The following is a 72,089-nucleotide window of genomic DNA, read 5'->3' as shown; positions in this document are numbered from 1 at the left end:
AAACACACTTACATGCTGTAATATCTGCATTAAAGGCACCTCTGAACACCCCTGTTCATTTGTTCACTAAAGTTTGTTGTTTTTCATATATACAGTATAGCCTATATATTTCTATGCAAAAGTTTTAAGCACTTATTAAAAACGTTGTATACCGATGATGTTTTTTTACAATGCTATGAATAATTTCTATTGATCAATTAACTTCATGCAAAGTAAAGTAAACAGAACAAAACAAAAAAGAACTAAATCAATATTTGGTGTGACCACCATTTGCCTTATAACACAGTTTTTCAAGGTTGTTGGCAGATAGGTTGTTTCAAGCTTCTTGGAGAACTTGCCACAGTCTCAATGGCAGTATGTCTCTTCATGTAAACCCAGACTGACTTTTCGATGTTGAAATCCGGGCTCTGTGCGGGCCATATTATCTGTTTCAGGACTCCTTGTTCTAATTCTGTTCTATTCTGCAATAGAAATATTTGGAAATCTGAAATCAAAAAATAAAAAATAAAAATACTAATAACACACTAAGAAAACAACAAAATGTTTTTGTGAAACATCTAATGTGCCTAAGACTTTTGCACAGTACTGTATATATAGCCCACTCAGCAGCCTGTCACTTCATTAGACTCCCCACCATGACACTTCTTTCCTCTGTTGCCAGTATTCTCAGCCCCCTTGGCTCATGCATATGGAGAAGCTCGTTTTAAAAGAACAACAGCCTTAAGATCTGTTGTAGGGTGAAAACATAGACTGACACATGAGTGAAAAACAATGCAGGCCATTCGGTGTCCAGGGTAGCACTATTGAATGTGAAGAAGTAGTGGACAGTGTGTGTGTGTGTGTGTGTGTGTGTGTGTGTGTGTGTGTGTGTGTGTGTGTGTGTGTGTGTGTGTGTGTGTGTGTGACACATATGATGGGGAAAACCTAATTTTAAAAAGATGGATATCTTTTTAAAGTGGCATGCATCTTTGTCTTACTTCAAAACATCTTAGCATTATTCATGTCTAAAGTACATTTCAAAGTAAGACCTTTGCCAGGCAAATAATGAAGTTTTACATAGTTATATATTTTGAAGGTCATTAAAATGAACCAAATACGGTAAGAACTTTATTTTATTTTATTGTCACCATTTATTATTTATTATTTCACATTGCCTTAAGAATATTTTTCTAATGGCTACTAGTTTCCCCTTATTCCCCCATACTGCACTTTTTTATACATTTTTATATGTGTATTGCAGTCTCAAGCCCTCTGTTTTTGCTGTATTTGTTGTTGTTTTTGTTGTTGACTTGTTGCTATCTGTACAGTGTCTACATATGCATCAAGACAAATTCCTTGTACATTTTGGTCAATAAATGTTTCAAGACTTTAAACATCCTAAGCTGGTACCAGCACAAATAAGCACAATAGCACTCTCCCAAACTTTCACTGTACCTCGCTGTTGTAATGATCTACTGAGCTCCTAAAGACAGAACTCTTTCATAAGCACTTGACTTAAAATGCCTAAACCATAACCGCACTTACTTAAACCATTAACAAAAGAATCTCTGCTATTTCACTGTTGTTGCACCATGTCACATATACTTCTCTGTTCTAGCTCTTAACTTCTACTGAGCAATTTGGGATCTTTTTTATTGCAAGAAAATGAATCCCTTATGCTGCAGCATTCCTCATTCGCACGTCCCTTTGGATAAAAGCATCTGCTAAATGAATAATTGTACATTTAAGCTTTCCCACGTGTCCAATGTTGTGGCTCATTAACTATGAAAAGGATAGTTCACCCAAAAATGACAATTCTGTCATCACCCATATTACTTTTTTCTTCTGTGGAACACAAAAGGAGATGTTGGGCAGAATGTTAGCCTCAGTCACCATTCACATTCAGTGTATGGAAAAAAGATGCAATGCAAGTGAATGGTGAATGAGGCTTTTACCTTACATTCCTTTTGTGTTCAACAGAATATAGTAAGTCATACTGGACAAAATTTTCATTTTCATGGGGGACCCACGACCTTTTAACTTTATACAGTGCACTAATCCATGTAGTTGAACAGTGGCTGACACAAATCTGGCCCACGCTCCTCTGTTAACACAAATCTGTAGGACTTTCAAGAAGACATGAAGCTGTGCAACCTGCAAAGTCTCACCCAGAACACTGCTCTGCACAGTATCAACCATTTCTGCCATTTCTGAGGGATTAGAGTGATGTCATTGGCAAGGTCTCAACCCTACTCACTGTCTTCTTGGTTCAGGTCACAGTTAAGTCCAAACAGTGCCGCTTTTGCATGCGCTATAATTCAGACTGTGACTTTGATGATAATAGCACCAATAATGGTATGACAGTGACGGATGGGTGCAGGCAATTTGGAGGCCTGTGAAGTGACCCCCGGCCCAATCAGAGCACTTCCAGGTTAAATGTGACCCCAGGCAGCCGGCAAAAGGACCCTCTGCAGAAGTGCTGTATGAGGAAAAAAGAAAGAGAAACAGCGAGAGAAAGGTGAGGCACTGAAGTGAGGAATACTCCTCAGGATAACAAGTTATTGCTGCTATACACCATTTCTTTAGCGTCTGGATGCTTCTGGAAGATTCCAAGAGTACGGTGTCTAACCACAAAGGCGACCACAATCGAATCCCCGGAGCTGCACTCAAAATTCTGCCGCGTTGCCAAAACCTTTCTGTTTCAAAAACAAAAGTCTTTGGCTGCAAACACAGTTCTCTTAATCAGTCCAAACACCTCCCCAGGCAGCAGTGGGAATGCTTGGCCAGGCCATGTGTTAGACATTAAACGCAATCAGTGACGGCGTTTTCTGAGTGCTGGAGAGATTGAGAGGAAGGGAGATCCAGGTTGATAAATAGCAGAGCCATTCAAATGCCTGTCTGTTCGCGGGGAGTCTGGGTAATCAAACCGAGGCCTGTTTGCTTTATTTATGCTGCACGTCAAAACGAGAGATTTATCGTTATTGCGCGGCGGCTCTTGATTAGCAAGGAGAATGTGGGAAGCTAACCTGGAAAACCTCCGCTGGCACTTAACGTCTTCTTATTGGGATGAGCACAAACGAACAATGCCTCGCCAGTGAGATGCATGTCGGTGAAGGAGAAGTGACAGGGATTAAGTGTTCTCTGTGGTGAAAGCAATTCTGGCTGCAGAAATTTCTCATGATTACTGTATGAAATGCTCTCCAGCTCTGTTCAAAAACAACTAACATCTGATTACCATCCGTCCGTTAGTGGTATCATCTGCAGATGAGAGCTGACAACAAAGACAACACAAGCTATGGCAATGATTTAGCGAGACCTCCTCAGCAAATAGCATGGTTATGCAGTACCATCATTTCAATTTCCTTTGCAAACAACTGTTTCAATATAAGCCTGAATAAACCAAATAAACACTTTTGAGGGACCCTTCTAACATACTTGTGGTTTCTTGAGACATTTGACCTTTTATCTTTCCTAGCCAGAAATCAGCATCATGTTAAGAATTAGCACAAGGCTCTCCTCTTTGGGGAGCAACCCATTCCTTGCACTGTTCCTGTATTTTTCCAGTAATCCTCTTCCATCTCCCTTAATCATGCCACTGGTCCAGTGACTTGAAAGGTGCCAAGTAACATGCAATCTGTCAGATCCTGAAAAATCCAGAAAAATGAATTAAGTCCAAAAGGTAAAGTTGGGAGAGAGAAAGAGAAAAGAGTGAGTGGTCCAAATACTGAGCCCTGGGACACCCCGAAAGTCATAACTCAGTGCTTTGGTACGGCGGCCCGCCTGAGGAGTTACCATCTGCCAATTGATTTAGAGTCATCTGAGGTCTTGGCTGCCTCTTTCGATTCTGTGCCTTATTAAGTGATTCTCTGAGCATGACAGCTTTAGGATATTAGGTGGTACTTTCTGTGACCATTTTCTAACCACTTGAATTGCTGGCTTTGACAAGTCTGAAGGACATTGCTTCTCATACTTTGGACTGATGATGTGACTCCTTTCCTATTAATCAAGCCTTTTGGAATAAAATAAAACCTTTTCCTGTTTGAGGCTTTCATAGCATCACTTTTTTTGTCCATGTTGAGGTTGCAACCCTCCGGAAATCAATGTTGAAATTAAACTGGAAGACAAATATTTTAGTACCAAAACATGCTGTAACACCAAGTGAGCATGTTTCCTTTAGCAGGACATTCCCTCAGCAGAGTGTTGATTTTCTTTCACCTTTGCTTGATGGAAAGTTACGCAAACATGTATAAAAGAAAGATTTTTGTTTGATGTTTGTATTTTTGAGAGCGCATGTGGATGTTTATGTGGGCACAAAGAAGCCATATATTCTAGTTAAATATGGTCATAGACATCCATTAGCCAAGTGCAACAAGTACAGGGGACTTTTAACCAAACTGCAGGATTATTTGATCAGAACTCACATATGCAGAGTTCCCAGAACTCACCAGGATAAATCTCTTCATCCTCCATGTTGGACATTCCTGGAGGTACGAGAGATGCTGTTTACCGTGACTCCAGGCTCTTCATGCTTCACTGCAAATAGACAAAGAGTTACCAGAAGAGATTAAATGAATCTTACACACAACACTGTCAGCAATGGTAATTACTCCAAAGTTAGTGCTCCTCCACAAGTTTCAGAGGTATATTTTAGAAAACCATCTACCAAATCATTCTTGGGTTTTTTTTTTATTTTATTTTTACAAGCTACTGAATGAATAGATCAAGCTGTAGCACATGGGACACCAAACCCTCATATTTACAAAACATTTGACCTAACAAAAAATGATTGTAATCACACACAGGTTCAAAGAGTAATGTTAAACCTTGTCATGAAGATGGTCCTGTCAGTATTTTCATGTACAACACCAAAAATGAAAATATTATAACCATTGTGTTAAAGGATTATTCTGGGTTCAATACAAGATAAGCTCAATTCACAGCATTTGTGGCATAATATTGATTACCACAAAAGATTATTTTGACTCATCTCTCCTTTTCTTTAAAAAAAGCAAATATCTGGGTTACAGTGAAACACTTACAATGGAAGTAAATGGGGCCAATCCGTAAAACGTTAAAATACTCACTGTTTCAAAAGTAAAGCCTCAAATCGTAAACAATAAGCATGTTAACATGATTTCAGTATGATAAAATAGCTTACTAACCTTTTCTGTGTAAATTTATGTCCAATTTTACAAGTTTGTTGCCATGGCGAAGTAATGCCGTAAACCCTGAAATCCTGGTAAACAATGATTTAAACAACTTTACAACGCTTATAATACTCAAGTTTTAACACAAGAATTAATATAAGTACTTTCATAAAAATTCTAAGCTTCACAATTTAGCCTTTAAACCCTCAAAAATTAATTTCCATTGTAAGTTCCTCGCAGTTCCTTTGATTTTTGATTTTTGTTTTTAAGAAAAGGAGGGGCAAGTCTAAATGTTTGTTTATTTGTTTTTTGTCTTGTTTTTTGAGTAATCAACATTATGCCTCAAATCCTGTAGATTGAGCTTAACTTGTATTAAACCCAGAATATCATTTTAAAACTATGATCATTCCACAAAGAAAACATTCAGTATGTGCAGTGCTGAAAAAAATGTAGGGACCTGTTTCCAGGGTGAGGGCTTCGAACCTTTAGTCAAGGATATTAACTGCTGAATCTTTGTGCCAAGGAAGTTTGACATCACATTATTTGCAATGTATGGTGTGCATAAGTTATGCTTGGTTTTATTTTGTGTGTGTGTGTGTGGGGGGGGGGGGGTCAGGTTTAAGCGGTTTACAAGGACATTTTTTTAGGTTACAAACTAGTAATTACAAGGGTATTATGCTATAAATGTGGTTTATGAGGACATTCTAGTGTCCTCATAATTCAAATCGCTTAAAAAACATACTAAACAATGTTTTATTGAAAATGTAAAAATGCAGAAAGTTTTTGGGTTAGGTTTAGGGGTAGGGTTAGGGTTAGGGGATAGAATCTATAGTTTGTACAGAATAAAAATCATTATGTCTATGGAGAGTCCTCATAATGATAGCTGCAGCAACATGTGTGTGTGTGTGTGTGTGTGTGACAGAGATTGCATTCATATGTATGACCTTCATCTTCAGAGCCACCGTCAAAGATCACAGTCAGTGTTGACAGAGATATTTCTCCCATGCATTGCAGTGGTGAGGGCTGCTGTCTAAATGCTTACTCACCAGGCGCCGACTGAGCAGGCCGCCAACAGAGCCAGCCGGTGGCCCTGAATGCCCTTTTACTGACTAGACTCTAGCAGTCAATAAATGGAGCTGTCACTCCTGTCAATCTTGCTTTCTCTGACACAATCACCCTATCACGCCCACACATGCCATCCTGCCCGCCTCAATTACGGCCCTAAAAGGAAAGCTCTCTGTGACAGCCCTGCCTCTTGTCCAACGGAACGCAAAGACAGCCAGTCACTTCATTTTCCACCCAGGGTTGAGAAAGAGAGAAATAGAGACCCTGTATAGCTTCACGAATCAATCTCTTACTCTTTAATTCATGCAGCAGATTATGAAATTATGTTTTTGAAGAAATCATAAAATGTTTCCCCATGTGACATGAGCATGTGATGCAGGGGAATACCATCTCTAAAATATAAAACTTTAGTAAAATACTATCACATGATGCTACAGCATAAAAACAAATATTAAGAAAGTGGGTAATGAAGAATTCATTAAAGCATTGTACATATAAATGTGTCATAAATCCCTGTGGTTACGTGGATAATCTGAAACATGAGGTAAGGCAAGATACAGGAACACTTCTGTCCTGCATACAGTGGAGTACCAAAGTCTGAGATCACACTGATCCTCACATTGTAGGATTTTTTTTTTTTTTTTTTTTTTTTTTTACAAATAAACATTATGATGTAAGATGAATAAGAAGCATTTAAAATGTATATGTCTCTAGTCAAATAAGGAAATTTGTAAAACTGACCATATTTGTATGAAAGGACATGTTTCCTTGCTTCCATTAAAGCAAACAACATTTCAAATCCTGCTGGGATTACCTGCATCATAAAGTTTTGCAAAAACTTTTAAAGTCCATGCCAGCTCAACTGCTTTAATGTAAAAGAGGGACATACCAAATTATTATTTAAAAAAATCCTGAAATTAATGTTAATAATACAATCCAAATTTTCACTCAAATAGTTATGTTGATAATATAATTTATAATGTAAAAAAATAAAAATAATAATAATAATAATAATAAATAAACAAATGCAAAATCGAAGCATTTTCTTTACCTGGCTCACTTTTGTGTCCCATTGTCACTATATGATGTGTTTTAATCAAATATTTTGAGAAAGGCCTCTTTTTGGACCCTACTTGGCCCAACTGCATTTTGATGCTCTATCGCCCTCTGTTGGATGAAAGATAGATACACAGGCTCGCTGTAAGAAAAGAAAAATAAACAGACATTGTACAGTAGCATGTTTCTTCAGTCTATATTATCGGTCAGTCTTGGTCTGTCATTCAAAAAATTCCTGATCAAATGAAACTTTTATTTTAGGTTTATCGATTAAACTGGCATCAGTTATTAGGCTTATTTTGACTTCATGCACATTTTCATAACTGACAACGAAATGATATCTGATAAAAGGCTCAACTCCACTTCTTAATTAAATTTAAATGCAGCCAGCTGTTTGGTGTGTGTGTGTGTGTGTGTGTGTGTGTGTGTGTGTGTGTGTGTGTGTGTGTGTGTGTGTGTGTACATGACCAAATGTCCCCACAAGGATAGTAAAACCTGAGATGACCTACCTTGTGGGGTCTAGCCAGCGGTCCTCTCGAGGGAAATTGCTTATTAAACACACTAAACTATGTTTTTTTGAAAATGTAATGCAAAAAGTTTTCTGTGAGGGTCAGGTTTAGGGGATAGAAATTGTCGTTAGATCTGTATAAAATCATATCAACAATGATATAATAACAAATTTGTGTGTATGTGAGCAGGTTTAGGTGGTTTATGAGGATTTTTGTTTAGGTTACAAATTGGTAATTACAAGGGTATTATGCTATAAATGTGGTTTATGAGGACATTTCTAGTGTCCCCATAATTCAAATCGCTTGTGTGTGTGTGTGTGTGTGTGTGTGTGTGTGTGTGTGTGTGTGTATATATATATATATATATATATATATATATATATATATATATATATATATATATATATATATACACACACACACACACACACACACACACACACACTGGCGGCCAAAAGGTTGGAATAATGTACAGATTATGCTGTTTCGGAAGGCAGTTGGTACTTTAATTCACCAAAGTGGCATTCAACTGATCACAAAGTATAGTCAGGACATTACTGATGTAAAAAACAGCACCATCACTATTTGAAAAAAGTCATTTTTGATCAAATCTAGACAGGCCCCATTTCCAGCAGCATCACTCCAACACCTTATCCTTGAGTAATCATGCTAAATTTGGTACTAGAAAATCACTTGCCATTATATCAAACACAGCTGAAAGCTATTTGGTTCATTAAATGAAGCTTAACATTGTCTTTGTGTCTGTTTTTGAGTTGCCACAGTATGCAATAGACTGTCGTGTCTTAAAGTCAATATCAGGTCAAAAATGGCAAAAAAGAAACAGCTTTCTCTAGAAACTCATCAGTCAATCATTGTTTTGAGGAATGAAGGCTATACAATGCTTGAAATTGCCAAAAAACTGAAGATTTCATACAAAGGTGTACACTACAGTCTTCAAAGACAGATGACAACTGGCTCTAACAAGGACAGAAAGAGATGTGGAAGGCCAGATGTACAACTAAACAAGAGGATAAGTACATCAGAGTCTCTAGTTTGAGAAATTGACGCCTCACTTGTCCTCAGCTGACAGTTTCATTGAATTCTACCCGCTCAACACCAGTTTCATGTACAACAGTAAAGAGAAGACTCAGGGGTGCAGGCCTTATGGGAAGAATTGCAAAGAAAAAGGCACTTTTGAAACAGAAAAACTAAAAGAAAAGGTTAGAGTGGGCAAAGAAACACAGACATTGGACAACAGATAATTGGAAAAGAGTGTTATGGATCTTAACCCCATTGAGCTTTTGTGGGATCAGCTAGACTGTAGGTGTGTGAGAAGTGCCCGACAAGACAGCCACATCTATGGCAAGTGCTACAGGAAGTGTGGGGTGAAATGTCACCTGAGTATCTGGACAAACTGACAGCTAGAATGCCAAGGATCTGCAAAGCTCTCATTGCTGCACATGGAGGATTTTTTGATGAGAACTCTTTGAAGTAGTTTAACAATTTCTGAACATTTGTTTCAAATTGTAATAGTTATTTTTCACGTCATTAATGTCCTGACTATACACTGTGATCAGTTGAATGCCACTTTGGTGAATAAAAGTACCAATTTCTTTCCATAAGAGCAAAATCTGTACATTATTCCAAACATTTGGCCACCAGTGTGTGTGTGTGTGTGTGTGTATGTGTGTGTATAGGCTATGTACAAAGGCTACAGTATATATAGTGAATAGTGGCCCTCATTAAAATTTACGTTTTGACTTAAACTGTGCAACTTTTCTACATTAATTATTAGATCTAATTATCTACGTTATGAATTCAGTATTCAGAAAGGGCCAAATACTTTTTTGTAAACAATTAAAATACTGTTTGTTTGTTTGTTTGTTTTTCTTCGCTATGTGGCTACTTGATCTACTAAGACTAAATGGGACTTTAGCGTTTGTTCACATAAATGGAGCCCGCAGTTTCTGTGGTTTCACAGCCTCACGCACCGTCCCATGTCGGAATCGTTTATTTCTCCAAACGACCTCCTTCACTTTCCCTTGATTACTTTCCTGTTGACTATATACACTGAAACCTCTCCACTCCACCCGTCTCCTCATATATTCAGAAGTCTGTCGCCGTGTTTACCCTTCTCGAGGATAAATCGTGTTTTTTCCTTCAGGGGTAAGGGTTTATTTGTTTAGGAGAGCGGCATTTATTTCCCGCGTGCTCTGTCTGGGCAGATGGCGGGCCTCGCCGCGCCAAGTGGACCCCGGTGTTTATTTGAAATGGGGCGTGTGGCACGCGAGGGTATTGAAAAGCCCCCGTGGACCATGTGTTCCTCTGTGGGCCCTGATTGGGAGACGCGAAGTTGGCAGGCGACCTGAACTCACTGACGAGAAACAGGAGAGAAAACTGGCGGGCCGCACGCCCTCTCGGTGAGCTCAGGCCTTCCATACGGTGTTGGGTCTGGCTGAAAGCGCCAGGCCCCATGGATGGAATAATTTCATGAGATTTTCGAGGTCCTGCACTACACACATTTAAATATGATTTTTAAGTCCATATGACAGCGCGGTGTAATTTGGTATTATGTATTATGAAAAACCCCTGATAGTGAAATAAAACAGGGCTCAAAAGCACACCATATTACCATTCAGCTCTTCCGAGAAACGCACGATTTAGAGTTAATTTCATGTTAGCTATATAGGGACTTTCTTTCAGCAGTTTGAGTAATGGTCAATATTCTGTTTCAAAAGAGAAACTAGCCAGGAACGCGAATGACATGAACACTTGATTTATAAATTATTATTACTAGGCTTATGCTCAAAGAATAGGTAGGTTAGCTATCTATGCTAATTTACTTTCTCGGTCATTTTTTTTTCTTCATATTCTTTTTTCTTTTTAACTTTAATGTGCATCTTGCAGTAATAGAGTGTGGATGTGGAGTATGCTATACATAATATATATATATATATATATATATATATATATATATATATATATATATATATATATATATATATTAGCATATGTTAAAGATTTTCGCATTTCAATTTCATAACAAAATTCCATCAAATTAAATTGTGTAATCTTTAACAAGTAAATAAGTAAATTAATCCAACATAAAACATTGCTTTTATTTTATTAAAGTTTACGCAACGTTCAAGCCAAATCTACACCCTTGTATGAAACTGAACTGCGAAAATCTTAAAAATAAGCTTAAATATTTTGTTTTTGAAGTGCCTCTTTACATAGAGTAAAAGTGAAATTGTTTGTTTATTAGGCAGGGTGAAATACTTATCTTCTGTACAAATGCTGGTTCTAAAGTCCATGTTCCAATATACAACGTTATAAATTCAAGTAAATGTGTTTTAAACAAAAATGGTAAAACATACTTTTGTGAGGGAAAGAGGCCCATGATGATTGACAGCACACATAAAGTTAGCCACGCCCCTTATATTTAGCCCTGCCCTGTTAATGTGAGCGTCATTTTTAGAGGAACCAATCAGTAAAGAACCAATCCATCAATGTCTGCTCTTTCACCAATCAGGTAGAATATGTTAAGCAGCTGCTAGCCAATCACACTCAAGTTATTCACCGCATCTCCTATATATTAAGGCACCCCTTGCTGTGCTGAACGATTTGAGATTGTGTAAGGTTGCTTTTTCTTTAAATGCAAGAGATATGGCGCTTTAATGGTTTGTACTGCTGTACTGGTGATTATGGATCATGACTTCCGCAACTAAGGAATTATTTCAGATTATTAAATCTGATGTGGCTTTTCGGAACTGATATTAACCGTTTACAAAAGTACTGTCACCTTTACACATGCACAACATCTAAAAACACAAACTCTCTGTAAGCACTTACAGTATGTGTAATATAGCCTACATCTCTTATCCAAACTCCTCACTCCATGTCAAAACAGGTTAAATTGTCCTGACACTCTCTCTCTCTCTCTCTCTCTCTCTCTCTCTCTCTCTCTCTCTCTCTCTCTCTCTCTCTCTCTCTCTCTGGCCAGCAGTAGTATGGCTCTATTTCTATGTCAAGCTGGAAGCTATGCCATCCAGTGAAATATGAGGAAGAGGTCAAAGGTCTCACCATATGCCAAATGGCTCTATGATGTAAAGAAAACAAAGTGACATCCACAGTGTTGCCTGTACTTCCCAGATGCCATTTATGCCCATTATGGGTGAGCATTTGACCTGTCAGTGTGTTTCAGAGCTGAACCTTTGAATAATTCACTGGTTACTGAGTCAATCAATTACATCAATATTATGTGCTCACATCTGTCTTTAAGTTTAGAATTCCCTAAAATTGAAACGCTTAACTTTATTTAACTGGTCGTATTACCATTGTTTACTTTATGTGCAGAGGCTCCATGTACACATCTAATTCATATCCAAAACTAGCTCTGTTCTATAGTCCCATATCAATGTTTGCATCAAGTCATAATGGCAATCCTCCGTAAAATGTCACTGATCTATCCATTCCTTCATAAGATACTTTCACTTAGTAAAGTCATTTATATTGTCATTCATATAAACATATACAGTGACGAAATAGTAGTTATAGTGGATATGCAGTGGAACTAGTAGAAACAAAACCATAAACACAATACTATAAACATTACATACTTTAAGCAATACTATGGCTCCACTGTAAACAATACACACTGTAAATAATAAATAAATTGGGTGTTTCTTCAACTTCAGGCACTTTCAACCCTGTGATTTTCTAGAAAATAAAGTCTCTTTAAAAAAATGTTTACGTTCATTTGCGTACTAAAAGTGTCCAACGGTGTATGTACATGCATCACAGGAGATTTATGTCAGTTTTGTCATTTTTACTGAAAGTCATGGAAATTCCCACCACATTTCCACTACACTGAAACATTTTTTTTTTCAGTAAATATTTCAGAAAAGATTAAGTACTTTCTACAGTTTATTCATACAACTTATTTTGAATAAACAAATGTGAACTTGAAAATATTAAGCAAATTCTACATTCAAACATGTAAAAATTAATGCTCTAGCTTAAAAGTGTTGATCCCATTTTCTATTAAAAATTTCCCATTCATGATCAAAAAAATGTATCTGCTGATTGTCGCTGTCATCGTGTTTTGTAGACCTAGTGTTAGGTTCTGCTTGGGCAGCTATGTCTTGTTTCTATCACCAGTTATGCAAGATGATGTTGCCCATGCATTAAGCTTCCTTGTAGGAAGCTTACACATGTCATGTGGTACATGATTAAATGTGTTTAAAAGGAAAGTTCAAAACATGACATGTTCTAATAATATGTTCATTAAAAAAGTTAATTTAAGTATTCCATGCATGTCATTTTTTGAATGTAAAAGTTACTGTTTTGCTCAAATGTTTAAGTTAAATTTACTCACTTTAATCAATATTATGTCATAAAAGTTCAATAGAGATTTTACTTCATTTTATACCATTAAGATTTACCTAGAAATACTGTGGGCAACAACATGCAAAATAAAAATGAATGAAATGTTTTTAGTACATCTTGTGTTTAATAGAATTCAGTGGTAGAAATTACAGTGATAATTTCAGTACAAGTTTCAGTATATTCACTTGTCACATATTTCAACTCAATCATGCTCTTAACTAATGCTTTTTTTCCCCCAACTTGGTTAACAATACACTTAGTTTTGAAAATAGTAAACTGGGGGCAAAAGTTGTTTAGCATGGTGGAAATGACATTTTTATGCAATAAATGTTCAAATGGTTTATGTTTATTGCACTCTTTATTTATATAATTATAGTTTAAAACATGTAATTATTTAGATTTTTATCATGTATTTCCACAGTTTAATATTAAAAGATTGGTCAAGGCTAAAAACACTAAAATCTTTAGAGAAAAGGCATTTGAAAAGTACCAAAAATAAATGATGAAGGCATGGTAAAAAAATAAATAAATGTTCTGGGTCAGTTTTAAAGTGACCTTTATATAACAAAAAGTAAAAAGTTTAAATTTGTTTGTTTTAATAAAAATCAACCCCTGGGATATGAAATGGCCCAAAGTTGAAGAAACACCAAAGAATGCACATAGTGTACATGATAAAATGATCATATTTAAAGTGCATAATATTTATGGTAATGTGCAATGCATCTGATGTCTTAATATTGTCGATTTGTCTCAGTGCATCAGTTCAGTTATTTTCTATAGGTGTCAGGGCATCGAGGAGCCTGAAGGAAAAACTGTTGCAACTACTTAGTTGAGAAGTAGGAGAATCTATACAGGTGTACTATAGATTCAAATGTATTCAGGATGCATTTTTAACTGGCCCTATAATTAGGCCAGCCTTTCTTAATTTCCCCCCACTTATATTTGCGTAGAGATGATGTCAGATTGTTAATTAACATGACCACAAAGTCATGAAGAAATCTTCCACTTCTGCTGTCTGCACACTTGTCTGATCAAGGGCTATTTTTCCTTACACATATACCTTAACTTTTGAACTGTAACTGCATTTGAGTTTTTAGAGTTTAGGTTTACATGTGATAACCTGAGAGTAGTAAAAGAAAAGCGCTGACCGTGGTGCTGAAACCACACTTGACCGACAGCTGTCAGTAACACTGTGCGCTGTCCGTGGTTCTGAATCCACCTTTCTGCTATTGTATTATTGTAATGGAGATCCTCCATGCTTGAATGGTGAATTTGCTGTAGACTTTCTTTGACCATAAATAGAATTACATTGTATCAATGTGGACGGCTATTTTTAGTCATGTCAATGAACTTCGCAGTACTGGGAAACAAGGTCAGTTTTCTCACGGTAAAAAGCGAGAAATATTTGGACAAATCTCACGAAGGTGAAGTCCTTGAGGAAATTAGCGTGCAGTTGTGTCCTCGTGACGAGTTCACAGCGGTGTGCGTGTCTGTATCCCATGAAAACATGTTCTTTCATATGGCGCTTCTTCACTTTGAAGCGCATCGTGAAAGCAGCTGCGAGCGATCTGAAATCTATTAACACCCGCAACTCACTTAAAAACACATTTCCTCAGGATGTGAAGATGCAGTGACACGTGTGTCGCTCGTTCGCTGTATGACCCCTCTGTAATTACATGCAGGAAACAGACGTCATAACTGATGGATTACTTCTCAGGGTAAAAATAGGCCCTTGAATTTTATGAAAGAATATATGCTGCAAAATAAATGTAAAATTGCATTTGTCACTGCTGATATGCAAAACGAGCCCAATCGTGCTTCAAGAGCTGGGCTTCATCAACTGTACTGTGCAGATTTCCATTTGTCCACCAGATGGCGCTAATGACAAACCGCGCCATCATTCCTCGCCATCACCCCTCCCGGGAGCTTCATGTTTGTTATTTAACAAGTTACTGTGTTACCAGGGATGAAAGCAAACATCTTTGAGATACTTAAAAACGTTCTTTTAAAAAGATCAAAGGCCATTAAAAAAAAATATTGTTGAGACTGTCAATTGCGACTGCAGGTTTTTCCTCATTCATCATATGGGGACACTGAATGCATCATTGCAGTCCATCTGATTCTGTGCACTCTTGTTATGTTCGCACTGTTACCTAAATAACAGCATCCCAGTATTGTATATGTTGCACTTATGTATAGCTATACAGTACGAATGTATACATGTAGGTTACAACAGGGTCTCGTTTCACTATCAATCATACTGTCCAAACCCCCCCCCCCCCCCCAAAAAAAAAAACACACATACACACATATATATACATATATATATATATATATATATATATATATATATAATTGTTTTGCTCTGTTAATGCTGTTTTCCTCTAAAGTGATTAATAAAACATCAGTTGACAGAATTTCAAGCAATGATTCAAGAGCTGGGTTTCATCAACTATACTGTGCAAAAATTAGTTTTGTTGGTGTAACTGAGTCTATTCAGATTGATTTGTATTGTCAAATACAAGTTCACTGTAAACCCTAATGCTCAAAATAATTAATTCTTTTGAGTAGGGAAAAATTAAATCATACAAATTAGTTCAAATAAATTAACCTTGATGAGTATTTAGAACTTTCTCTTTCTTTCACGAAATGTACACCTTTTAAGTAACCTGAATTGTTGAATGTTTTGAGTTTAATGAACGTGTCTTTTTAAATTTACAGGAACTTAAATTTAACTGAAACTGGGAAGGGGATTTTTATTTCCCAGCATGCTTTACATGGCACTCCACAGGGAGAGTAAATGTTAAAATTAAGTGTTAATATAGTGTGTCTTTGTGCCAGATGAATTTAAAGGGAGATACTTGTTAGTGTTTAATGTTTTGTTGTGTTGTTTAGAAGAGTTTCTGTCATGTTAAAGTTTTTGGGGGGTTACCATTACGGTGAATAGTGGAGTTTGAGATTAGATTGAGATTAGATTGTTCTACAGTATATTGATATATTTGGCGAGCAATTGCTATGCTCATCAAAGCATGGTTTATACAATTAGCATGCATTTAGCATGCTTATACAGCTTGTATTTGCTAGCACTAGCTAGGTTCTCTGTACTTGACATATTTAAGTTGAGCCTACATGGTGATTTTAAGTTCAGCTAAAGAGATATATTTAAAGTTAAGTACTATTAAAATGCATGAGTTAGCTTGCTCAATATTTGAAGTTAAGAAAAAAATCAACACGCATGAGTAGTACAAAATCTGACGGTTCTTGTCAGATAATACAATAAACTTGTAATTTATTAACTTAAAAAATATTGATGTAACTGATTACCTCAAAAAAATGGAGTTCTGCTAACTTATTCGGGTTTACAGTGTAATTTAGATGTTACAAAGCACAATTTTTAGGTTAGTATTTTTTCAGTGCGCTGCCCTGCAGGGTGTACTTCTGATATGCTTCATCTAAAACCTTCTTTTTGACAGGTTGACCTCATGTATGGCCTCCAATTAATTATTAATTTCATGGAATATTTGTATTTTTCGTGGAATTCATTTGTTATACTGCAAAATAAATAAATACAAATTAAGTTAATTAAAAATGAAAACTTAAATGTGTCACAGAATCAAAAATATACTTTCCCTTATTTACATAAATATTGATCTAAAGTTTTTGTTAAAGAAAAATGTCCTGATCGTTTTCATTTGTCAACTACTGATGTATTTCATCCATGTACACACAATATATTTTTGTCTATTTTTAAGATTTTAAGCATTTCAATTTCATAACAAAATTCCATCAAATTGAATTGCGTAATCTTTACCGAAATAGGCTAATTAAAAAAAAACGACATATTTTAAGTTTTATTCATTTAGTTAAAAAAATTCAGTTTGATTTGATGGAATTTTGTTATGAAATTGTAAATGTAAAAAAAAATTAAAAAAAAAAAATAAAAAAAAAAGCCTATTTCACCATTAACTTCTGTTCGCCTTGAGGATCTACATTTTTTTTTTTTTTTCTAGTCGAACCAACAATTAATTTAGTTACACCAAACACATCTATTTATTTCACATTTTTACGTTTAATTTTTCTTGTTTCCAATGCTGGACATCCGCATTAATGAACGTACTGACATCAATAAACATGAAAGATCCGACATTGCCATAAACAAGCCGATTCCTTTTGAAAATGCTCGTATTATCACAACTTTAGGTGGACTTTTAATGTATTTAATAGGAACTGGCCTATATTTCTGTTATGACAAACGGTTTTGCTGGTATTATGAGGAAAAAATAATTTCTGCTTTATGTTTAAAATTAATAACTCACGAGTTTCGCCTGCTGCCGGTGATATCGACATTTTACGAGTGGTTTTATTTATTTATTTAGACCTATTTCTTTATATAAATGTTGTTGTTGTTACCTCTCTCAGTTTTATGTAAAACAAGCACGGGAAAACAGTATAGGCTCATTTATTTAACTCTACATTAACAGCTCATAAACCCAGTTAGAAGTCATAAAGTTGGCTAAGTAAAGATATATAATTGCAGAAGTTAATTTTTAAGATTAATTTTTGGCTAACAGCACTAATTCGACAGAACAGAAAGAGTAAAATGTGATTGGCTATTGGATTTTGCGGCTTTCAATGGTCAACGCCCACCTTTATTAATTGCGACCAATCAGATGTGGAGAATTCCACAAACGACACCCCATTGGTTTATGCATGTAGGTGGAGATTCAGCATAGCGATTTCCATTGGCCTGCGGCATCCAATAGCGGAGCAAGCCACACCTTCGTTCGTTATTAAAATTGATGACGTGTGGGTTTATACTGAATATTCACGTTTAAGCGAATATGATTGGTCCACAAGACCTCCTCTCTCACCAATGGAAAAACGGCATCAATGGCGTGCATTTGACTGACCCAACAAGAGAGAAACGACCCGATAAATGCTATAAAAACCATATTTATTACTTGTCAGTGACATGATGCACGTTCGTGCATAATTATTTCAAACCACGTTTTACAGAAATTAAACATATTCTGCGTAAATTAGTTTACACAGTTTTACATTTAAATAGGCAATAAAACATATTCAATCATTTATTACTTTCGGTTATTATGTAGCATCAAATTAAAATGCTTTTTTATTCTTATTATCATTTCAGCTACATGCTATTATCTCATAATATTGCCTCTCTCTCATTTAAACAATAAACAATCATTTATAAAATAGCAAAATAGGCCTGATTATAGCTGTAGTGTAACAGAGCTCTGCATTTTATTGACAAAAGGTTGTACAATTGTGATTAATAAAAATGACAGAAAAGACAATTTGCATGCTTTGATCTGTGACTGTATCTCTCTGACAGTGTAAAAGAAAATATGTATCCGTAGACAGTATATGCAGATTAGGTTTGTTTAAAAAAAACAAAAAACAAAAGACATAATTGCTTTAAACTGCTTTGGAAATAGACAAATATTTCTGCATTACAGAGCTGATATTTCATTCATAATTTGATTGGCAAATATGTTTTTACATTTCATATCATTAAAAAAAAAAAAAGAGAGAGAGAGAGAGAAAAGTGGCCTAATTTAATATGACAAAAATATATATAATATTCAAATTTAACACTAAACATGTGCTGCAACTGATCTTCTTATATCAACAACTCATTCAAATAAAAATGACATTTCTTCAAATTTCCCTTTTAATAATTTACAGATACCTTCACCAAAAGTATTTGACCTATTTCAGAATTGACCATTTGATCTGCTCCTTTGCTGAATGTAACACCTGAAAAATAAAATAGTATTTTGTTATAAAAGTGGACTCGGAGATTAGCAGCATCCTTTACTGCTGATAGTCCAAATAACTATAAAACACCTCAAACATAATAATAAAACTGCTCTGCAATTGAAATTCAATGTAACTTATGAGGGGAAGTTTGATTTATTATTAACCTATTAATAAAATATATTTTTTATGGATTTGATATATCTATATTTAAAAGTGAAGAGAAGACCCACAGTTCAAATCAAATCGTCTTTTATTCATACCACAATAATTAATTTAATTTCTTATGCTATATAGTATTTTTTACAGTAATGAAATTAAAATGCAATTATAAAGTTGTTGTTTTTTTATGATTATTATTATTATTATTATTATTATTATTTTAATGTATGTATGCATGCATGCATGTATGTAACGATTTTAGAGCAATAATGAGAGCCGCACTGATAACACTTTCGTAATCTGGCAGTTTTGTATTATGTCCGCGAGGGGGCGCATGGAGACCACAATACACGACGAATACACTCCTGAGATCCTCCATTATAGGTTCGTTGCGGCGCCATAACTATGGGACTAGGGATTTAACTTTCACATTAACATCAAGATTTAAAGATTAACCCAAAATTTAAATTAAAGCTAAAAATACAAAAATAAAACAATCAGAGAAAAATCAAAAGATATATATACAAGTGACAGCCTTCATACACATGCATGCATGGATAGTTCAGCATAGGTGTGTGTGTGTGTGTGTTTGTGTGTAGGTTTGGGTGGTTTACGAGGAAATTTTTTTAGGTTGCAAACTGGTAATTACAAGGGTATTATGCTATAAATGTGGTTTATGAGGACATTTCTAGTGTACCCATAATTCAAATCACTTAAAAAAAACATACTAAACAATGTTTCTTTGAAAATGTAAAAATGCAGAATGTTTTTTGTGAGGGTTAGGGTTAGGGGATATAATCTATAGTTCGTACAGTATAAAAATTATTATGTCTATGAAGAGTCCTCATAAGGATAGCTACACCAACGTGTGTGTGTGTGTGTGTGTTTATGTTGTTCTTAGTGTGCCCTAATGCACTTACATTAGTGGTGAGAGCGAGTTTCTCAGTGATGTGCTGTCAAGGTGAGAGAGTTAGTGGCAAAAGTCAGAGTGAGGCAGTGAAATCAGAGCATGTGTTAGGACAGTTAGACAGAAGCAGAAATTTCACATGTTTCAATGGCCATGAGACAAGACTGTGAGCTTAAACAAAGTTTCACTACAATCCAAGATGTTAAAATAGATAGTTCACTCAAAAAGAAAAACAAAATTGTCATAATTTACTCATTTTTGTCATTTGGTTGTTTCAAACCAGTATGGCTTTCTTTCTTCCGTGAGACACAAATGATGAGATGTTAGACAGAATGTTAGCCTCAGTCACCATTCACTTTCACTGCATTTTTTTTCCATACAATGAAAGCGAAAGGTAGCTGATGCTAACATTCTGTCTAAAAGTCATACAGGTTTGGAACAACATGAGGGTGAGTAAATAATGACAGAAGAAGAAAAAAGAAAAAAAATATATATATATATATAGTTTTGGGGTGAACTGTCCCTTTAAGAGTTCAAAAGAACACAAATTACTGTTTGTGTATCTGCACTTTCTTGTGCGTTCTGTTGTCGTAATCTACTCCAAAATAATTTAGTCCAAAACAACTTTTTTTATTTATCCCCTATCAGATGGATAAATAAAGATTAGTACTATTACTACTGTAAATGTGTACTGTATATTTATATGTATTTTTCTGTCTGTACCTGTGCCACACTCTGTTCTGATAAAGGATTGTCATCTACCTGTAAAAACAAAAGTATAGACATAAATTACAAAACAAATAACTAAACACATACTGCAACAAGCCAGACATATTTAACCCTCACACTTAAGTATAGAGTACCTGCTTTAAGGATCTTGCACGATATGTCTGGATCTTGCAAATATCGTGCAATATCCTTGAAGCAGGTACTCTATACTTAAGTGTAAGGGTTAAATATCAACAACACACCACAGCTTTAAAATGCTATTATTGTTGTCAGAAATAACTAATGAGTGAAAACAGTGTCCTAATGCTGCAGAATTAGAGAACCCATGAAGTCTTTAAACACTGGAGTAAAAAAAATAAAAAATAAAAAAACTTGCAACTGAACAGCATAAACCATAAGTCAGAAGTCTGGACTGAAACATATTACGCAGAAATCAAGCCCAGTCATCGATTGAGTGAGTTTATGTGAGCATAAGTCAGAGATGTGACTCAGTGTCCTCCACTCCACAGCAAAAGGTTTATGGTCAGTTGTCAGGGAGCATGCCGAGACCTTTTCTTGATATTGATTGGCTGCCTCTATTACAGATGTTCCTCTTTTGAGGTTTAAACACGCTTGTGCATGCCATGCAGTTACCTGCCCACTCTCTCACCCTCAACCTTCTCTCTCTCTCTCGTTCCATCATCACTAAGTGGAGGGGAGAGAGGGAGGGGGGCTGAAGGAGAACTACAAGAGCTGTCGCTTCTCTCCTTGGCCCTCCATGTTACCAGTGATGTAATCGAAAAGAACGAAGCCATATGCCTGCTCCGACTCACACTGACAGGGCAAGAGAGGGGACATTTAGTCTATGTGTGTCTATTAAAGTAAAAGGGACAATTTAGTGTTGGATGATGTCTAATTTAAAGGTGTAGTTCTCATAAAAAAATTAATAATAAAATTCTGTCATTATTTACTTACCCTCATGTTGTTCCAAACCAGTACAACTTTCTTTCTTCCATTGAACACAAAAGGAGATGTAAGGTAGAATGTTAGGGACTGATAACCCTGTTCACCCTTCACTTTCATTGCATATATTTTTTCATATAATGAAAATATGAAAGTGAATGATGACTGAGACTTCTGCTTAAAATCTCCTTTAGAGTTCCACAGAAGAAAGAAAGTCATACGGGTTAGGAATAACATTAGGGTGAGTAAATGATGAAAGAATTTAAATTTTTGGGGTGAATTATCTCTTTCAAACAAATTTAATTCTGTTTAATTAAACCAAAAAGAACCCAATAGAACAGAAATAGATACACTTTGATGTTGGCTTGAAACAAAGCCGTAAACTATTTTTTTAAAATTTGAGGTTTGATTACATGAAGACAAACAGCTTGCTAGCTAGTCAAACAGTATAGGTGTGTCCCAAACCACACACTTCTGCACTACTCTATGCCCTTTTGTAGTATGTTTATACTGAAAATGCAACAAAAATAAGTGTACAAGTACCCAGATGATGCACTTATTCAACAATCAAAACAGAGTGTGGAATTTTGGACAATTCATGATGGATGGATGGATGGACAGACAGAGAGACAGACAGATGGATGGATGGATTTTGGACAATTCATGCATGATAGAGAGATAGAGAGAGAGAGTGAAAGAGACAGACAGACAGAGAGACTACAATTGTTTTATCTTTCCCTTTGTATCAAAAGCATGCCAGAGCATTCTGAAGCAAAATACCTAGATGTACAAAAAGAAGCAGTTCATTACTCAGTGATGTTTTTCTCTTTTATTCAGTCTCTTACCCTGTAGTTGACCTTCTCAATGACCTGTTGGGGGTCACTCTCCAGTATCACCCTGCACACGTATAAAAGCAACATATGGCCATAGAAGGTCATGAATTTGGTCAATACTTAATAATCCCACCACTGAATCATAATGATCTCCAAGTCAGATTCAAGCAATAACGTATGAGAGGCTGTGCTACATTAATAATTGTAATTATAGTTATATAAAAGCACAACCTTGAGAGCCCTATTACTTTTATAAAATAGCCCCAGACATGTAAACTAAGGTTAATAGTTGGCCTCTATGGGTGATGCAACACAGAAGCTAGGTGAACACGTGTTTGGTGTCATAACTGTTACTATATTGTGTATTTAAGCACCTGCATCAAGGACCAGAACTATTTGTTTTATAATATACTATTTCTGAGAACAGAGATTCAGTTATTACATTTCATGTTACTATATGTGCAGTAAAGTAAAGCACATATGTGTGTCACTGCTATTCATAGTATTGATTCAAGGAGGATAAGTATCCATTTACCCTCCGTCGATGATCTCATCCACCACCAGGAAAACCCCATCCATATTATCCAACAGAGTTCTCTTTTCCACGTTTTTCCTGTTAGATGAGAATCAGGTATCTCACTTAAATGGTGCTTCAGTCTACTTATAGTGATAGATAGCTCACCCTAAAATGAATGAATATTCTCATAATTTACTCACCCTCATGTTGTTTCAAACCCAAATGACTTTTTACTTCCATGGAACCAAAAGGAGATGTTGCATAGAATGACATTTTCATTGACCTTTACATGCACTTAAGAAAACAGTTTATTTCAGGGTTTTTTTATGGCCTTTTGGCTTTTTAGTGGATAGGGAAAGTAGAGAGGTGACACGGAGAAGAGTGGGAATGGGATTGGGAAAGGACCTCACAAGCCAGGACTCTAACTAAGGTCACCCACGATGCATCAGCGCCACATGTCATGAGTGCAGCCCGCTAGGCTACAGCTCTGACTTATTTCAGGGTTTTGGCAGAAAGCGGTGTTCTGGAACGTCATGTAAACAAGAACGTCAATTTCCTTACAACGTTTAAGGGATTAAGAGAAAGCAGTTTAACACATCTGGGTTTCTCCTGGAAAATGCAGCTTATGTGGCCATGTAAATGCATAACCAGCATTGTTACAGGTTTTTGAGTGCGCATGTGCTTAGACAGCAGTGGCGTGCAGTCAACCCCTTCAAACCCTTCAGAGAAGGGGTTCCATAAACTGAGACGGAAACGTTATTTAAATTATGAAACGTTCATTCCCCTGTTTATTTAACAATGTATGTGCATTAAATAAATAAATGCATTAAAATATTTACTGTAAATATACAAACATATTTGCATTGTTCCTGTTTGACGGAGTGCATCGGTCCGTGGCAAACAATCAAAACTGCTCATTATCACGCTGTAGCTTTACGTTACTGTGTCCCCCTTTCAATTAATTTGTGTTTAGAAAATCTGACCAATAAAATATATTATTTTCACTTTGGTGGTTTGGGTGTCAGCAATCTGCTCCTTCAGAGCTCAGAGGAGAAGGTGTTATGCTTTAAACACAAGTCAGGTAAGTTTCCCTTCCTGTAGTCATGTTTCCGTCTCTACTTGAGGCAACGATGAACTTTGGGACATGTTCAGCTACAGGCAGAGGAAGCAGTCTTAAATCCATGGATGATTTATAAAGAATTACCTTATTTTCTTCAAACGAACTGACTAATTGACAGCTTTCCTGCGCTGTGCCTAATCATAATTTATTGACATGTCAAAGAAACTTTGTTCTCAAAATCGCCTTGTCAACGGCCTCCGTTATTTTGCACTGCATGCACTGGCACTACTCCTACCAACAATACAAATAAACAGTTTAGAATGTACACTTTGACTTGTCCAGTGTAGACAGCCTCAAGCCGTTGTAAAGAGTAAAGTGTACGCTGCTTATACAGTGCATGTAAACGGGTATGCCACTTTCTCGCAATAAACTGCTTTCTGGTACCCATGTATAACGTAGTCATTGTACAGAAGAAGAAAAAAAACAATGAAAATGAATGTTGACTGAAACTAACATCTCCTTTGTGTTCCACAGAAGAAGAAGAAGAAAAAAAAGTCATACAGGTTTGCAACAACATGAGGGTGGGTAAATGATGACAGACTCTCATTAATCTAATTAATCTCTTTAAGGTCCAAATTTACCTGTTCTTATTTAAAAATCATTCTAATGTTTATAATGACTTGTATACAGTTCTAGTAAACACTAACAAGCATGCACAGGATGCTGATTACAGAACAGGATGGTCGGGGGAGTCCATTTGTGCCGTGCATGCATAGACACTCCACCAGATGAGAATTCTTAAAATCACTAGCCTATGGCTAGCTAGACTAGCACATATGTGGCAAATTTACAAGGATAATTCACTCAAAATTGAATATTGTGTCATCATTTGCTCACCCTCATGTTGTTCCAAACCTTTCTGACTATTTTTCATCTGTGGAACACAAAAAGAGATGTTAGGTAGAATGTTAGTCTTAATCACCATTCACTTTTTTTGTTTCGGAAAAGATGCAATGAAATTGAATGGTGACTGAGGCTAACTTTCTGTAACATCTAGTGTTTTACAGAAGTAAAAAAAAAAGGTCATACAGGTTTGGAACAAAAAGAGTGTGTGTTAATGACAAGAGTGAACTACTGCTAATGATATCAAAGGAACTACTCTTAAATATCTTGAATAAATAAAAAAGGAAAAAACATACAGGCCTCACTGCTTTTCCTTTAATGGTCTCAAATTCTGCAGATATTGGAGCATGAACTCACCTGAGCATCTGACTGAGAGACTCAAACAAGCAATTCAGCACTGCCATCAGCATGAGCTGGGGTCAAACAAATATGTAAAGAGAGAGAAACAGTGACAAAGTGATAATTGGGTTGAAATGTGTGCCCGTCTTCTTTTTGCTATATCAACATGCTCATTTGCAAACGAAAAATAACCAAATGCCTAAAGTTGTCTATCATTATTCATAATGGTCATTAAGAATCACTGTCATATGAAAATTCATGATTCGTGATGTAATCTGTGATTCAGAGTTCCCACACTTTTTGACCAATTAATTTCCATGACTTTTCCATAAACTTTCTAGTAATTTGTGGACTGAATAAGGATTTTTAAAAATAAATTTAGATTCAGACCCATTTTTTTATGAATAATTTAGACATGGGTGTCAAACTAAGCGCCATCTTCTGTGGGTTGAATATATATATATATGCCTATATTATAATTATTTTGATAACAAATGTAATATTCAATGTTGATTTTTTTTTCATTTAAATTAAATGTTTAACATGTATGTATTGAAAAAATTTAAAACAGTTATTGCAAAAAAAACCAGTTGCAAATGTGTATTTTTAAATAAATGTTATCACGAACAAGTGTAATGAATAATTTGTTTTTGTTTCTCCCAATTTGGAACGCCCAATTCCCAATGTGCTTTTAAGTCCTCGTGGTTGTGTAGCGATTCGCCTCAATCCGGGTGGTGGAGGATGAATCCCAGTTGCCTCCGCGTCTGAGAACATCAACCCATGCATCTTATCACATGGCTTATCACGGAGACATAGTGCGTGTGGAGGCTTCACACCATCCACCGCGGCAACTACGCTCAACTCACCACGCGCCCCACCAAGAACGAACCACATTATAGCAACCACGAGGAGGTTACCCCACATGACTCTACCCTCCCTAGCAACCGGGCCAATTTGGTTGCTTAGGGGACCTGGCTGGAGTCACTCAGCACGCCCTGGGATTCGAACTACCGAACTCCAGGGGTGGTAGCCAGCGTCTTTTACTACTGAGCTACCCAGGCCTCCAAGTGTAATGAATGATTTAAGTTTCCCAAACCTTCATGACATGACTGAAAGCAAAGACTTACGATTCAGTAAGTGAATCAGATTTTTAAAGCAGTTGCTCTGACTGATTCAGTGAGTTCATTCAGTGAAGGATTCGTCAAATTGATTCAAACCCATAACTCACGAGTCATCTGTAGCGATTTATTAAAATTAAGAGTCATTTGTTCACGCATCAGACTACACCAGTCATGCTGTGCTTGTTAATGAGTGCAGCTGGAACCATGTAACACACAGATGTGTTGTTTTGCTGTTATTTCATGGTACATGCTCTTTTTATGCCACCACATTCAATTCAGACTGCAAGCTCACAACTTGGGTGAAATATGATTTCATATTTTTTTTATTTTTTTTTATTAGTGAACCATTTTGACAAACGATTTGCTCACAAATCAGACATAACTTCATAACTTTTGACGTTTTACAGTACACAAACTCTACACAAGAGCAATATGTAGCAGATAACATATTTCAGAGCAAAGTATAATACATTTCCAAGTCTTTGACAATTATATTAATTTCCATGACTTTTCCAGGCCTGGAAAACACCATTTTAAAATTTGTCGATATTTCCAGTTTTTCCATGACCATGGGAATCCTGGTGATTGGAGTATGGACAACATTTCAACCAATCACAGGCCAGCTCATCTGTAACTTACCTCATTCTCCTGAGCACTGCCAACTACATAGAAGAACAAGTCTATGCTGCTCTTGTAGACTATCGTCATTCCCTCTAAGAAGGCAATCTCATCTGCACACAGAGAAAGATTTCATTTCAAAAATCACAAGATTTATCATTATTTATATCTTATATATAAATATATTTTAATTATTATTCATAAATAATAATATAATATATACAGTATATATAAATATTTTATAATCTACATATATTATTACATAAATACACTGACTACATGATAATGGCTGAGACCACCCTTTCAAACAATTACTGTGACAGTACTATGGTACAGTGATGGTATAAATTTATAATATCATTGTACTTTGATATATACCATGGTACTCAATGATTAACATCTGTTTTTTAAAAGGTACTCTACGTACTTAAAAAAATACCATGATATTACCATTGTATATGTACAAAATAAAAACATAGTATAACCATGTTACCGCATTGTGCCATAGTACTTTTTTGTTAGTGCATAGAGACTGTACTGCAATATCCAGCTCAAAGCAATGTTAGAGTGCTGTTTGCATAAAAAGTACGAGTATGAGTGCTAATATAGGATCGGTTTCAGTTTTTTCTGTTATATACTGTATGAGTATGAACCAAGAAAGCTGATCCCCTTTCAGTGTTTTATTTTCGTAGGCTATGTTTAAAAGGTCCAGGTGTCCGATTATAAAAGTTTCATATGAATCACAACACTACATCTGCAGATCGGAAGCCAAATCGGGCTCTTTTGACCTACACAAACACTAATATATTCGTACTTAAGACTATCTCTTGAAATGAAATCTAGAGGCAAGAACAACTCCAAGAAATTTAAATGCGGCAAACAGTTTCACCTTTCACCGGTTCCACCTTCATGAGACAAATACAGGTGTGTATTTTGACCACATTAAAAACAGTTAACACCTAAACAGGTGAACGGATCAGGGTGGCTTTGTTGTCCTGGTGTCATACTCCTTCACCCCACAGGGCAAGAGACAGAACAAAGAGAAACAGCTCTGAATGTTAGAACAGGATCTCCACCCTGTTAGTAATCTGATCTACAGGCCCTGGAGGAACCTTGCAAAGGTGCAGTTATAGTTTTGGAGCTTGATTCAAATCTGGTTCTAGCATGGGATGATTCTTTTTTTATATAATAGAAGAGATTAAGGAACAGCTGGCCTTAATCAGCACAATAAAATCTCTGCATGCTCCACTGAATTTGTAGGTAATAGCGATCTGATCTGAACTGAAGAGAAAAGCTTGAGAGATAGAACATAAAGTCAATCAGGTCTTGTTACTGAAAGCAAAACAATTTGCAGTGTTAGTTAGTAAAATGCCATTTGAGGGCTGCTTAATAAACTTACTGTCGGCCTTATGTGTTTTGTTGAAGACGTTCTTTTCAAAATTCTTCTGCTCCTTAATGGAGGGGTAGAGCTCTGGATCATAGTACTGAAATTGCAGAGTTATCACTTGTTATTGCATATTAATAGTAATTCATAATGCAGAACTCATATTTCCATATTTTCATGTCTAAACATATTTTGTGTCTGTTTTTCTAGGTAAACTGATTAAAGCTGTACATAGCTGGGGTGCTTAATCTTGCTCCTGGAAATGTAGCTTCTTGCAGAGTTAAGCGCAATTCATAACCCAAAGCAAGTACGTGTTGCATTCTCAGCGTTGCCACAAGGGGCGCTATAGCAAGATTAGTGTGAACTGTCTGCTTCTACTGTGAGTTTTCTCTTTCAAGTCAACTATTTTCAAGGCGGACCAACAGTTTGAAGAGAACATTGCTGAGCAAGTAAGTTGAAGTCAATATATTTATAGCAACTTACTAGAATATCATATCCAGTTTAATGGCACAGACATTTGAAGGTAACTCTATCGCCCCCTTGAGTACTGAGGTTTGTTCCCACCACGGTAACTCAAGAACGCACCTTAAGCATGTTCAACCAGACTGTGCGTTGGCAATGCAGTGGCCAAGTACTTGCATCCGCGTTCACGTACTTGTGTAGAGTATGTTTCAGCCTTAATTTTTTAGTTTGATTAGAACTCAATTTAGATTAGAATAATTTTCCAATAAAAAGTTTATTATGAAGTTTACTATTTCTAAATAAGTAGAGATTTTTTTTCTGACTGGTTCTTACTCTACAGTGGTCCAAGTCCTTACTGCATACTACAACCTTGGAAACTGGACATTTTTCATGTTTATTAACATGAAAAAATTGCATGTTTATGTAACGGTAGCCAACTGGTAGATAGCTGTGCAGTGTATAAACCTCACTCCCCTGGCCTCAAGAGGCGCACTAGCAACTGACGCTAGAAGCTTTAGCCTCATTGTTAGTGCGCCCACCTCCCATGCCGGAGACACCAGTTCAAATCCCGTTTGGAGTGGGTCAAGCAGAGCCTGTTACAGTGGTGCCATGACCTAGGTGAGAGTGAGGTTTAGGGGGTGAGTATAACGGTAGCCAGCTATGCAGTGTATAAACCTCACTCCCCTGGCCTCAAGAGATGCACTAGCGACTGATGCTAGAGGCTGTTGCCTTTAGCCTCCTTGTTAGCATGCCCACCTCCCACGCCGGTTCAAATCCCGTTCAGAGCAGGTCGAGCAGGATCGGTTACATTTACATACATTTTGTAATGACCACTGCAACCATTTTTTTTTTTTATTTGATATAGCTTACTTTGACATTTAGAAACTCTCCAAAACATAAAATACTGTATGTATTGGGTAGTTTGATAATGATATTAACTGATTCATAACATGTCCAAATAATGTTAAAAAATAAACTGAAATGACAGAATATTGGAATAGTAAAGACTGTGGCTGTGCACCTTTGAAAGCAGTCTGTTTCCATCATTGTCTAAGATGAAGATGGCCTTCACTGTGTACAGCGTTGGTTCCTGATTGAAAATAAAAGATTAAAGTAACCATTCAGCATTCATCATTAGCAAAGTTTTCAGATCACAGATGTCAAAAATAGTCTTCAAATATACTTCATCATAATCCTAAAAATGTCATTAATGTGACAAAAGGAATATGATCAGACAAGGCAGACAAAAGAGTATAAAAAGAGTCTGTCTGGCTCTCAGTCTCCACTCCATTCACTGTGTCCATCCGGGCCAAAGTTCTGTCATGCACTGACTGCCGTTGATTCAAAGTCTGAGTGTATCACAGAACTTGAGCCAGGTGAACAGAAGGAAAAATGTCTTGTTAATTCATCTGGTTGCAGACTATGAAGGAGGATTCTGTTTGTCGTTGCGTCTGGTTTGTCAGTCTCGATACGGACCTTGAGGGCCAAACAAGGTAAACTCCTCCTTTGGTAAACTGTAACATGCAAATCCATCTATAAAAAGTGTCCTCAAAGACTCTTTAACTACTACAAGCTCTGTTTAACCCTTAAAAGCATACCTCGGGTCTTTAATAACCCGGGACCTCATTCCACCCCTCCCCACCCACACCTCCACCTCATCCATTTTTTGGAGTTATGCCCACACCTCTTTAGTTTTCTCAACCTTTCTCTTATGAATATAATTTTTTGTTGTTGCAAAAAACATGTAATGTTTTTAATTGCTTAAATACCAAAAGTGTATAGGGTAATTTCCGGGTCAAGACCCGAGATATGTAATAGTGTCGCCTTTTTTTCTGCTTAATAAATCATAATTTTATGATTATTTAATATCTATGTATGTTAACCATCACAGAAAATATATTTCTTTATTTATTACAATACAAATGACTACTAAATCATGTTGATTTTCTGTGTGACAGTGGTGAATTATCAGTTTTCCATACAGGGGCGGAGCCAGGAGTTTTTCACAGGGGTGGCTGGGCAGGGGCCAGTGATCAGATTTTCGGGCAGTACATGTTAAGTCTTGTGCCCAAAAATGGCAATTGCGAGTGGGGTAGCCAAGGGGGTGGCCAGGCTTCAATCCATGGTGGCCAAGGCCACCCCTGGCCACCCCCTTGCTCCGCCACTGTTTCCATATGCATGTACACATACACGCTATTCATGCTATTTCTTACTCAAGGTGGCGCTGATGTTTCAGTGATTGACTTGATTTACATTTGATGTTGCATTTTGATGAAGAAACAACATGGAAGTAAACTATAGCAAGTGTAACATGTGAACAGAGTAATTTGGCTATTGTCATTTGGGTGTATTACTGAAATTATGTAAGTTGTGCATCTATTTAGACACAATAAATGCTTGAGAAAATGTATATATAATGTGTGGTTTATGTGTAGCTCAATATGTTTTTGACAGCAAGTAGCGTCTCGTGAAATTTCAGTGTGGAAGTAATAAATCCTAGTTTGTTGCATCATCTCTTTGATATATGAAAAATAAACATATATCAAGTCAACATTTATCAGAATATATTCCATTCTATTATTTTCTAATTGTCTTGAAAATGCTTTAAAAAATGTACACTACCTGAGCATTTTGTATATTCATTTGTAATAGATATATGTGCCAGGTCTCTAAAGATTTGAGTATGTAATAATGTTTGGTTAAATACCCATGCATTTAAGGGTTAATAATATATATATTGTATATGTATATGATGACACGTATGGCCGCCAGAACAACGAGTAGGCTTTTGACCCGGAACTTTCAATCTACTAATGCGATGCCGCAGCACCGCTGAGTGACTGTGTTTTTTTGTTTTATTTTAAAAAGTGTCCTGAGCTTCTCTCTAAACGCGGATGGAGCAGCAGGAGCGCAACTGATGGCAGAGGCAAGACAGACAGTCCGACTAATCTGATCAACCAATCAGAACGCTCATTTCAGACGCGATTGGATATTTGCTAACCAATCATATTATCCGTTTTAGTTGGGGGCGGGACATTTCCAGCATCTAGTGCTGATGCACAAGCATCCCTGGAGTAACCATAATTTGCTCTGTAAATGTATTTCCCTGCTAAACGTAAATATATACACATTTAAATTTAACGTATGCGATTAAACTTTTTTTTTTTTTTTTTTTGCCTTTTACTGCTGTCAATGGTGCCTTATTCTCGTGATGTCAATGCATTTACATTTATATTTCTAAGTAGGAAAACAATTTCACTTTACACAGAAAAGCACATTATGGTACACAAATAAAATAAATAACCATTAATTCTTATGTAGACTATATATGGTAATAAAAGATAATGTGTTAACGTGAATATGACTACACTCATTTTAGCTGTACAATGCTTAACAGTTGATTGCGTATTAAGTATTAATTGATTAATTAGAGTAATTATAAAGTATTAACAATTTTCATAGTATCCTAATGACAGGAACATTAATGACACTTATTAATTTAAATACATATTTAACATCAAGCTACCATACCATGGTTCTTAGTTGTACTGTACACCATGCCAGCAAGAGACTTACCCTGATATACATTTTCATGTTCATGTGGGACTATAATTACAACAGCCGATATTCTTTTCTTTTTATATATATATATCGAGACAACTGCTTTCGTGGCGCCGCGTGTAGCTTTTATAAGGAGGATTTACGCGTGAACTGCCCCTGTCCTTTGCTTCCAAATTAGTGGTGCTGCTGCTTTGCGACTGCTGCAGATCTTTAGCACTAGGATAGGTGTTGTCTATATGGGTCAACACGTAAGACTATTAAAATGGTCATGGCAAGTAATAACACTGATCTGCTCCAAGTATCCACCTGTGGAATCAATCACGCGCACCATCCAGGCAGCGCGCGCTCGGCTCCGGCGGATTTTGGAGACGCATCGAGGACGTGGCATCCACGTCCCACTCTGAAAACCCACATCTTTCCATTACTAGACGGATAAACTTTTCGAGCAAACTGACCAAAAGTGGAAAGTGGCCATAAACAAACCCGTAAAATCTCAAGAATGAAGTGAACCTCGCTATATTCGCATACGATCACTACAATGTATCAACAGTTCATTGTTCGCATGCCATATTAAAAACAAAATGTTATGGTTTGCTCCCATACATCTGCCTCTGCGTTCGCTCGGCGAAGAAACCGGATCGGTTTCTTTAAATTTCGCTTTCGCGAGACAAAAATGCATGCACGCGCGTTTGTAATATGACATTATTCTATCCATTTCCATGAGTTTTAAACTGGAGTGTGTCTTATAGTACTGTTTCCAAGTTAGCACGGTAAGCCGTACTTTAATATAAAGCGCAAATAGTTGCTTTTAAAAAACATATTTCTTTATAGAATCAAAGACGTAAACTGTGCATCAGCTGCCAAAGTAGTCGATCTACTGTGTCTGCGTGATAATGAGTAACATAAATTAAAAATAGCAATAAAATGAACAAATATCCTACCAAAGCCGCGGAGTCCATTGTCGCAGCTCAGTGTTGACGTGGACAGCTTTGAGCTGTCATTACTGTAGCGCTCCTAGAACCTTCTGACTCACAGGGGGCGGATCTGCAACTAAAGCCCTGCAGCCGCCATGTTGGCTCGAACACACCAGGATTGCTCTTGTATTGGAGCCACAATGGATGCATTGAATGTGCGCTAGTTTGTCTCATCTGCTGTCGCGTTTGTTCAAGTCAGTCTTGGGATGTGAATCGGGGTGAATCGCTTTTGGCGTCGTGCCATTTGCTCTAATGAGTAAACCGTTTTTGCAGAGAAACTTTTATTATGTGTGCCTGACATGGGTGTGATATACCTGAGCCAACACGATATGTAATGAATAGATAATGAAAGGCTGTTGTAGGCAAATTCATTAACATCACCTCTTCCCTGCGCGACATGGGGCAGTAATTGTGAAAAGGTTCAGAGCAGGGCTACTGGGGGGTAAAGCTTAACTTGCTGTAAATAAACTCTTTATTAAAATGTCATAGTAAAGGTGAAATCTTCCATCTGTGAAAGCCAATTCGAGCTTTAGTAAATCATAAGTGAGATACTAAGTCATATTTACGAGATAAAAAGTCATTATGAGATTAAAAGTCATAATTATGAGATACTAAGTCATATTTACGAGATAAAAAGTAATTATTATAAGATTAAACATCATAATTTAGATAAAAAAATCATAATTATGAGATAAATCATATTTATCAAATAAAAAGTCATAATTATGAGATACTAAGTCATATTTATGAGATAAAAGGCCATCATTATAAGATTAAAAGTCAAAATTATGATATAAAAAGTAAAAATAAAGATACTAAGTCATTTTTATCAAATAAAAAGTCATAATTATAACAGTCATAAAAAGTGATAATTATGAGATTAAAAGTCAATTTTTATAAAAAAGTAAAAACTGAGATACTAAGTCATATTTATTAGATAAAAATCGTAATTATAAAATTAAAAGTCATAATTTTGATTTTTGAAGAAGGTTCAGAGTTGTTTGTGTGACGTTTTGGGCACTAACATTTTTCTTTGCCCCAGACTTTATATTTTGGGCGATGGGGCGGTCATAAATTTGGGGGACAAACATATAAAAAATTAGGTTCTGACCAGTATCATGATTGTCAGACAAATTATTTAATTTTTATTTATCAAATAAAAAGTCATAATTGTGATATAAAAAGTGATAATCATGAGATATTAAATCATATTTACAAGATAAAAAGTCATAATTATAACATTAAAAGTCAATTTTTATAAAAAGTAAAAATTGAGATTCTAAGTCATATTTACTAGATAAAAAAAAAATCGTAATTATAAGATTAAAAGTCATAATTTAGATATAAAATTCATAATTATGAGATACAAAGTCATAATTTTAACTTTTTATGTCATTATTGTGATTTAGCAAAATAATGATTTTAAATAGAATAATTATGACTTTTTACATTATTATTATTATTATTATTATTATTACATGTATTCTTGTTTTAATGAATTCTGAGCAGTTATAGATTTAGATGTCTGTCAGTTATCCTGTGACACTTGTCCCATGATCCAGAGAGAGACAGACAGACAGATAGACAGACAGACAGACAGACAGATAGATAGATAGATCCCTCCTCCATAGAAATGACCATAAATACCATTTGATGTGCTATTTTTAGACATAAAATTAGCATACACGTCCCCCAAACTCTGTCAAATGGTGTGTCGTCTTGCTGAATGTAAACCGAAAGTTTAATCACGTCAGAAAGGGTGGAGACCTTCCACCACTTACATGTCACATAAAAACGCGCACAGTACAGTTCTCCGATTCAGAATAACCTGCTCTCACTTCTTGATTGCACCCTCTCCAAGGACAAGGTAACGTAATGTTTTATTAACTACATTATCTATAAATAATAATAAAAACAAACGTTTTGAGTTCATACTGCGCGAGCTGTTTTGAATGTCTAACAAGTAGGCTTTATTATGATACTATCCGCATTTAAACTGTTCCTCTAAAACGCTTAAAATCACATAAAATGTTTGAGTTAGTAAAATATTTTACAAGATATTAATAATGTGGCAAGAAAGACTGTGCCGCTCACTGTAAATGTGTATATGTTTGCATTACTCATAATCCACTGTGTACCCGGCAAACACAGAACGTTCCTCTTGCGTTAGTGTTGGTTATATTTGGGAACCAACTCCTAACGTTTAAGGAACGTTCTTTTTAGGTTTTCTTTTTTTTATAACCATTAACGTTTTTTTAAGAAAACCTTAAACACCCTGGAACACGAATGTTTATTTCATGTGAAACATTTTGATTACATCATAACGTGACTCAAATAAACCATTTCCTTGTTATTTAGAAATACTGAAGAAGTAGGTCAGCGGAGTGTCATGCTTTGATGAATGGTGTTTATGGTCCTTGCGCATATGAGTGTTGTCGCGTGCTATCGTATAACAACGCAGTTTCGCGAAGCCCTGCATTTTGCCACTTTGTTTCCTTTGGTAAATTAAATAAGTTCTTCAAACGTGTATTAGAACTAACTGAAAATAGTTCATTCATGTTTGGAACTTTTGCCTGATGTGTATGCATTAACTAATCCAACTGCATCATACATTCATTTAAAATAGGTACATTATGATAGCCTAACATTACTCTTTTCTGTTTCAGAATTTTATGCAACTATTTTTTTTTTTCTATTAAGCTGGACACAAAGACACACTCATTGAAGCTGAGACCATCTAAGCTCATTCTTTGCTCTTGGCATTGGTTTGGGCCATGCTGGACCTGAAGAAGTACCTCACAGAGGGCCTGATTCAAGTGGCTATTGTTCTCAGTCTGGCTGGGATGCATGTGGACGTGGATCCTTACCTGCCCCCTCTCAGCGAAATCATTTTGGACCCGAGTTCAGCTATACCTCAGACCCAATTCCACAATCTTCGAAACATCCTGGATGGATGTAACCTACATCCAAAGAGCATAGACCTAGATGGGTTCTTCACAACCCGCAGGCTCTTGAGTTGTGTGCGATCCCTCGATCGTCTGCAGGTGCCAGCAGCGGAGCTGGAAGCCTGGTTGGTCCACAGGGAGCCTGAGAATGGAGTATCTATTTCGGCCCAGATGGGCCTCCTTGTGGAGGATGACGGACTTGAGGATGTGGAGGACTCCTCAGAGCTAAGCATGAGGTTGGGAAGTGGAGGAGAATTGGGATATGACTTAGCTGAAGATGAAACTCTAGGCACTTTGGGGCATATGTCAAGAGGCCTCAACAATTCAGACCACGATGACCTAATTAAAGAGGTAAAAAAAAATTTTTTAAAAATGAAGCCAAAAGTATTAACAGCATTTTTGGATGAAACCTGTTTTGTGGTTTCTTGCATAATAGTTCAAGCAAATACTTGTGCAAGGGAAGTTGGTGCAAGCAACACCCTCCATGCAAGGTTGAATAATCATTAGTGATTCATTTCAGAGCCTTTAAAAGTTAATAACGTTTGACAATTACATGTGCAAAACAGCCAGTGAACATTTAATTAACATATTTTTTTGTATCTAACTTTTGCCTATTTTTTCAGATTAACAATTTTGATTGATTCACATATTGAACATAGAAAAACAAAACATATATACAAAGAATCAACAATTAACCCCCACTACATCGATGTAAAATCTTGAATTGAATAAGGCGCACCCTTGCGTCTCTAGATGCAGACTTGACATTTTTTTGAATCCTAGCCCACTCTCCCTCCTCCAATACCAAATTTAAATCTTTCTCCCATAATCTCTTGAGAGAAGTTGAAGCTCCGTCCCCCAGACTCTGAATTAGCAGGGAGTAATACACTGATGCCTCATGACCTTTTCCAAAAGCAGTAATCACCACTCCCAGAGTATCTGCCGCTTTAGGGGGGTGTATGCTATTCCCAAAAATAGTACAGAGCAAGTGGCGCAGCTGTAAATACCTAAGAAACTGAGATCTGGGGATCCCAAAATGTTGAACCAAATTTTCAAAGGATCTCAACACTCCACTCTCATATAGGTCACCGAGTGTATTAACCTCCCTCACAATCCACTCTGACCAGTAGAAAGGGGACTTATCAATACATAATTTGGGGTTCAGCCATAAGCTCAAGGCAACATTTAAATAAATGTCTGAATTAAACACTCTGGACACTTTTGTCCATACCGAGTGCAAATGCAAGATAACGGGGTGTAATTTAACTTCTCTGGTTAGTTTGATAGAAAGGCTTTGCAATGGCAAAATAGGGGCAAGAACTTCCTGTTCAATACAAACAAGGCAGGGGCTCTCTCAGGTGGAAGTGACCAATGAGCCAAATATCTGAGACCAAATGCATAATAATAAAACAAAATCTTGGGTAGGCCTAGCCCACCTTTGTCAATCGGCCTATGCAGCTTACTGAAATGTAATCTCGGACGTTTCCCATTCCAAATGAAGGAATTCGCTATGCTATCAAATTGCTTGAAACATCTGCAGGAGTGACTGTAGCAGGTAGCTGAATTTTGGAATACAATTCATTTTAATAACATTAAGCTTCCCAATCATCGATAAATGTAATGAAGCACACCTGCCCACATCGCTCGAAAACCTTTTTATTAAAGGGTCAAAATTAATTCTAACTAAATCACACAAATTTCCTGGGAATAAAATACCCAAATACTTAAGGCCCTGTTGGGCCACTGGAAGGTGCCCGGCTGAAAAGCCGTTATCGGGCAGTACGCTGTCAGAGCCAAAGCTTCGGATTTAGACTAATTAACTCCGTATCCCGAGAACTTAGGAAAGGAATTAATAATTCTGTGGAAGATCTAGATAGTCATAGATCTAGAAGGGTCGGAGACAAATAATAGAATATAATCTGCGTAAAGCAGCCTCCCGCCACAACCCCTGGAAAATAATCCTCCTTTCTTATCACGGCTGCTAATGGTTTCAGGGCAAGACGGAACAATAATGGGGAAAGAGGGCAACCCTGCCGGGTGCCACTATCTATAGTAAAATAATCGGAAATTAATCCATTTGTTTGTACCGCCGCTACCGGGTGTCTGTAAAGTAACCTTATCCATCCAATAAACGTACTCCCAAACCCATACATTTCCAAAATCGTAAAAATTTAATTCCATTCTACCATATCAAACACCTTTTCAGCGTCAAGTGAGATGGCAGTAACCGGAGTCTGATCATTCGCCACTGACCACATGATATTGATGAAACGCCTGATGTTATCAGAAGAACTGCAGCCCCGAATAAACCCCACCTGATCTATATGTATAGGAGATGTCATAACTTTACTTAATTGATTAGCCAAAATGTTTGACAATATTTTAACGTCTAGCTGGATCAGGGAAATTGGACGGTGACTCTTACACTCACTTGGATCTTTGTCCTTTTTAAGAATCAGACTGATCCGGGCTTGCGTCATGGTTGGCGGAAGTTTTCCATTCTTTAATGATTCCGTATAAACATCTAACAAATGTGGAGCCAGTTCTGTAGCATAAGATCTAAAAAACTCAGTGGCAAAGCCATCTGGCCCTGGAGCCTTGCCTGTAGGCAAGGCCTTATTTACCTTGCCAAGCTCCTCCAAGGTTATCTCTGAATCAAGATAATTTTTTTGCTCAATCGTCAGTTTAGGGAGTTCTAAAGGTTCCACAAAATTTCTAATATCCTCATCAGTAGACGATGACATGAAACTATAGAGATCAAGATAGAATTCTTTAAAATCATTATTAATATTAATGGCCAAGGTAAAAATTTCACCACCAGCAGATTTCACTGAGGGAATGGTAGAAAAAGACTCTCTCTGCTTTATATATCTAGCCAAAAGCTTTCCTGCTTTGTCCCCCGACTCAAAGTATGACTGTCTTGCCCTGAATAGCCAAAACTCCTCCTTCCATGACAAAATTGTATTATATCTGTATTTCAATTGGGTCAATTGTCTGAGGCCATCAGATGACATTCAGCTCTGCCTCGGCACTTTTAATATTCCCTTCCAACTCCACGAGTTCTCGTGCTTTGGATTTTTTGATGAATGAGGCATACTGTATGATCCGACCCCTAAGAACTGCCTTAAGTGCCTTCCAACCATGCCCACAGAGGATACTGAGGACCAGTTGGTCTCCATATAAACATTGATTTCAGCCTTTAACATTTGTTGGAAATCAGGATTTTGCAAAAGTGATACATTAAAGCGCCAACTATATGATTTCTTTTTCTCCATATGTGGCAACACCTCTAAACACACCAGGGCGTGATCTGAGAATAAAATGTTTCCAATTGAGCAATCAACAACAGATGAAATGAGGGACTGAGATATATTAAAAAAAATCTATTCTAGAATAAATCTTATGGACTGATGAAAAAATGTATAGTCCCTACCAGATGGTTTCAAAAGTCTCCAAATATCTGTAAGACCAAGATTTTTATACATCCTGAGAAGCATCAGTGTTGCTCTAGGGGGCTTACACACTTTTGCTTCACTATGATCAAGGACTGAGTCCATCAAAAGATTAAAGTCTCCTCCCAATATTATATTATGAGGGGTGCCAGCGGCTTGCAACATCCCTTCAAGATCTATAAAAAAGCCCTGATCATCCGCGTTAGGTGCGTAAATATTAGCCAAAATCAACATTTGCCCCTGAATTAATGTTAAAACAATAATGAATCTTCCTAATTTATCTTTACTCTGTTTGAGACATTTGAATTGTAGATGTTTACTTATCAATGTAATGACTCCCCTGCTCTTACTTGAGCCAGCACTAAAGAAAACATGCCCACCCCATATCTTCCCAAATTTTTTAGCTTCCTGTGGGGAAAGATGTGTTTCTTGAAGAAACACTATATCATATTTCTTTCGTTTAAGAAAACTTGACATTTTGGTCTTCTAAGCAACCAAATTGGCCCAGTTGCTAGGGAGGGTAGAGTCACATGGGGTAACCTCCTCGTGGTCGCTATAATGTGGTTCGTTCTCAGTGGGGCACATGGTGAGTTGAGAGTGGATGCCGCGGTGGATGGCGTGAAGCCTCCACACGTGCTATGTCTCCGTGGCTACGCGCGCAACAAGCCATGTGATAAGATGCGCAGTTGATGGTCTCAGACACGGAGGTTCGTCCTCCGCCACCCAGATTGAGGCGAATCACTACGCGACCATGATGATTTAAAAACGCACTGGGAATTGGGCATTCTAAATTGGGTAAAAAAAAAAAAAAAAAAACTTCCCCCAGAACCAAACAAACAGAAAAAAAAAACGTGCGCATTAACTCCACGCACGACAGCGCCAACCGGCATCCATCCCTCAAAAAGTCCATGTACGCCTACAACTTTGCCATCAGATTGCTCAATTCCGGTGTTTCTATACAGATTTTGTGACAGAATTACATAATCTATAAAACAAACTCCAGCCAATAGGCAGAATAAACACAAAGAACGTGTAGATTCATCCACAAACTGTCTCAAAGGAGTGTTACTACACAAAACAAACTCCAGCCACTAGGCAGAACCAGCACAAAAAGAAACAAGAAAGGCACCCAGTTTCCTCGGACGGTCAAGGGAATATTCAGTGAGTCAAGTCCACTCAGCTGCGAAGCGAGCGCCATACAATGACTTACTCATTGCTGTGGGCATGTAAATATTTTGTGGCCATCCTTAGTATCTATTCTCAATTTAGCCGGGAACATCAGTGCAAACGTGAACTTCCGTTGATGTAAGATGTTTCTTGCATTCCTTGAATCGATCACGTTTCTCTCTTGACGAATTTGCAAAGTCTGGGAACAAGAAAATGTTGTGGTTCTTCCAAGAAAGCCTTCCTTTACTCCTCGCCTCGTGTAACACGAGATCTTTATCGGATGATCTCAGAAATTTGCTTCAGCTTGAGCACGTAAGTGTCTTTAAATGTCTCCAGAGCCCGAGGATTTTGAATTCTTTGGCATATTTTCTTCCTTGAACAGTTAAGAATCAGGGTGTATCGAATCTCACCGGTTTATGACATAAAAAGTATAAAAACCAGCAAAGTGCGCAGAGCTCGCCGTTCACACGTCCGAACCTCGCATGGTGTCACGTGACCTTCCACTTTTGCCTTTTTTAAAGATGTAACCATTTCAATTTCATAACAAAATTCCATCAAATTCAATTGCATGTTTTTAACCAAATTAAAATAATAATACTTAAAATATTTAGGTTTTTCAATTTTATTTTTTTAAGGGTGAGTCAATTCAATTCGATGGAATTTTGTTATGAAATTGAAATGCTTAAATCTTAAAACTATTATTTTATGTAGAAAATGAGCTCAAGGAGTTTTTTTTTAACACTAACTAAGGTTACATTTCCACATGGCTTACAATTTCCAATTCATTTCTTCTCTTACAAAATAAGGCAGTGTTTTACCTTTGGATCTTCAGGTTATCAGCTGAAATATTACACTTGACAGACACTTGCAAAATTACACTGAGGTGGCTGGATTCAATTTAATGCAGAAGTACAAAATAACACCTTGAATAGTGACAATCCACCACAATGCTTTTTTAAATTTTTTTTTTTTTTTTTTTTTTTTTATTAAAATATGTAAAAATCTTGTAGCTTAACCATATCAGCCAAATTCTACATGTCAATTTAAATTCTGAAAACACACAACCAAACAGCACTGGCCCAATACCAGAAATGTTTTGTCTGGATATTCTTACTGATTTGTTATTGAGTTGGACAGAAGTGTGTGTCCCTGTCTTCACCCTCTGTCTTCACTGCACTGTTTGTATTGCTGCACAGCTGAGTGTTAAGCAACTTCCAACATTTGATATGACTCGTGGATGGAAAACTTAAACTTGGCTGGGTTTCCCCTCCATTTGTTATTTAACAGTTGCATGTTGTTGTGTTTACTGATCGTGAGACGTTCATGAGACCCAGATTTTAGGTTAACAGGGCTAACATGTGATTGCTGGTATGTGTACTTGCATGTAACATACAGTATTAATTTCTTTCGGTACTATGAGCAGTATTTTTGAAATAAGCAGAAACAAACCAAGAAACTTACATAGAAACCCTGCCTGTCCCTAAAACCATAGATCTTACATGTAGATTAACACTATCTGCTAATCTGATCTGATTTCTCAATTTAGATAAGGACACATGAAATGAAAAATAGACTTAACAGTTACATAAAAGTATTTGTCCTATAATGTCCAATCTCAATGTCTTTTGTTGGCCATTCCAAACATGATAAACAGTAGGAAGAAGCCAAACTTTTTCTCCAGAACGAACTGAAGCAAACAGAGTCTGTTTATACTATGCACACACAGGGTCATGATATTAGTTCATTGAAGAAATTAAATAAATAAAGAACTGCATGCTTAAAACACACCCACCATTAGTTTTAATCAATCATCAATGCTCTTTGACTAGCTGAGTTTTCTTAGAGGAGGAATTTGGCTTGCATGATAGTTAACCAGACTGATCTCACAGTGATATTGGAAACAGTAGGTTTTCTTTAGCTAAAATCGGTCTGTGCTTATCGAAATGCGAAACTGCCTCCAGTGGCCAAAGCAGTAAGTGTTGTTAGGCATATGGGCAGGTGTTAGCTCCATTTTCCGGGTGTATTGTCCATGGAGGGGCGCCAAAAGAGAGTTTGCATGGAGGGTGTACGCATTAGCTATATAAGCTGGAATTTTCTTTCTTTTTTTCAGTGTGATCTGAGATAAAGAAGCACAATTTAGGGAGGCCTGGGTAGCTCAGCGAGTAAAGACGCTGACAACCACACCTGGAGTCACGAGTTCGAATCCAGGGTGTGCTGAGTGACTCCAGCCAGGTCTCCTAAGCAACCAATTTGGCCTGGTTGCTAGGGAGGGTAGAGTCACATGGGTTAACCTCCTCGTGGTCACTGTAATGTGGTTCTCACTCTCGGTGGGGCGCGTGGTGAGTTGTGTGTGGATGCTGCAGAGAATAGCGTGTCTCCACACGCGCTAGGTCTCCGTGGTAACGTGTTCAACAAACCATGTGATAAGATGCACGGATTGACGATCTCAGACGTGGAGGCAACTGAGATTCATCCTCCGCCACCCAGATTGAGGCGAGTCACTACGTCATCACAGGGACTTAGAGCACATTGGGAATTGGGCATTCTAAATTGGGGAGAAAAGGGGAGAAAAAAAAAAGAAGCACAATTTATGATACCAGTGTGGTCAGATTTTACTGCTGATTTGAAATATGTACTTTGATCTTAATCTTGACCGTCCGTTTTGGAGATTTCGGTCTTTCCGCATTCAAGTAGATAGGAGCTGCACTGTCATGCCGCTTGTTTACATAGAAATTAGCTGCCCGGGAGTGTTCCAAAGATGGCCGCAGAGTGACCTGACTTGCTAAAAAGACTTTGGTTAATAATCTAAACCTAACAATTAGTGGGGTAAAGATGTAATGTTAGGAGATAAAATTAAACCTCTGAATCACTCTTGTCACTGATTATGCAAACATGATTACTTCCTGGTTTCATCGCGGTGTCCGAATCCTTTTCCGTAAGGTGGTTTATCATATGACCCGTGACAGACTGCTATTATATGCATCCAGAAGGAGTGTCTGTCTGGCTGTGCAACCACATGTTTTACATTTGTGGGAAGCATCAGATCACTTTCTTTTGCTTTCTTCACCTATATATAAACTCAGTGGCACAGCTAGGGAAATTTCACCAGGATACTTTTTTACTTTCAATTCCTCCAACGGTGCTTTTGAATTTCAAATAGAAAACACACACCCAATCTAGAACCTACTGACTGAATTCCCCTTGAGTAAGGACCCTCTACTTAGAAACAGTTGCCATGTGTTTGTCAAGTCCCCACATGTACAGACCAGATCAGATTTGACAGGTTTTCAAGCACATGATCCACAGGGCTATTTCTGAACCATGGGCCATCTTGTTTGTTAGAGTGGTACAAAAGGCTGCATATTTGGCCCTATGGCACATTTGACCGCTCCTCACTGGCTGTCCACAATGTTACTGGATTAGACTGTTGACTGTTTTTTCCCCAGGGTTTAACAGAAGCATGCAAGTAGGCTGAAAGTGTGTGACAGATACACAAATGTTACAAATGTAAAATGATTGAAGCACTACAAGTACTGATTCTAATGTGTTACCACAGTCAGTTAACTGACATCACTTGATCAGTCTAGCCCAGGACTCCAGGCTAATAGCAAAACCACCTCAATTCAATGTATACTGTACATATATAAAACTTCTCAAATGATCCGGTGATGGAATATTTTTGTTTCCATCCTGAACATACCTCATCTAGTTAATTCATTAATTTCCTGATTTTAACCCTTTAAATGCCAGTTTGTTTACATAATGCCACTGTTGTTTTTTACACACACACACACACACACACACACACAAATTTCTCAATACACACATACTCTGACATCCATACCAACACACCCACACAATTTTAGCTGCATCATTTATTCAATTGGCCTGCAGTGCTCTATAATACAGCAAACAGAAAATAGGAAAAAAGCATGTATTTGCTCCATAGGCTAAGCATGAGAAAAATGGCACCATCTGGTGGAACATATAAAAATGTAAATTTTGAAGCCAGGGCTCTAGAATAAAAGCATAATTTCATAGAATTCATGATTTTATACTTTAATGGCACTGGGATCAAATATTGCATTTTTGTCCTGAAGGTCCTGAGTGTAACTATTTTGTGTACACAGTATATTATAGATGTATTATAGGAACTGAGGTTGAAATATCAAAATTCCCCTCAAAAATACACACCACTGGCAAATGTATGCTGTTGGAATAATCATTAACCAAAATGATCGAAAAAACAAAAATGAAAAAGACAAAAATGTCCCGAAGGTCGCACAAGGGTTAAGTACATTTCTGAGGATTTCTACTTTACTTGAGGATAAATGTTTCTGTTTACTTTCATTTTTACTTCTCTACATTTTAAAGAGACAATTAATTCCTCTACTCTGATTAATTTCTCCAGACAATTTAATTACCTTTGTGACTACGCATTGCAAAACAATAATAACAAAATACACAACTGCAAATGTAAACTGTATGCAGCTAGTGATGTCTATTTCGCAAACAAATCATTTGAGTCAAATCTTTTGATCAGTTTGATTATTTTGAATCAGTGAAATTGGCAATTCATTCCACAAATCACAAATATGAATCAAAATAACAAGAGAAACATAATGCATGTTGTTTCTCCACTGCAGAATCTAAAGAGAACTGCTTAAGCTTCATGTTTGGCTTAAACATTATGAACAGATCCTATTTTTGTACCTAAACATTATTTTATTTTTGCTGACTGCTATACAACTAGGAAGATAAGCAAAATTGATGAGAGGGGCAGGAACCAGAGACATATCAAAAATCCCCCTCCCTGTATCAATTTATTCAAACAATGGCAGCTGTACTTGACCAGGCAGGCTAGGTGTGACCCCAAACTAGACATCTGACTGCAGTTAAATGTGCCTAAGCATGTGCTTGCTTGGAGCTTGGCGTCCACAGCACCAGTCCGGCTTGTTTTGTAATCTGAGGAGACATGTACATTTGCTTTCGCAACGCCTGTTTACTGGATACTGATCGGTTGTACAGGACCATTCCTCCAACAAACAGTACATGAAGATATCTTTTAGTGCTCCACATACCTTAAGTTTAAAATGTAAATAGACACATTGACCTTGTCTAGCCCCCTCTCTGAATGAGCATATGTTTGGAGGTGAAATGTGGTGCTGTTGAAGGTGTTTTGAATCCCATTTCTATGAATAAGCTGCACACCCTTAACCGCAACTCAGGGGGACTTGATTTGTTATTCCCCTAATACTTAAAATGTTTTAGTCTACTTGCCAAATGGACCACAAACATCTCTGGAGGCTAAGGGGACTACCAATAACAGCACAGACACCGATCAGCTTCATTAATCCCTGTCCAGACCAAGGAAAGGTTAGGTCTATTTATAGTCAAAAACTGATTGTTTGAAGTGTCTGCAAATGTGTGTGACCCATATTGAAAAGTAATAATAACTTGATAAAAATAGAGTGACAGTAATTAATTAATTGAATTGAGGTGGGGGAGTTTAAGTCAAGAGCCAGTGATAGCTACTAGATTATAACTTCATAGTACATAATTTTATGACTGGATATAAAGCATCCAGTAAAAGTGTAAAGCTCAGTTTGTGGTAATGATTTACGTATAATTATCAAACCAAGCAAAAATATTTCTCTGTAAGATGTGTCATGCCACACTTTTACCCTCACCCCTTATATACGCCACTTATATTACATATTATGTAGGCTTATATACAGTATGTACATGTTTGAATATTATATAAATATTAATAATGTTTACTCTCAGGTCCTCAAATACATCATGAGAGCTAGACATTTGGAAGCCACCATTCTCTTGTATCTGTAATATTTATGCATTGTTGAGTATTTGATGCCGTTTGTTTGTTTTTTTTTTTTTTTTTTTTTTTGCCTATCGACTTCTCATTGGAGATAAATAAAAGAAATCAAGTCACCAGCATTGCATCATTAAGATGGACCATCCTGACTCACCTAAGGGCTAGTTTATTTGCAAAACCTTCAATTGCATTCCAAAGCTGATATGACCACTACCCCAAACATTCCTGTCCATTTAGGAACATTTCTGTACTTCCTTCTTGCTGCCTGAAAGTGAGAGAGACTACACTTACTCCTTAATTTTGAATTTGCAGGAGGGAGATGGTATGACTTTATTGTGGGAACAGGGACCTCAGCAAAACATCCACCAGGACCAGTTGGAAAATGTAGGAATCCAACCTCTCACCTTGTTTGATGATGATGAGGAGGAGAAGGAGGAGGAGGAAGATGAGTTTATGGTGGATGGCTGGAGAAATACAAATCCATTTAGCAGCCAAATGTTTGGAGAGGATGTACAGGTATGACGGCTTCGTTTCAAGTGAATATACCTACAGTTTTTCTTAAAAATCAATTTACCCTATAATATAAAACAATATTTAATATAACGTAATGTGAAAGAATTGAAGAGTAATTTCCAGCAGAATCCCTTTGAATATATTTACTTAAACACCTCATGGACACATGGATGGTTGTAGGCAAGTGTGTAGGACACATTCAACACAATGGGTGAAAAAAGGAGAAAAAAATCCCAGACAATGTCGTACCTTACAAATCTTTATTACATAGTAACTTACCTTTGGAATTCTTCAGAAGGTCTTTGGCAGAAACATTGCAATCTAATAAGATTAGCAAACTATATCTAATTATATTTACTTACAATTGTGAACACTGACCTACTGTTACAGAGTACTGAATTTGTGAAGCCATGAATTGGATGAAAAATACCTTTTGAATCCACATAAAAGGTGCATAATGTAGAATTTAGCACTGAATGCTTCGCTGCGGACTTGCGAAGACTGCTTAATTGTAGTCATACATATGAAAGCTGTCTGTTTGCTGCTAACCTTGATGAAGACTTTCCACATTCCAGTGCAGTGCAACATTGGCGCCTTCATCTAACCTTGACAGATAACAGTGATTTGAGATTCATTAAAGCTTTTCCTAAAGCTCACTTGCTCCTCTTTCAGTTGTCTGGCATAAGGGAGGACACTTCTCATTCCATTGAAGAGTGCTTGCGTTTCATCGATGTTAACGTCTCAGAAGAGGATCCAGAGGTAAAAACCTACAGGACATATCATCCTTTAGAGCTGGAAAGAGAAAAAAGACAGACAGTTGATGGATCCCTGAAGGGAAATTTAAAAGCTCAGAATATTCCTCATGCCTTTATTTTCTCAGCTGACAGGTCCTGATGTTCAGAATGTAGAGGAACATACACTTCAGTTCCAGAGGCCCCTACTCTCGCCCTTGTTGCCTGAACAGGAATCCACATTCAGCCTAGAGCAACAGTGGCAAGATGTATTGGCCATCATGGAGTCACAGGTAACCATCTTCCTGTCAATTTTTTTTTAGTGTTTTAAAATCTTAAGTTTCATTTATGTGGCAATCTATAGACTTTTTCTGTGGGTTTTAACTTCTTTTACTCTACAGGGCATGGATACAGTTGAAACAATTAGTGATTCTGTCCTCAGTATGAGTGAGTCAGACAGGAATATTGGATCCATGGAAAACTTTATTCATCAGGATGTTAGCCTTCACCAAGCCACCCTGCCAACAATCAATGAAGGTCCCAGCACAAACAGCATCATGATGGACGAAAACTCCATGCAAAACATCAACTTGGAAACCTCTTCTAATGTAAACGTAGCTTTTGAAGACTCTGATATCATAGATCTCCTTCTGACCCCTGGGACTAATAGTTCAGTTAACAGTAACTACCTACCTACCTTGTTTGAGCAAGAAGGCCTAACAGTCCCTTTAGATTCTCTTTTGGAAGAGGCCATGCTTGATGAAATTGGCCTTATGGATTTTGCATTGGAAAGATTTAGCCAGACACAATTTGCCCAATTTGAGGAGCAAAACCAAGCAGATTCTGACTCTGGTTTATCCCTTAACTATAGCCAAAGCCCCACTTCCACTAGTAGATCTATGTCTTCTAGTTCCTTATCATCTTCATGCTCCTCATCACCTTCCAGCCCATCACCTGGTTTGATGCCCGAGGAAGGGGCTGTGGGCTACACCAGTGTCAAGGAAGAGGAAGGAGCTGTAGGTGGCTACACGCCAGAACAAACAAAAATGTGTCATAGAAGTTATTTGGAAGCCAGGCAGTTTCATCGTCTCCCCTGGCTTGAGCACATTGGGCATGATCATACCTACAACCAACCTCAATCTTTCAGCCAGAAAAAATCTCCAAAACAGCCCTTCGATGATCCGTTTGAGGAAAATACGCTGGAGCATATGTCGAGTCGGGATGAGAAACATGCTCGTGCCTTGAATATTCCATTCCCCAACGAATGTATCATAAATTTACCTGTTGACGAGTTCAATGAGTTGCTAGCAAAATATCATCTCAACGAGGCTCAGCTCACGCTTATCAGAGACATACGTCGCAGGGGTAAAAACAAAATGGCTGCTCAAAACTGTAGACGAAGGAAACTAGGTATCTTACTGGGATTAGAGCATAGCGTAGATGGCCTGCGACGCCACCGTGCCAGACTGCTCAGGGAAAAGTCTGAGATCTCGTGCTCACTCAGGGAAATTAAGCAACGCCTAAACAGTCTGTATCAAGAGGTATACGAGAGGCTAAGAGAAGAACAGGGACTGCTCTACTCTGACAGCAACTTCACCTTGCAGCAAGACAGCGTCAGCCCTGTTACACTCGTTTCACAACGCAGATCAAATTCACACTCCAAACGTAAACTTGGCAAGAGACAAAAAGACAAAAAGTGAAAGGGAGGACAAAGGTGATAAGCTAATGTTCATTAGTTCTGCAGGCTAGACAATGAAATCACAAGATCCAGTGAAAACAGGCTCAGGAGAAATGCTCTCTACTGTGAAGTCTACCTGCTGGTTTTCCACGGTTCAAAGGAAATTTGCACCAGGCAGGGTGTTTTTAACCCAAGGGATCATACATAAATATTCACTACACAGCCTGTGTTGGCACATAACACAGCTTGCAAGAACCCAAAGTTCCACAGAAATAATGTTATTTTAAGATCCAGAGTTGTAAGACAAGGCAAATAATGCAAAAGAAATGCATGGAAAGGAGGGAAATTCAGACTGGGCTACAAGAAATGAAGCCTTTTTCATGGGCTTGATGTGAACATGACATTGCATGCTCCACAGCAGACATTAACCAGACAATCTATGCAACATTGCCTTGCCAAAGTGTGCACTCAGAGAAAGTCTGTAAGAGCTAGGGCACCAATTGGGATATTATAATTGGCCTCACATTACATGACAGCAATAAATATCCAATACTTAAAGTATGGATTCAAAACTATGGCCTCTCGTCTTAACACACAGAGCCCCCTTGAATTTCAAGGATTTTGACCTACATGAGAAATGGATTTGTCTGTCTCGTTTAATTGATCAGTGGTTCTCACCCTTTTTGACTCCGAGGCGCAGCATTGACCAAGATTATTTTCAAAGCCCCCAATCTGGAGTGACGATAGATTACAACAATTTATCACAATTTCATGATTCCCGAGGTTTCAATAACTGTTAGTTTTGCATGCTGTAGGCCTAAATCTTGATTTTGTGCCTTTACCAATGTAATTATTTTAACTGGTCATCTTGCCCCCTTGAAAGTATATTGAGGCCCCAGTTCCCTGGTTCAGAACTACTGTAATAGATCACATTACTGTAATGTAATGGTAAAATATACGTGTACAAAATATAGTTTATGCAACTTGATTTACATTGTTTTGTAAAATAAAAACAATTTATATTAAATTGTTTATGCACATTGTTAAATATTTTGCAGTGAATTTATATTGACAAGCTGGGATTGTTCTTTTGTTTTAATTAAAAGATGTTCATTATACTGCATTTTCTAATGCATGAATTCTTCAATTCAATAAAAAAAAATGTTGTAAAGAAATGCACTGAAAAAGAATTAATAATAAAAAAAAAAAAAGTGTTTATTTCTTTTTTTTTTAAATGAACAAAATAAACATTCCCCCCCCCTGGAAAAAGTGAAAATAAAGAAAGTAACATGCTTCAAATGGTAAACAAGAGGAAAAAAGAAAAGAAAGGTGGAAAAGATTATAACAATGCAGTCACATTACAGATAGTGAATACAACAAACAGTACTTCAGGCTCTTTCAATATGTAGCAGAATAGAATCACACTACAAATACCATATTTTGCAATAATTTGCATTCAGCCAGTAATCTAAAAACCATTTTAATCAACTTCAAAAAAATTCTAGATATTTCTTACATTTAAAAAACCTTGACGTTATGTTATATTACAGGGGGTTTAGGAAATGGATTGCATTGTCCTACTGAGACCTGATCTATGGTATACAGGGTTCCCACTCCTTTTAGCTTTTACACAACTACAAAGACCTGAATTCACTGAATTTCCACGATCCCCCCAACCCCCACCCCATGGTTATGTTAGCAAGACACTGCAGTTTAAACTGAAACCTATTCACTTTTCTTCATTCGACATCAATAAATGATTAGTGGTTAAATATAATGAAAAATTATAAACATTTGAAAAAGATGCCTTACAGAGGTGTAGTACATTCTGTTCTGTGCACATGTACACCTGGAGCACCTCTGATTAAATACAGTATAGAAGGGGAATACAGTATGTTGGGAAAGAGCAAAGATCCTGGTCTAAAACTTGACATTTTATCACCGATTAATTTGATTATGATTAGCCTAAAAAAAACTGAAACATCTGTATGTGAAGCCGGATTTTAAAGAGCACATCTCCCCTTCACAAAGTAATGCAACTGGTAAAATACACTGATGACAAGAAGTAAAAAATATTTCTATATGGGATTATGGGAAATGTAGTTTACTCAGCTGACTAAAAAAACATGGCAAGAAAATCCTGTTATTTCCATATATACATCAATAAGCAATTTAATTATAAAAGATATTACCTTAAGAATACTGTGTATTTGTATTGAATATGTAAATTCTGAAATACTGCTAAAACAACAAGAATGCATACAAAGTAATTTGCTGACTAAACTAAGGTGACAAAAAAAGCTTACTGACAAATGTATTGTCAAAGTACACTAACAACTTAAAGAAGAGCAAGTCTTCACATATAAAGGAAAAAGAGAAGGTTTAAGCCAAGGGTTTGCTTCGGTTGTCCTTTTGCTACAGTTCACTAATAAGTGCATGACAAAATTTGCTATCCGCACACACCTGAGTGCGACTGTGCCTGGACTAACCCTAACCCTAATGCAGTGGAAGGTTTTGAAAGACTTCAACTCTTTATCAATATACATAAAATATAAGGGTCTGCACATAGGAGTCATTTCATTAAGTATTAGACACATTTTACATTCTCCACCTTATTCTAAAGCGCAGACCACCGAACTACTGCAGCATTTACTCCATTTCCCATAATCCATCAACAGAAAGAGAAGCAAAGAGAAAATACAGTTTTCCATGTTTTTTGTTACGGTGTTCAGTACTCTGACTAACATTGTTTCTTGCCCTCTGAAAAGGACTCGACTTTTGCATATCATGATCTAAACAAATAGCTTGAGTCCCAAGTTTTATGGCATGAGTGTGAGAGAGCCTTTGGGCTTTTGTTGCCCCATCTCCAAACTGCCCAACTTAATCATTACCCACATCCCAAATAACCACCCCAGCCAGAACTGCTCCTCACTCCTTCTCCCTCAAATGGCTAGTTCTTATCATCTTTCTTCTCTTCTTCCTCAGAGGGGTAAGAGTGCCATGTTAGTCGTTCTTCGTAGAATGTAATGACCACCTGCGGACACTTCACATTGGCCTCTTTGGCTGGAACGAGATCTGCCTCGTCAGAGTTTCTCCTGTAGACCAAAGGCAGAAGCGAGATCCATAAAGTAACGTAATAATGTAATGAATTAGACCAAACTAATCGCATTTGGCAAGTACATTAACATGAATACATTTGGAAACACTTATGTAGGGATGCATGATATATCGGTGGCCGATATGGAAAATAAAAATATTACATCGCACCAATAGCGGAATTAGTCAATATTTTCGCCGATAATGGTTTATTTACTTACGACAGAGAATCTCTGACTGCTTGTGGGTTCTCTACATTGTCACACAATCTCAAGTATCAGTATGTGTGCACACACACAGTATGTGACAGAAAGGTCAAGCCAAGCTAGCTTTCATTTACGTTTATTCACCAGGCAGACGCTTTTATCTAAAGCGACTTACAATGAGAAGTACAGCAAAAGCGATTCATGCTAAAGAGGCGATAATATGAGTGCTGCAATACAAAGTTTCAAATTGCTCAGAAGCTCAAGTAGAGAGGAAGGTGATAAAATATATTGTTGTTGTTTTTTTAACGAGACAGATAGTGCATTAGTAGGATTGGGTCAAGTGCTCACGGAAGAGATGCGTCTTTAGATGTTTCTTGAAAGTAGCTAGAGAATCAGCTGCTTGGGTGGAGTTTGGAAGGTTGTTCCACCGGTGAGGAACGGTAAAAGTGACAGTCCAGGAAAGCAGTTTTGTGCCTCTATGACAGGGGTGTCAAACTCAGTTCCTGGAGGGCCGCAACCCTGCAGAGTTTAGTTCCAGCCCTGCTCCAAAAAGCCTCCTTGTAATCTTCAAACACTCCTGAAGACCTTGATTAGCTGCTTCAGGTGTGTTTAAGGTTGGAGCTAAACTCTGCTGGACTGTGGCCCTCCAGGAACAGAGTTTGAAACTGCCGCTCGCCCGCTGATCACAAGTATCTGCGGGGCACAGAGTTGAAGTAGTAAGTGTAGATAGGGGGGTGCAGAGCCAGAGGCTGTTCTATACACGAGCCTCGAATGGAGCCTCTCGTGAACATGCATAGGAGGGCTGGTGAAAGTAATATTATCTGTTAATATTGATCTGTTTCTCACCCACGCTTATCATATCGCTTAAGACGACATGGATTTAACCACTGGAGTAGTATGAATTACTTTTATGCTGCCTTTGTGCTTTTTGGAGCTTTAAAGTTTTGGCACCCATTCACTTGCATTGTATGGACCTACAGAGCATAAATATTCTTCTAAAAATCTTAATTTGTGTTCTGCAGAAGAAGGAAAGTCATACGTATGGCATGAGGGTGAGTAAATGAGAGATTTTACATTTTTGGGTGATCTATTCCCTTAAAGTTTGTTACATGTTGTTAATTTATTGTCTATTTTGGTTTAATACTTTATTACATCTGTTTGAAAATCGCTATTCTCTTCCTGTTAACGATTCATCAGGATTACCATAAATTAGGGCTGGGGGGTTTTTCAGATTTGTTTTTATTAATTCGAATTAGTGTTTTTTTTTTGTTTGTTTTTTTTAACAAAAACATTGCAAACGCTATAGTTAGATACGTTGTAAGCGTATATACTTTGTATTATGTTGAAAATCCACCAAAGGCTGAATAAAGAAGAGAAAAAGAATTCACAGCGCTCGTCTTAATGCTGCTCCAAATGAATGTGACAGGTTAACAACATGGAGACTGATATAAAAGCCAACGGTAATATTCCCAGTACGATTGTACATAGTGTGATTGTAGCTCAACTTCATCCATCATGTAGGTATACACCAGCGGCTTAAGACCATAACCAGCCTCGGCGTGCGCATGTTGATGAACGGTCTCCTTTTCTTTTTATCCATAATAAAGCGTTAGTTATGTGACAGTTACGGGGGCTTCATTTCAAATCATGGAGAGGCCATATATGGGAGAATCAAACATCCACCACTCCTTTTACCATGATGATTCAGATAGATCACTAATTATTGCTATGTTCTGTGACGTTTTTCAAGCGTACTGCATCTATAGACAAAATTTGGCAACCGATCATTTTGACAAACATTGCGAGTTGATTTATAATAAATTATTTCACATTGCTGCGCTGCTCAGCGTGAACCGCTAGAGGGCACGTCTCTATCTGCAGGGGTTTATGAATATACACACAAATTGTTTGATATACAGTGACTACTTTCTAGATAAACTTGATTTATAGATTTTGATTTCTAGATTACGTTCTATATAGACTTAGTTTAGATAAAAAGAATACACTGGCTAAGAATTATTTTGCAGTTTTCTTATCCTATTATTTCTGAACATCTGGGTTTATAAGATTTTAATTCATTTTACACTTACACTCTGTTGACAACTTCCCCTGCGGTGCATTTGATGCATTTTTCTTGCACACCTTTGTTTCCTATAATGAAAAGAACCTGGATTTCTCTAACCAGGTTGCCTTGCATTCTAATAAAGAACATACAACTTAAATCATGTTGGAGTACATTTAAAAGTAAAAAAAAAACAAAAATAAAAAAAAAATTAATAAGAATTTTTTTTTTTTTATTTATTTTTTTTTGCCATATCGCCCAGCCCCACCATAAATACTCATATAAATGGGCACATACAATTATTACCATAAATCAGGGGTGCTCTCACACTTCTATGGAATGAGATCTACTTTTTCCTAATGTTATTATAGCAAGATCTAAAATACACAATATATACATAGTCAGTAGTGAATTTGAAAAATATAAACAAATTAAAAACAACAGGACAGCAAAAAAACTAAAATCTAATTAAGAAAACAGAGCTTTTTTAACAGCTTTAAAATTAACAGCAGTAGCCTTACAAGTATTCAAGTAAACATTCAAAATGAAATTAAATGTAAAATAAAACTACTAGCTACTGGTCTTCACTGTTTGATTCTATTCCATTAATACTTTAAGGCTACTAAATGTATCCAGCCAAGAGCAGGGAGTGGTTTGTTTTCTTGTTATTGTTACATTAATACCTCGCCAAGACGGACGTTTTTGGCAATTTTGATGTGTATTTGACCGTTTGGGGTGTATCCGCATTATCCAGAGTGTTCTCAGAGCACATGCACATGTAAAGCACACATAATGGGCCGCACGTTATTTATTTTTGCCTTTTCTCTATTCTCTTTCCCTTTTGACCGGTCATCAAGATCGACCAGTGGTTCTCTTGCGATCGACCGGTCAATCGCAAGTGACGTAATGAGAACCCCTGCCATAAATGCAAGTGTAATGTCAATTATTTCTCATTCAAATCAGCTGCACACATCTGTAATACAGACTCACTTTTGATTGACATTACATCCTCCAAACCTTGAACAGCATTGCTTAAGTGTTTGTCAGATTGTGAAGTCCAGATTCTAAGCTTTTAAATGTCTCCTATTTTGTTTCAAATATGTGGCTTCTAATTAATTAGCTAGCAATTCCAGTTTGAAGGGTTAAAGGCAAAAAGTTAAATGACCGGTTATCTTGTCGGCCACAATCAACTGTGAATTATCGTTGATCAGTTTTGGTCCAGACATTCCATTTCGGTGCATCTTTACTTTTATCCAAAGTGACTTATCAGTTGCTTTTTTCTCTTTTCTTAGTGTGTCAATTCCCTGTGAATCAAGCCTATAACCATGAGATTGAGTTACAGGAAAGATAAGTGATAGACATTGTTATAAAACTGGCTTTGTTCACATTGCACACAATTCCAATTCGTTTTTTTTTTAAATCCAATCTTTAGGACTGACTGTCCGCATATAGCCTTTAGAGATGTTTGGGTAGTTTCAGAGTCTGGACTGAACACACAACTATGTTGTTTTACATACCATTTCATTAGAAACATAAGCTCGCCGCTGGAGTCTGTGGCTCCAATGATGCGTTCTGGTTCTAACCCTCGTGCAAAGCCCCTTGGCTTGTCTTGCTGCAAAATATTAAGAAAGGATGCAAGTTATTTATTACTTACAGACACAGCACAATTTATTACTTATTGCACGCAAGTACAAAGACTTACCAAAAGTATGGTTTCAGAAATCTAAAATGCTTATACCCCCCGCCCCCCCCAATCGGAAATACATTATTTTATGCATATCACGACAGCAACTTCAACCTAAAATCCTCACTGTGATTCTAATTTATGCTCACTAAATCTAAGGGAATGATCTTAAATCTAACCTCATCTTTCCTCTTCTTGGACCGAACTTCTTCTGTGCCATCTGTGTCAGACTCCCCTTTCCTTTTTCCACTAGAATCCTTCTTGTCATCAGTTGGTGTCTTATGCGACTGCAGATATTCAGCTATGAGATCAGGGCAGTCCAGGTTGTCCTCTGGTTCCCATGTGTTGTCATTACTGAGGAAAGGCACATACAGTATTCACAATTACATGACTAAACTGATATGATCAGCATTTTTTCTCTGGAGAGGACTGCACCCAACCTAAGTAGATATTTATAAGTGGGGCTGGACAGGATGCCTGTATATACCATGCAACAACACAAAATATGTTTTGTATATATTTTTAATTATACATACATGTCTGGAAACTGATAATTTTGCAGGGGTCTCTTAATTTATTCCCGAGCTGTATATAAGCAATAACAACTATTTGACAAACTGTATATGCTGCTACAGTGAATATAAAAATTACTCATATCATGATGCAAGATTCTGGTCACACCACCCACCCCTCTTTATTAGTATTAATTACTTACTCAGTGAAGCCCTTCCATCTGAGAAGGTACTCCACTCTGCCCTTCACCACCCGTCTGTCCAGAACCTTCTCCACCACATATTCTTCCTCCTCTTCCTCCACAACCTCCTCCACCTTCTTGTTCTGCTTCTTTCCTGTGGTGACCGCCAGCTTGTCGTCTGTGGGGGGAGAGAGAAGGGCAGGAATGAGATGAGATGAGAAAAACAAAACAAAAAACATATCCTTCAATATTCAAACAGGTGAAAAAATTAAGCAAATTAAAATAAAAACTGTGGGGCTGGGAAGACAAAACACAAAAAGTGATTCCTCTCTAGCAGGAGGCCACATGTAAAAAGGAAAAATTATTGTTCAGAGTTTATTTGAAAAAGAGTGAGGGTGGGCCAGAGTCTGTCTGCCAAGAGATGATACATTTCCACATGTTTTTTTGCTGTAAAGAGCAGTGCGTCAAATTTTGCAACCACAAAATCACTGTTTTAAATGATGATTCTTGCTTTTGAAGCATCTTCAGAACTGCCGCCAAGAAAGTTAAATGAAAGGGCATCAAGTTCTTGTCCAACACTTAAAGGGTTAATTCTTCCACAAATTAAAAATTTACCAACATTTACTCACCCTCATGTTGTACCAAACTCATATGATTAAAATTTGTCTGTGAAGCACACAAGGAGATGATAGACAGAATGTTAACCTCAGTCATTTGTTTTTATTGTATGGAAAAAAGAGATGCAATGAAAGTAATTGGTGGCTATTGCTAACATTCTGCTTAAAATCTCCTTTGGTGTTCCACAGAAGAAAGTCAATGAGTTTAGTACGTTAAAAGGGTAAATAGTGGTGAACTTTAAACTTGTTTTATCACATATTAAACCATGTATATTGATGTAATTCAATCTGCTTCTGTACTCAAAACAAAAATGTATCCAGCTATCAAGCCTCAGGATCAAACTGCTTACTAGAAATACCATAACATCTGCAGGACAGACACAAGCTGTTCAAACAATAATTCCTAAAGAGTCAGCATGATCGCATTCCAAGCTAAGCAGATACCAGTTTGGACTAGAACCATCACAACCCAGCAACACAAAACTTAAGCTCCCTAGATTAGTGATCGACCAGTTGAAAGAATTGTTCACCCAAAATGTAAATTAATTTATCGTTAACTCACCCTAACGGCATCCCAGATGTGTATGACTTCCTTATCCAGAACACAAATGTTCACAAAAGAATTTAAGCATAAAAGTAACCCATAAGACTCCAGTGGTTAAATCCATATCTTCAGAAGCAATCCAATTAATTTTGGATGAAAACGGACCAAAATATAACTCCTTTTCACTGTAAATCATGACATAAAGTCTCCATGGTGATCATGATATCAACCTCGATTTCACTTCCTAGCGCTCCATGCATGTGTCAAGTACTAAAACATATAATGAAGCTTAAAATCATGATCATGCCTAGAGACTGCAATGGCAAGATTTATAGTGAGAAAGGGGTTACAATTTGGTCTGTTCTCACCCAAAACCAATTAGATTGTTTCATAAGACATGGATTAAACCACTAGTCTTATGAATTACATTTATGCTGCCTTTGTGCTTTTTTGAGCTTCAAAGTTTTTATCACCATTTATTTGCATTTTATGGACCTACAGAGCTGAAATATTCTTCAAAAATAATCTTAATTTGTTTTCTGCAGAAGAAAGAAAGTCATACACATCTGGGATGGCATGAGGGTGAGTAAATTAGATAATTTTCATTTTTGGGTGAACTATCCCTTTAAGGTCTAGTAGTACAAAAAAGGCTCAATAAATCCAAGAAATGTTATGCATTGTTAAATTACAAATATTTGATACCATTACATTTCAGCCACTGTACTCTTTAGAAATCAACCTTAAAATCCTTTAACAACCCTTGAACAAATGTAAACTAGTCTACAACAACAATGCACGATGTAGCCTATTACTGAGTAGTGGTCGATCGATATATCACCAAGGCCGATAAATCAGCCGATATTCAGAATTTTGTAATTACCGGCATCGGCTGATAAATTTCCCCTTTGGACGATTTGTTTCTTGAGGGGGCTGAGAATCGCCTGCTTGCATGTGAAGTGACTGAGACATGTAAATGACAACTACAATAATTGACCAGTGTGCAACACAGTCTCATTTAAACAGTCTGCACATCAGAGCCGCGACAGGCATGTTAAAGTGCTCGCCTGTTTCATTCTCCCTCTCTCTCCTCAACAGTTGAACTTGTAACTTTTAACTGTCTTGTCTAATGGCAAAAAGGCAAATATCAATAAAACAAATATCATATACCATCTGCAAATATCTCGTTTAAACAGATGTAATAAACCAATGTAACAAGGTTAAAAATGGGAGAGGCGGCGGCGGGAACCGGATGAATGGTCAGAATTATATTTAATTAAACAAAAAGACACAACATAAACACGGCAGCTGTGTGTGGCTCTCTCTCTCTCTCTCAAACTGCCGCATCCTGCTGCACGTATACCTCTCCTCAGCTGATTAGCCCGATTGGGGGCTGGGTGTGCGTAGAGAGGAGAGAGAAAAAAAAAAAATCTTGCTCGCTGGTTCCCAGACACGCCGTCACCTGGTCCACGATCACTCCTCCACCCTCTGGCGGATGACAGCCACTCCTCCCCGGGCGGACCGGAGCAAGTCCTCCGACCCATGGCAGATGGAACGCCCCTCCGCCCCTGGCAGCGGCTCCACCGCTCCAGGCGGCCGGCAGCGAGCCCCTCCTACCCTCGCGGATGGATTGGCCATTCCTCTGCATCCAGGTGGCCGGCAGCGGCTCCACCGTCCCCCAGCGGACAGCCACAGCTGCTCCTTTGGGCAGATGGCAGTGGCGAGGACTCCACGACAGCGCACCCCTCCTCCTTCCAGGGCTTCGGCATCAATGTAACACGGTTAAAATTGGGAGAGGAGGCGGGAACCGACTGAACGGTCAAAAGAATATTAAATGAAACAAAAAGACACAGAACACAAACGCACACACGGCAGCTGCGTGTGGCTCTCTCTAGAACTGCCGCATCACGTTGCACTTATCCCTCTCCTCGGCCAATTAGCCCGATTGGGGGCCGGGCATGTGTAGTCATGGCCCGGCCCCACCCTCCTCCTCGTCGTCACAACCAACCTCCCAAAACTTGAGCAGATCCAGTATCCTGTGGCGCGCTCATAAATATTCCTCTGAGCACATATTCTAACAGTCTCTCCTCAACAGTTCCCTGTAACTTAACTTTCTTTTCTAATGATAAAAGGCAAATATCAATAAGACTTCTATTATATACCATCTGCAAATATCTCATTTAAACAGATGTAATTCATGAATATAATTCATTTCTTCCCATCACGTGCTCATCTAATATCTTCCTCTGAAGCATGTGTTCCATCAGCCAGAATCAAAAACTTCAGGATCAGGATCAAAAGTTTCTCAGATTCACAAATCATGACGGTCAGCCTGTGACGATCTAAGCAGGCGATCCAGGCTGTTTAAACTGTCAGGAGATTGATGTTCACGCAGGACCCGCATGAGAGCACGTGAGATCAACTTCTAAGTAAAAGTGCTTCACGTGTGCTGCAAGTAAATGTCTTATATGCACTGTATGTACAATTGGTTTGATTCATTATTTCTTTGAGAAAATGCGATTGCTAACGTGGACATGCCATCCATGGTTGCTGGACGACTGTGTGTACTGTAATTTCCTTCTTCCCAATATATGAACAATTTCTTCATGTGCAAATAAATTACAACAATTTTATGACTAAACAGAAATCAGAAGAAACTGCCATCTACCATTTAAAATACAACATTATTAAGATTCTTTTTACAAAGTTTAGTGTGAAACTGAGTAAATATAGTGCTAAACAATACTTAATTCATTTTTTACCTATTTTATGTTTGTGTTATTTACTATATGAAATTGTGTGATATATTTGCATTGTATCAGCCTATCGGCCACCCTGCTCTCTGGATATCGGCATTGGCCATTAAAAAAACCCATATCGGTCGATCACTACTACTGAGCACATCAGTTGAACAGATTTCTGTATTCACAATTTGGCCTTTCATTCAGTCTTTTTTGCATAAGAGCAGAACCAAATCATATACTTTTTTAAATTAACAGCAGAACCACTTCTATTAAGTCACCAACCCATGCTGACAGACAACTGATCACATGGCAGATGAAACACATTATAAAAACAGAAATTGTTTTTCAACAAACTGTAATTCAATAGCTACAATTTCAAGGTCTGGTAATAAGACAGCAAAACGTTAGGGTGATCTGAACCTTTGAAGAGATAAAGGAAAACCCTCCACCGCACACATTTCAAAGAGAGACAGTACAGAACAGGAGCGAAGGAGAAAGTTGTGAGACACCTGCGGTGACACTGGGAGCATCACTAGCTGTCTCTGTTGGTTGGCTCATACTGGTCAGGGGGTTCTGCGGAACCTTCCGGTTCCTTGTCAACGTCAACAGTGCTGAACAGAGTGAGAGTGAGGATTAGAGGGCATGAGGGAAGGGGTTCATTAATCAGGTAATAATGGAAAAGAAAAACACAATGAAGGAAATACAATGGCAGAGGTAGTAATATTTATTTGATTTTTTATCCCCTTTTCTCCCAATTTGGAATGCCCAATTCCCACTACTTAGTAGGTCCTCGTGGTGGCACGGTTACTCACCTCAATCTGGGTGGCAGAAGACAAGTCTCAGTTCCCTCCGCTTCTGAGACTGTAAGTCTGCGCATCTTATCACATGGCTCGTTGTGCATTACACCGCGGAGACTCCGCATGTGGAGGCTTGTGCTACTCCCCGCGATCCACAAACAACTTACCACGCGCCCTATTGAGAGCGAGAACCACTAATTGCGACCACGAGGAGGTTACCCCATGTGACTCTACCCTGCCTAGCAACCGGGCCAATTTGGTTACTTAGGAGACCTGGCTGGAGTATTAAACAGCACTGTGGATAACAGTTTGGTGGCTCAAACAAATACAGCATTTAATGGTGCAAGGCTCCCTTTTATTTGCTCCAGGCATCCATGCAGATTAATGGCAGGTAAGCTTATTAAAAATATAAATATTGCATTAAACTATCAGACACTTGGCATTTTTGTATTATAGAATTGGAATCAGCAATATAATAAAAAGGAGAAATTGCTTTGCGAAAGCTTAATTTTTTATGACATAAAAGAACAAACTTCACTATAAAAGAACGGTCCAAATTAACCACAACCACTTTAAATATTTGACTCGTTGTCATTATTCCCAACAGTAATAGTTATTACAAAGAGTGACAAGTTTTCAATGACAGGGAAAGGAGATAAATGTATTTTATATATATATAAAAATAAAATAATAATAATAATAATAATAAATGTATTATATATATATATACACACACACACACACACACACACACACACACACACACACACACACACACACACACACACAAAAAACCCACACATAATTGAAAGGGTGTCATGTTTTCAATGTGAACTGAAAATAATGAAAAAATAAATAATTGGTTTGACGTTCTTGATTAAGTTGGCAAAAAATGTCAGATCTGCAACAACAAACCCAAAGTATGAATTATTTCCCACCTTAATGTTTTTTTTTTTTTTTTTACATTCCAGGTAATACATATACATTTTGTACACTTTAACAAAAAAACAATTTGCATTTGTTTTATGGTCTTACTGGGGCAACAAGCAAACACTCACCAGGTTGGAGCACCGAGAAGTTTCACCTAAAAAAAGGGCATAAAAACACAACAGATGCCTAACAAATAAACAGGGCTGCCTCCGACCAAAGATTTTCCTAGTCGACTAGTAGGAGTTAATTTAAGCCATTAGTCAACTAGTCGCACGTTTATGATATTAATTTAATTACTTGAATATATTTTTTTGGGGGGGGGCATCAGAAAATGGTTTGAGTTCCAGGGCTTAGAAAGAATGTTATAAGTAACATTGCTAACACTGTTCTACATTACAGAGAAATACTAAACCATAATAATGAGCCTTTAAAATATACATTTTAAAAGCGCACACACAAAGCGAGCCGCAGCGACACCGGCAAAAGCTGTAATGATCCTGAATGTGTTGGAAAAACCAGCAAGGACACTGTCTGAACCTTTTGTGAATTTATAGAGAGAAATGCACATTAGGGTTGTGCCGACAGACAATGATCTCGGGGATCGACGATGGTCAGAGTGATCGCCAATAGCTGATGCCTTTGACCGTGTCAAGACGATAGTTGGGTCGTTTTCCCATGTATTAAATTACTACTACTAATATTATTATTATTATTATTAGGCTATTATTATCAAATATTACAAATAATTGAAGAAACACACTTTATTATATTATTAAGAACAGATGACAAAAAAGCCGTCTATGCGCATGTATGACACGCTGTTTGTATGGAGGCGTGCAGTCTCGTGGAACACATGCATCTAAAAGGTTCTCAATCTTTCTTTGTTTCTGTCTTCCGATTTTATTTTATTTTTTGCAAGAACAGTATCATCTATGAGTGCTACAAATGACTTCAGACATCTCAGCTCAGGAGGTGCTTTGAGTTCAGTTCATTTTATATCCACAGAGCAGTTCATTGTGACAAACTCTACAGCCTATACATCTGTGATTAAATCATAAAATAATACAAAAACACATTCACCTCGAACTATAATTTATATTTCAGTGATTATTATCATCATTATAATTATAATTTTGACATTTATAATTGTTTTTATGCCTTCATTTGTGTAAGTAATTTTCCGCCTGCATGTTTAGACGGACAATTGCCTGATGGTAAATGGAAAGGTGTGTGTGTGTATATATATACATAATATAATAACATATATATAATTCTTTTATCACTTCATTATTTTAATTGCTTTTTCGTTTGGACTGCAGTTTGAATTTAGAAATGTATTTTATTTAAATGTATTTCAAAAACGAAAAAACTTATTTAATTTTTACTGCAAAATCACTAAAGCAAGAATATTCACCGATCCCTCAGCCCAGTCAGTGAAAGTGGAAAATGATATGAATATATAATATTTTTATGGCAGTTTTTTGAAGCGGACATTTTTGTCCTCTAAGGTTCTGAGTGCATTTTTTTATCTAGCACTGCACAAAAAATAATAATGCATCACAATCAATGTTGTTGCTTATCACTGACATATGCCAGACCGTGATGATTAAAAAAAAAAAAAAAAAAAACCTTAGCATTTAGTGTATGAAAATTTTTTTTTTGACGCTGACATTTTTGTCCTCCAAGGACCTCTGAGTAAATTTTTTTTTTTTGACACAATCCAAATACCTTGTGTTATTTAATTTGAAGCACAATTAATTGTTAATATTCATTAACAATTACTTAATTGCACTCATTACATAAGAATGAAAAGGGACGTCATACACGGGCAGCGAATATTCGATTTAACTTCTCGGTGCGCATGCGCAGATGATTCACCAGAATGTTTTTCGACGCTCATTTTCTAAAGGGATGCTTAAATAACGCGAAAATCACAACGATGAAACGTTGCAACTTCAATGCAACTGTAAAGCAAATCAGAAAAAAGTAAGGAAAACATTAGTGCCCGTTACTTAACGGTGTGCACGAGGAAGGGGTTTCTGGAATCACGGCCCCTAACCACATCCTCCACAGTTTTAGCAATGCGTTTAGAGTTAATATGCGTTATTAATAAAAATGATATACTCTTTCTTATATGCTGAAATTAGAACTGTCCTAACCCCTGACTTGTAAAAAAAATTAAAAAAAATAAATTAAAAAAAATGTTAAAAATATATTTATTTTGTCTTTTTGATTATTTGTCTCCTTTATCTTATGTATACATTCTGGTTGGTTTATACGTTGTTGTTTTTTTCTTCCTTCACCTGTACTTGTCTTTATGACTCAGTGATTGCATTCATACATTGTTTGATCTTACTGAACATTTATGTAGGAAAAAAACTCCACAGTTTTACCACCATTTGTGGACTTTTTGGATGGTCCTTTACCCACCATATCTGTAACGATTTCACCGTGACGCCATCTGACCAGCTTAAATACGGGACAAATAATTTTATCTTTAAATATGGAACGATCCCGTATTTTACGGGACGGGTGGCAAACCTAACTCCAAGTATTTGCCTGTTCGTTTCAAACATATAATCATAACAATCACTGCAGTGCATCAAAAGAGCACATTCCTTAATGCAAACACTATCAATACTAGAGTTGTGTCTCAGCGCCACTTACCTGTGAAATAGTGAGTCAGAGACGGAATAACACCAGTTTAGGTGCTAAAATGCGGCTAGTTCGGCTGTATCGCCTAACGCTTGAAATCTGTTGACTAGAGAAAGAGTTTACTATTATTTTTCCGCCCGAAGTACCCTCGGCTGGTCAGACAAAAGATAAGCTATGCGAGAGCCCGAGCAACCCGCCAATTCCGACTGTACGTGACCGAGTATGCACGCACGCACGTGGTGCATTGTGGGAGTTGTAGTTTTGCAGTGCGGTTCAGCTGTGGGAGGGAGGTCGACGCTTATCTCAGGACTCAAAACATTTTGGCATTTTACCTGTAATCCCGGTATTGCATACAACTTTACACAAATTAGTATGCGTTTTTCTCACAATAAAATCATGTTAACACGTATGGTATTTACGTCTTGTGGCTATAATATTGAAGCTATGTGCAACTTAATGTTTGTGGACTGCCCTGATTCACTTCTCCATTCACTGTAAGTGCCTTGTGAGACAAAACATTTTTTTTGTGGCAATCAACATGCCACAAATGCTCTTAAAAAAGCTTTGCTTTTATTGAGTGTAGTACCGTACTCTCTAGTAACATACATTTACATTTAACATACATTTATTAATTTAGCAGACGCTTTTATCCAAAGCACTTACAAATGAGGAGAACAACAGAAGCGAATCATCCTAGGGAGGCAGTTGTAACACAAGTGCTGTAATTCAAGTTTCAAAATTGTTTAGACCTAATGTTTTTAAAAATGTTTTTATTATCGATTTGTTTCTTACACCAACCTATCGATTTGCTTCAGAAGACATTAACTGATCAACTGGAGTTGTGTGGATTACTTTTATTCTGCCTAAATATGCCTTTTGAACCGTCAGATAGCCAGCAGCCTGATGGCACCCGTTTTCTTTCAATTTATGGATCTACAGAGCTTCAACATTTTTCTAAAAATCTTAATTTGTATTCTGCTGAAGAGAGTCATACACTAGGGATGGGCAGATCGATCCTAAAGTATCGATACTTCTGATATGATGTTGTATCAAAAATATCGATCCTCACACAAAAATATCGATTCTAACATACACTGTAAAAAATTGAACGTAAAATCAACAGTAACTTACTGGCAACTAATAGCCAGCAAGCTTCTGTGTTTTATTCCACGGTAAAATTACTGTAAATCTGACTACAGTAGTTCACAGCATACTGTATAATAACTTACAGTATATTTATACTGTAAAATTAATTACAGTTCTTGTTTTTCCCACTGTATTTTAAAATACTGTAAAGTTACTATACAGTATAATTGATTACGGTAGTTTTTTGTAATATTTACAGTAAACCATAGATTATAACTAACTACAATCTGTTAAATGTTTAAAAAAGAATGAAATAAGCACATTATTTTACACAGTGATATTACTGATTATTAGATGTCACACGTCAATTACGACAACACTCAGAAATCCATTTAAAAACTTTTATTAAAATTTAATTCATTAAACTGTAAAACACTCTCCACACTCGGCAGGGCCAATGCATATCCCAGATTTTTGCTGCCTATAGAGAACAAATCACAAAAATTGAGTTGCACTACAGCTTGACTGACATCAATGTGATAAACAGCTTTCATTTAATTTACAGTTTATGGAACCACAATACACTCAACCAGGAAATGTGCCAAAACTATATAAATACCTGTAGTGTTGTTAAAGTTAAATGAGACTGAAACTATGTGAGGGTGAGTACATTTTTCAGTTTTGGGTGTACTATCCCTTTAAACTAAATTCTATGACCCTGATTCTCCTCGATCTAAGGCTAATTTATACTTCTGCGTTGGACCTACACGGTAGCCTCTACACCGTAGGCTACGCGTCGACGTGCAATTACACATGCAGACCGCTAGTAGGCAGTGTCCACGAGCATGTTGATGGTGTAACCCGCAGTATCAAGGCAAAAGCTGAAGAAGAAGCAGCTTATTGTGTACGTTGTCGGAGAAGCGGCAGCAGTGATGGTGGCAAATAGACAGCGACTTTTGTTGCAGCTTGAGTTGTTGTATCTAATACAAATTATGCATCTCTAGTTGACTAGCAGAGTTAAATAAGAGGCGATCTGGCGCTGTAATGCGTTTTTGAAATCATGCCGAGTGCTCATTGCCGCTTTTATCAGTAGCAGTGGCTCGTGTACAGACGAGCGCCGTTGCAGAGACTCTCTATTCGTTCCGTTGAAATCACAAAACAAAATGCACCCAAATGTGTACCTGCTCTTGATATACAATCACTGATGAAAATAAAAATAAACTATACAAGGGTGGATTAGAACCCAGAACCTCTGGCACGCTTAACAAAAGCTCTACCTGATGGTAGTACGACCATTAGAACTCACGGACATTAACAGCGGATCTATGCAGGGCCTAAAATTAACACTCGCCAAGCGCCAAATGCGAGTAAACATCTGCGTTGGCAAGTATATGAAACGGTGTCACTCGCCAGTTGGCCGGTAAAATGTTTATGAATTCTAACAATGCATGAACGTGAACAAAAGCGCGCGAATACTAAACTGAGCTCTCTTTCATGTCTTGCAGTTGAGTGGACAAATTCACAAAAAATTGCGAGTATTATAAACATTGTCGATTATGTCTGAAGTGAACGTACAGTATCATTATATTATATCCGTACATTCGCTCTTAAAGTGACAGCATCCTAATATTCCTGCTGCTGTCTGTTTTTAATGTTAATCAAACAACAAAGTACAAAGAAAAAAATCACTCACTGCTCTTGACTGCATAACTTTTGTAAGCTTAATAAGGATTAATTAATAAGGATGTTTAATTTATACAGTGAAGACTATGCAGTGTTTTTATTTTTTTTTTTACCTTTAGCTTACTTTATTAAATTTTTGTACCTGAAAACTACTGTTAGACCTAACTGAAAAACATGAAAAGCACAGTTTATTTCATTTGTATCTTTGTTACATTGTATTAATTTGTGCTTTTGCTTGTAATTCTTATTCTATTTTGCTTAATTCTTTATTTTATTACTGACTGTTTACTTGTCTTTAATAATGTATTATATTTATATTTGTTAAGCTAGTAGTTTTAGCTGTGGTATCGAAATTGGAATGGAGAATTGTGAATTTTCACTGGTATCTAAAATTTTGGTGTCATTACTGCCTGTTTTTACAAAAACAGTTTCATGGCCGGTAAATTTTCTTAAGTCACCAGCCATTGGCTGGTGTGGCAAAAAGTTAGTTTTAGGCCCTGGATCTATGCATTTATTTACTAACATAAAGAATCTCAGGACTAACTACAGATTGTGTTATATAGTAGATGTAAGGATGAAACTATCACATTAAATGTGTTCTATGACAATAAATTAAATTCAATGTACTATTGATATTTATTTATGGACATCCCATTTTTAACCGAAGGAGCAATACTCATCAGCACGCTGCAGTGTCGAACAACTACATACATGCTGAGAGAAATGAAAAACATATTCAAAACTGCTTAGACCTACTCGGAGATATTCGATTCATAATGCATACCCTTTCTGCATTTCCTGCTTGATACAATTAATGTAAAAATGCTCCTGATTACATTTAAATGTAATGCTTGTATTTCCCATTAAAAAGCAAATAAAATATTTAAATGAGACTTTTGTTTGCTGATGCTTTTATTTAACTACACTGACTAATCTTTCCTCTTTACTGAATCAGTTCTTAAAAGTCTTACCTAACTTCAATAATTCTGCCAGTCATAATTGGTGAATTCTTTGATGAAGCTGGCAACATGTGGATTCAGGGCCCTGTTTTTACATTGCACTATCTCTCTGCATTTTGTGTTCTCTGGATTTATCCTGACCAAAAATCTGTAAATAGAAAATGTTTAAATAGAAATATACTGAATAAGTCATTTGCTAAAAAAAGCCAAGTCTATATGTGGCAACACAACTGTTCCCAGCTTGGGAAAATAAAAATAAACTTCTAATGTTTGCATGGGTTTGAATGACCATAGTACTTTCACTGTAGATATGGATAAGCAATGATAGCATTAATTGCAATATCTTGCATGAAAATCAGTCCTAAGTTGGCCACACTGGATAAAGTGTTCACTTTCCAGTACTCATACTGATCTGCTCATGCCAAACAGTATCTCATTTTATGAATTTTTATGGATTCATCAATAGTTGCTCAATTACCTCTGGATGAATTCCAGGGTTGTTGTAGCCTCCGCTTGGTACTCCAGGTTGAAAATATAGAAAGAAGTGAAGAAGACAGCCAGGGCAGATGTGAAGTCATCCTGAGGGTTAACTGACAGGATGACCACCCTTCCTTCTATGCAGAGCATCCATTTTTTCGATGTCAGGATGGAATCTCCTAAAAGACAAATGTGAAATCTGACCTTATAGGGCGGAATTATCTCTTAGAGTCAAATCAGAAACTTTTGCACTAAAACAATTGGTATAAGTCTGACCACTGAATGACAACCTCACCCAGCATGATTATTCTTGGTGTAGTGGGAAGAGAGAACTGAGCTTCAGCATCTGCATGGGTACTGGTGACCTGCATGCAAAAAATCAGACAGAAGGAGTGCTTATGTGGGAGACAGCATTAAGTCTTTATACATCTCAAAAATATATATTCACTGACCATTATATAAATCCAGTAAAATAATTACATCAACAAGAAGGAAAATGGCATCATCCTCTCTAAAGAAGGGCATCATCAGCAATATGACAGCGATAGTTGTGTCCATGTTTTCGCCTTGGAGACGTTCAATGTCAGCAAGAACAGTCTTCACTTCTTTTGTCCGGCGAAGAAGCTGAGTTTTGAAGAACTGGAGCACCCTCCTTCCTTTTCCAGCAATGCATTCTCTTAGCCTTTCTTCAAGCTCGATCCCAGTAAGTGAAGTGAAGTGCTGCATTAAAAACTTCTTCATAAACAGGAAAGGCCATTCTCTCTTCAAATCATGTACACTAAGTGAAGGTGTGGAGTTTATTGCACTGCGCTGACTTGCATAAGTTAAGACCATCAAATCATTTACTCTTACATGGTCTGCTCCACGTCCTTTCTGAGAGAAAATTAATTTAAGTTGTTCTTTTTTATGATGTAGAGAGTCTATTGTCTCTCCTTCTGGTAATTGATATGGCTGCCAGTTTATGCATCCATACCTGTCAGTTTTTGCAACTTTTTCAGGCTGTTCTGGGTGGACATCATTTGTATCAGCAGGTCTTTTTGGCTTTCTGAGAAGGACAAGGGTAGTGTTTCTGTTAAGGTTATCCACTCTATTTTTCAGTTGTTAGGACAAAGTGAAGTATCCATTGCCCATTCTGTCACCTTCATCTGTTCTGTCTTCAGAGCTATCAGGGTATTTGCCAACTACACTTTTAGCAATCATTGTACACTGACTCCATGTTGGGTTTAAGCATTTTTCTCTCATGGCATCTACAATGATTCTAATCATGTGCCGTCTGTCTGTGTCTTCTGGGATTGTGTTCTGAGCAAAACATTTTGTAGAGTGGGCCTAGTCTTCTCCCATGGAATTTCAAATGTCGAAGTCCATGTATTATTCTGCAAAGGAACACTGCACTGCAGTGGTGAAGTCATTACTGAGGAGACTTCCAATTCAGTTACTGGAGTTAATGTCAGTGTAATTGTGTCGCTTGCTGCACTGTCACTTGGATGACTGTGCTGTGTACCACCACCACCACCTAAAAAAACATAAAAAGGACCAAAAACGGGGAAAACACAGCCCTACTACAGACAGAGTACAAATTTAAATGAGACAAATACAGTTACCATAATAAAAGAACATGAACTTCGAATCTTTTGATTACAAAACAACTATGCAAAATGTCAAGTAACATTTGAACTCTGAAAATCAATGCAAAAAAAGTTATTTACAACGTTTACAAAATACATTTGCAAAATGTTTTACCTCTGTTGTTAAATGCATGTAGAAGTTTTCTGCTATCAATTAATGAAATTATTTGTTTTAAATCATCCTTTGTTAGAAATCTGAAGTCATCTGTGGTCTTTACACCAATGTTAGAGAAATGTTCAAGAAGACATGTCAGCGTCTCCTCACTCAGGTGGGCAAGAGTGCCCTTTATGATTGACTCCATGTCTCACGACCTAAACAGATAGAATGGTGAAGCACAACAAGTTCGAGATCGAACCGTCTATAAACAGACACTGGGTGATAGTCTGAAAGCCCGTCGACACAAACACACACATAACGAGTCTCACTGTCATGCTGTACTAAGTGCACACCAAGATCCAACACTGGCACTG

At 37.2% G+C, this 72,089-nt stretch overlaps 3 protein-coding genes across 11 annotated transcripts; 1 reads left to right on the top strand and 2 right to left on the bottom strand.

Annotated features, from left to right (window-relative positions):
- Positions 1-18,081: 18,081 nt before the first annotated feature.
- copz2 (COPI coat complex subunit zeta 2) lies at positions 18,082-33,500 on the bottom strand. Of its 5 annotated transcripts, XR_007898893.1 has the most exons (12): positions 33,408-33,500; positions 29,927-29,995; positions 28,459-28,543; positions 27,081-27,172; positions 25,339-25,394; positions 23,037-23,114; positions 22,514-22,565; positions 21,360-21,539; positions 20,721-20,759; positions 20,011-20,043; positions 18,861-18,928; positions 18,082-18,629 (listed from the first exon to the last, which is right to left on the bottom strand). XR_007898893.1 is itself a non-coding variant. In XM_051713680.1 (10 exons), exons 1-10 carry the CDS (start codon positions 33,423-33,425, stop codon positions 18,881-18,883), a joined length of 570 nt encoding a protein of 189 aa, XP_051569640.1. In that variant the 5' UTR covers positions 33,426-33,500; the 3' UTR covers positions 18,082-18,880. The 5 variants fall into 5 exon arrangements, 3 of the variants coding, with proteins under 3 accessions (XP_051569640.1, XP_051569643.1, XP_051569642.1); XR_007898892.1 differs by lacking the exon at positions 20,011-20,043 and having other exon boundaries at positions 18,082-18,928; XM_051713680.1 differs by lacking the exon at positions 21,360-21,539 and having other exon boundaries at positions 18,082-18,928.
- Positions 33,501-35,200: 1,700 nt separating this feature from the next.
- nfe2l1a (nfe2 like bZIP transcription factor 1a) lies at positions 35,201-50,978 on the top strand. 2 transcript variants are annotated; one of them, XM_051713667.1, is made up of 6 exons: positions 35,201-35,307; positions 36,141-36,736; positions 47,153-47,356; positions 48,026-48,112; positions 48,234-48,377; positions 48,486-50,978. In XM_051713667.1, the coding sequence occupies exons 2-6, from the start codon at positions 36,215-36,217 to the stop codon at positions 49,782-49,784; spliced, it is 2,256 nt and encodes a 751-aa protein (XP_051569627.1). In that variant the 5' UTR covers positions 35,201-35,307; positions 36,141-36,214; the 3' UTR covers positions 49,785-50,978. The 2 variants fall into 2 exon arrangements, with proteins under 2 accessions (XP_051569627.1, XP_051569626.1); XM_051713666.1 differs by having other exon boundaries at positions 35,203-35,307; positions 36,107-36,736.
- On the bottom strand, positions 50,961-66,001 carry LOC127450002 (chromobox protein homolog 1-like). 4 transcript variants are annotated; one of them, XM_051713679.1, is made up of 7 exons: positions 65,801-66,001; positions 63,262-63,319; positions 61,916-62,017; positions 57,526-57,682; positions 56,990-57,164; positions 56,644-56,738; positions 50,961-52,857 (listed from the first exon to the last, which is right to left on the bottom strand). In XM_051713679.1, exons 3-7 carry the CDS (start codon positions 61,962-61,964, stop codon positions 52,713-52,715), a joined length of 621 nt encoding a protein of 206 aa, XP_051569639.1. In that variant the 5' UTR covers positions 61,965-62,017; positions 63,262-63,319; positions 65,801-66,001; the 3' UTR covers positions 50,961-52,712. The 4 variants fall into 4 exon arrangements, with proteins under 4 accessions (XP_051569639.1, XP_051569637.1, XP_051569636.1 ...); XM_051713677.1 differs by having other exon boundaries at positions 63,262-63,287; XM_051713676.1 differs by lacking the exon at positions 63,262-63,319.
- Between the last annotated feature and the right edge of the window lie 6,088 nt (positions 66,002-72,089).

Source organism: Myxocyprinus asiaticus, chromosome 13, assembly GCF_019703515.2.
Source record: "Myxocyprinus asiaticus isolate MX2 ecotype Aquarium Trade chromosome 13, UBuf_Myxa_2, whole genome shotgun sequence".
NCBI lineage: Eukaryota > Metazoa > Chordata > Actinopteri > Cypriniformes > Catostomidae > Myxocyprinus > Myxocyprinus asiaticus.
The sequence above is the reverse complement of the archived record's forward strand: the minus strand, read 5'-3'. Positions and strand labels throughout refer to the sequence as shown.

Excerpts from the sequence above, each read along its gene's own strand:
- copz2 (XM_051713680.1), bottom strand. Across the intron at positions 23,115-25,338 it reads TCTCTCAGTCAGATGCTCAG|GAAAAACGTGGAAAAGAGAA; the intron begins GTGAGTTCATGC and ends CTCATCTAACAG. Across the intron at positions 20,044-20,720 it reads CAGAACAGAGTGTGGCACAG|CACATCACTGAGAAACTCGC; the intron begins GTACAGACAGAA and ends TCACCTTGACAG.
- nfe2l1a (XM_051713667.1), top strand. The coding sequence starts at position 36,215 with ATGCTGGACCTGAAGAAGTACCTCACAGAGGGCCTGATTCAAGTGGCT. Across the intron at positions 36,737-47,152 it reads ACGATGACCTAATTAAAGAG|GAGGGAGATGGTATGACTTT; the intron begins GTAAAAAAAAAT and ends TTGAATTTGCAG. Across the intron at positions 47,357-48,025 it reads TGTTTGGAGAGGATGTACAG|TTGTCTGGCATAAGGGAGGA; the intron begins GTATGACGGCTT and ends CTCCTCTTTCAG.
- LOC127450002 (XM_051713679.1), bottom strand. The coding sequence starts at position 61,964 with ATGAGCCAACCAACAGAGACAGCTAGTGATGCTCCCAGTGTCACCGCA. Across the intron at positions 57,683-61,915 it reads TGCTCCCAGTGTCACCGCAG|ACGACAAGCTGGCGGTCACC; the intron begins GTGTCTCACAAC and ends CTCCCCCCACAG. Across the intron at positions 56,739-56,989 it reads CCAAGAAGAGGAAAGATGAG|CAAGACAAGCCAAGGGGCTT; the intron begins GTTAGATTTAAG and ends AATATTTTGCAG.